This window comes from Rutidosis leptorrhynchoides, chromosome 10 (genome assembly GCF_046630445.1).
Source record: "Rutidosis leptorrhynchoides isolate AG116_Rl617_1_P2 chromosome 10, CSIRO_AGI_Rlap_v1, whole genome shotgun sequence".
Classification (NCBI taxonomy): domain Eukaryota; kingdom Viridiplantae; phylum Streptophyta; class Magnoliopsida; order Asterales; family Asteraceae; genus Rutidosis; species Rutidosis leptorrhynchoides.
This window is the reverse complement of record NC_092342.1, coordinates 354,844,151-354,916,239: the sequence shown is the minus strand read 5'-3', so window position 1 is coordinate 354,916,239 and position 72,089 is coordinate 354,844,151. Positions and strand designations below refer to the sequence as shown.

At 32.0% G+C, this 72,089-nt stretch overlaps 2 protein-coding genes across 4 annotated transcripts; both read left to right on the top strand.

Moving 5' to 3' along the window:
* The first annotated feature begins 13,866 nt into the window (after positions 1-13,866).
* LOC139872313 (glycerophosphocholine acyltransferase 1) lies at positions 13,867-16,791 on the top strand. Its single transcript, XM_071860164.1, has 8 exons — positions 13,867-14,023; positions 14,129-14,227; positions 14,442-14,499; positions 14,608-14,708; positions 14,959-15,054; positions 15,139-15,232; positions 15,811-16,051; positions 16,263-16,791. The coding sequence occupies exons 1-8, from the start codon at positions 13,937-13,939 to the stop codon at positions 16,621-16,623; spliced, it is 1,137 nt and encodes a 378-aa protein (XP_071716265.1). The 5' UTR covers positions 13,867-13,936; the 3' UTR covers positions 16,624-16,791.
* A 2,461-nt stretch (positions 16,792-19,252) lies between these two features.
* LOC139871673 (mitogen-activated protein kinase kinase SIPKK-like) lies at positions 19,253-23,970 on the top strand. Of its 3 annotated transcripts, none has more exons than XM_071859397.1 (9): positions 19,253-19,486; positions 19,674-19,758; positions 20,661-20,795; positions 20,914-21,138; positions 21,228-21,410; positions 22,588-22,814; positions 23,412-23,457; positions 23,556-23,655; positions 23,742-23,970. In XM_071859397.1, exons 1-8 carry the CDS (start codon positions 19,410-19,412, stop codon positions 23,643-23,645), a joined length of 1,068 nt encoding a protein of 355 aa, XP_071715498.1. In that variant the 5' UTR covers positions 19,253-19,409; the 3' UTR covers positions 23,646-23,655; positions 23,742-23,970. The 3 variants fall into 3 exon arrangements, with proteins under 3 accessions (XP_071715498.1, XP_071715497.1, XP_071715496.1); XM_071859396.1 differs by having other exon boundaries at positions 23,739-23,970; XM_071859395.1 differs by having other exon boundaries at positions 19,254-19,486; positions 23,556-23,968.
* Positions 23,971-72,089: the final 48,119 nt, after the last annotated feature.

Here is a 72,089-nt window from a genome sequence, read left to right as displayed (position 1 = left end):
TAATGGAAACGCACAGAAGGTAATCCATTTCATCAACCGAATTCACCTCTTGACAATGAACCTGAAGCGTTTACCGACGAACCTGTTCAAAACACCATTTTCAGTCTCATTTCCAGGGTAACTCGACAAGATTATATTCTATCCACAAATATGAACCTTATTCATTCGCTCGTTCTGACCGACAATCATCCTGGAGTAATAAGTCAACGAACTTCGCGCTCGAATAATCAATTCGGAGAATATGGTGCAAAATGTACCAGCTTCAGCAAAATCATCGGCACCAACAGTACCATCAATAACAGTACCAGTACCATCAACAATCCATGCTTCAATATCATCATCTGTACTTTGAGTATGATCTTCGTTCTACGTATCGTTCTACCTCATTTATCTTCGTTCGACATGGCGAATATGTAATCTCTAAAGTTTTAGAGATTATTTATTCTAGTTCCAACCGAAAAGCAAATGAGTTTAATATCATATTAACTCATTAAATCCATGAATACATCTGAAGAAAATATATATGTATATATGTTTTCATAAAGATTGTAATTAAAAATTCTCTTGTACAAACTGTTAATGGTGAAAATATTTTAACGGGTAGGTAATACCCGAGGAATATTTAAATTTCACATTAATAAGTTACATGGTAAGTTCTTCGAATCTGTTTCAACAGTCATATACTATCCTACTTACATCCACCGATATACAAATCCGTTCACCACAGAATAACCATATTCATCCAAATTTCATATTTGGATTTTGATTTATCAGAATCCAACAAGTGGCATAATGAAGAAAACATTTGACAAAATAAAATTTGTTAGAAACAAACAAATTAACTATGAGAAATTTTGTTAAGAATCCACGCTAACAAAATCCTAGCTAACTGTTCCTAGCTAACTGATTACATTTTATTTATCGCAATTTATTTTATCACAATTTACATTCTCGCAATTTTATTTATCGTCATTTAATTTTTGTTATTTACTTTACGCACTTTATTTATCGTCATTTAATTTCTGTTATTTATTTTTACGCACTTTAAATATCGGGACACGTATACAAGGTTTTGAAATATCATATCGACCCATCTATATATATTATTTGGAATAACCATAGAAACTCTATATGCAGTAATGCGGGAGTTAGCTATACAGGGTTGAGGTTGATTCTATAATAATATATAAACTTTGAGTTGTGATCGAGTCTGAGACGTATACGGGTCATGACACGTATTAATTAATTCGAATATTATATATTAAACTGTATATGAATTATTGGACTGTCAATGTGGACTATCAACTGTGGACTACCAACTTTGGACAATTAAAATAAATTAAAATATTGACTATAACATATGAAACTAAACAATTCTTCAAGTTGCCACTTGATTTCATTCTAAACTTCATTAGTATCTTGTCGATTACATTATGTGTTCAAACCTTTCATGATTCTTGAAAATACCTCAATCGAGAGGATGAACCAACCGTACTTCATCTACGGAATAAAAGATATATGCATATAGATATGCACCTAAAAAACACTCGGAACTTGAGTGAACGTTTAACACGTATCTGTGCTAGGTTCTTTGGCATTGTTATTACCCAAAATAACTTGGTAATTCCTTTCCAAGTAGCAAATTTTGTCACAGCTCCAGCAAGTCAACTTCGAATTTTCATTCAAAGTAGCCTTACTATAATCCTGATATATACAATTACCCTTTTGATACCGAAGGATTCTTTTATATTCCACCACATTACCAGCAAATGTACCAGCAACCTTGTCGCTCCTTAGTTTAAATCCCTCCGACAAATCACTATATTTATCTATTGAAGTCTCGTCATGTACTTATCCGCATCTTGTAACGAGAACTGCCATAACAATTACCAGGAATCAGCAAACAGTACTTTGAAAACTCACATCATATCTACATCAACAGTTATATGTATAACATTTATCTCTTATAATAATGATCTTCCATTCTGAAATTCTGAAAAGCACCCAGTCTGCGAACTAATACTCTGAATTTTGAAAAGTTGAATGAAGCAACAAAAACTGTAAACGACCTTAATCATCGGAAGTTTGATGATAAAGAATAGAATGTTGGAAAAGCTCAGAAAAGTTGAAACTGGAAAACGGATTGAGCTAACCACGAAGGAGACCAAGGACAAATACAAGGACCATACCCTATATTCAAAGAATCCAGGTAATTATGGATCTGTTAAAATCTTTAGAGAATATCTTGCTCCGAAGTCATGTTAAAATCTTGCGGAAAATTTTTCCTTATCAACCATCGAACTTAGAAATTCCAAAATATCATCATCAATATCTTCGATATTTCTGAGGATATTTTCATAAATATTCTCGTCCGAAATTATATACCTCTTCGTGCTTCCTGTGTATCATTATAATGGAAACATTCAATAGAAAATTTAGTACCGAAAAGCAGATTATGCGAAACTATGAAGAAAGCCGTGGACAAATCACAAAGAATAAGTTTGACTTCAAAGAATCCAAATGATTAAATGTCTGCTAAGGTCTTTAGTGAATATCTTGCTCATTACTCTAAACCCTTGCAAACAATAGTTTCTATCATCCTCTGATCTTAGATATTCCGAGATATTATCGTATCTTTCATTATAATTATCCTCCATATTTCTGAAGATATTTTTATAACTATTCTTATCTGAAATCAATAATCTCTTCGTGCTATCAGTGTTACATCATATAGAAACTGTTAGTTTCTATATTCTGTAAACTTTCGAGCTTAAAATATGAATGTTTTTGAAGTAGTGTTGGGAACTGATGCATGAATTAGTATAATATAATGACACTTGATCAACGTGATTATATTACAGTAAGTCATGCTGAGTTCTATTGGAACATGATGATTCACAGTAGATCATACCATCATCATGTGCCATGTTACATAACTCTTTCATTCTATTTAACCTCTGAACATATCAAGAAAATATATTCTCGATAGTTCCATCCTCAGGGATTCTAGTAATTTGATAAATCAAATCGTGCTAATACATTTCTCCCTGCTTAGAACATTATAATCATTCGAAACCCTATGTCTTACGAATGCTGGACCATTACTCGCTATACTAGAGGTCGAGAAGAGAATAAAAAGACAAAGAGCTTCAAAATATAAGAGAAAATACAAAGCCCAATAACAACACGGAGGTTACAGACCGTGGATATTAATACGAATAGCAATATAAAGACACGGTATAATTAAGAATAGCATCACCCCAAGGTAATGGTAGAAGTAAACAGATTTTTCTGATGGGAGATTGAAAAGAAGGATGACAGAAATAATAATTAGAAAAATAGCAGGAATTAGAACTGGATTAAGCATTTTCACAATCTTTGGATGTATGAACTAAGAAAGAAAGTATAGGAATGGTGAAAATAATAGAACGAAAAAAGTTTAATTTATAAAGGGAATATCAGACAGAGAAATCGAGGCAAATCACCGTATTTAATTATGAAGATCTTAATTTCCTTATTCGTCGAAGAATCAAATCTTTCGGATTTCGAAGATTTTCTTTAAATCCCTTGAATTCAGGAATTCAACCAAGACAATGTCAAAAGCTAAGACGCACCCTATTTTCTAAATTCAACCCTGATTCTGTCAAAAGTTAAGATGAATCTTTACTTTCCTATTTCACTCTTTGGTGATAGCTTCATTCGTACTCTTCGAATAATCGAATTATTTTTTTTTGATGATAAAACTCAAGTTATCAACTCATATTCGTCATGAAAACATTTTTATTGTTAGCCATGACCAACTCACTCAAATTTTGGGACGAAATTTCTTTAACGGGTAGGTACTGTGATGACCCGGGAATTTCTGACCAAATTTTAAACTTAATCTTTATATGACTTCGACACGATAAGCAAAGTCTGTAATGTTGAATCTCAAAATTTTAAAAACTATTTACATGAATACAGTTCACCTTTGACCATTCCCGACGATTCACGAACTATTATGTGTAAATATATGTAAAAATAAATGTAAGCACATATATAATAATAATTGGAGATAATGGAATATAATATAAACATTAAAGTTAAATATGAAAAATAAGATATAAGATAATTAAACTAAATCTATATCTATATATACGACTTTTATACATAATTGATATTATATGTATATTGTAATAAATATAAAATATATGAATATTAACAAATCAAATATGATATAAGTATTACATAATTAATAATATATAATACAAATTAGAATATAGTTGTTACTTTAATAAATATTAATATTAATACTAATATATAAGTATTAGTAATATCATTTGGCACATTTAAATTGTTATTGTTATCATTGTTAATATCAGTATTATTATTATTAATTATTATTATCATTACTAATATTATTATAAGTAATATTGTTAGTACTAGTAAAAATTATTAAATTATTATAAGTATTGTAAATATAATACAAATTATTATTATTATTATAATTAATATATTTTTATCTTTAATATTAATTTAATTACATAAATTATATATGGAAATCAATAAATGGTACGAGATCTTGTTAGTGTTACACTTATCTATCAAGAATTGTTGACTTTCATTTATATCTACAAAAAAACGTTAATTAACTGTATTAATTGTACATATGGTTGGAATTATCTATTTGTTTTGTTACTTTAAATATTCTGCTTGAAATGTTCTGTCCAAAGATTGTTACCAGTCCAAATCATGTTACAGTGCAAACTCTATCAATATTTTTTTTTTATACTTCTGTACTTGGCAATTCAAACCCGTCGACTCATTTATATCCAAAAATTCGATTTAGGCCAGTAATCAACAACCATACAACCCTTCCACATTTATTTTATCTTATAACTACAAAAATAGGGTCAGTTTGATTGAAATTAAAACAGAAAGTTGAAGAAAAGTTCCAACGAACCTGTTCTTGATAACTTTTAATTCATAATTTGATTCGTTATTAAATTTCAAAAACTATAAACGCGGTGATGTTAGAAGTCATTTACTAAAACTATCTGTAAAATTTCAGAATTCAATTCCTTGAATTGAATTCTAATTTTGGAGTCAAACGTTAATTCTAAAAAGTCAAACTTTGGTGTTCATCATGAAATTCGCCTGGGTTTTAATGTTTCTATTAAAATTGACGATTGCTAAAGTTTCTAAGATAGATTTCTAAACTCTTTCATGTTATAACCTTGTCTTAAAACGAACTAAAAACCGAGTTTGGATTTGAAGTTCAAAATCGTAGGTTTATACAGTCTGTACAGCGAGTATTTTTTTTTCCTTTTATTTTGAGTTCAATTAATGATTCAAACAAGTTCTATGAATGATTTAAAGCATATCTCGTGTTTAAATCATAAGCCAAAAGTGTCTAATTTTTAAAATCACAAATTGAGTTCTTCATCCTCATCGTGAAGCTGCTGTGGTATTTTTTTTTTTATTCAATTCTCCACAACAGGTCGTTTCTGTTTTCCTTGTAATCCTTAAACCCAAAACAAGATTTAGTTGTGGTGTTAATCATCCCTGGTCGACTGGAATGTTGAAGAAGATGAAGAAGAGACTAAGACATGTTAGCACGGTTTATATAAATTTTGAGTTTAGATAACAACACATAAATTGATACGGAGAAATGGTAATGGGTGTTTGCGTATAAGCAGGGAGTCTCGGGTTCGATTCCTGCTGATGACAACTTTTTTTTTAAAACCCTTTATGAGGTATTTCTAATTCTCTAAAATTATTATTATTATTGTTATCATTATTACTTTCATAATTTATTATTATTGTCATTTACCAACTATTATTATTATTACTACATTATTAATGTTATTATTATTGATAATATTATCATTTTCATTATTGTTATAATTATTATTATTATTATTATTACTATTATTATTATTATTATTATTATTAATTATTATTATTATTTACTATCATTATGTTAATTGTTATTATTAACTATAGAATTATTGTTATTATTATTTGTATTATAACTAATATTATTGTTATTATTAATGTTAATGTTATGGCTATTGTTATTATTATTTGTATTATAATCATTATTATTATTATTACTAATACGTGTACTAAATATCATTTACTATTATTATTATGATTACGGTTACAATTATGATTATTAGTATTAGTATTATTATTAAGTAGTATGAATATTAGTTATTATTATTATTATTATTATTATTATTATTATTATTATTATTATTATTATTATTATTATTATTATTATTATTAGTAAATCATTAATACCAAAAACTCCATTTTTAAACAGATAAATATTTTGTACATAAGATATACTCATTACGTATACTATAATTATATTAAAACTTCACATAGCTATATTTATCAAACATATTAATATTATTTATATAAATACTTACAAATAACAAACTATTGATTTTAAAAATAACATTAAACAAGTATGGATATATTAATATAACTATATAAATAATAACCATATTAAATATAAACACAAATTAAATATATAATATATAAATTAAGATATAATAAATTGTTCTATTACGATTATACGTTTTAATATATATACAAATGATATAGGTTCGTGAATCCGAGGCCAACCCTGCATTGTTCAGTTATTTAATGTCGTCATATGTATTTTTACTACAAAATACATTAGGTGAGTTTCATTTGCCCCTTTTGCTCTTTACATTTTTGGGACTGAGAATACATGCAAATGCTTTAGTAACTGTTTTACAATATTTATATGCGTGAGTTCATTTGATTCCCTTTTACTCTTTACATTTTGGGCTGAGAATACATGCAAATGTTTTAATAACTGTTTTACAATATTTATATGTGTGAGTTTCATTTGCCTTTTTACCCTTTATATTTTTGGGCTGAGAATACATGCGCAATTTTTTATAACTGTTTTACGAAATAGACACAAGTAAATAAAACTACATTCTATGGCTGGATTATTAAACCGAATATGCCCCTTTTAGTCTGGTAATCTAAGAATTAGGGAACAGACACCCTAATTGATGCGAACTCTAAAGATAGATCTATCGGGCCCAACAAGCCCCATCCAAAGTACCGGATGCTTTAGTACTTCAAAATTTATATCATGTCCGAAGGAGGATCCCGGAATGATGGGGATATTCTTATATACATATTGTGAATTTCGGTTACCAGGTGTTCAATCCATACGAATGATATTTTGTCTCTATGCATGGGACGCATGTTTATGGGAAATGGAAATATGAAATCTTGTGGTCTATTAAAATATTGAAATGATTGTTATGATAAACTAATGAACTCACCAACCCTTTTGGTTGACACTTGAAAGCATGTTTATTCTCAGGTATGAAAAAAGTCTTCCGCTGTGCAATTTCTCATTTAAAAGATATTACTTGGAGTCATTCATGACATATTTCAAAAGACGTTGCATTCGAGTCGTCGAGTTCATCAAGATTATTATTTAGTCAATTATAGTTGAATATATTATGAAATGATTTGCATGTCGTCAATTTTCGATATAGAGCAAGTTTGTCTTTTAAAAACGAATGCAATGTTTGTAAAATGTATCATATAGAGGTCAAGTACCTCGCGATGTAACCAACTATTGTGAATCGTTTGTAATCGATATGGACTTTGTCCGGATGGATTAGGACGGGTCTTAACAATCAGTACTTTGAAAACTCACAGCATATCTACATCAACAGTTATATGTATAACATTCATCTCTTAGAATTATGATCTGTCATCTGAAATCCTAAAAAGCACTCAGTCTACAAAATCAATACTCTGAATGTTGAAAAAGCTGAATGAAGTAGCAGAAACCGTAGACAACCGTAAACGACCTTAATCATCGGAAGTTGATGATAAAGATTAGTATGTTGGAAAAGCTCAGAAAAGTTGGAACTGGAAAACAGATTGAGCTAACCATGAAGGAGACTCTGAAAGAAAAAAAAAATCACAAGGACTAAACTTGTACATAAAGAATCCTGATGATTCTGTATCTGATGAAATCTTTAGCGAACTCCTTGCTTGTGAATCTAAACCCTTACGGATAAATCTTCTCTATCATCCTTCAATATTAGAAATTCCAAGATATCATCGTATCTTTCATTATAAATATCCTCAATATTTCTGAAGATATCTTCATAAATATTCTCGTTCGATATTAATTATCTCTTCGTGCTATCAGTGTTACATCATATAGAAACTGTTAGTTTCTATATTCTGTAAACTTTCGAGCTTAAAATATGAATGTTATTGAAGTAATGTTGGGAACTGATGCATGAGTTAGTATAATATAATGACACTTGATCAACGTGATTATATTACAGTAAGTCATGCTGAGTTTCTAAATGGGACATGATGATTTACAGATTTTAACGTCATCATGTGCCATGTTACACGACTCTTACATTTTATCTGATATATAAACATATCAAGAACATATTTTCTTGATAGTTCTATCTTTCACGGATATTCTGGTAATTTGATGAATCAATATCGTGTTATTACCATTTCTTTCTTAGAACATTAACTATGTTCATTTCAAAATTCATATCTATAAATTCTGGACTGTTGCTCGCTTTAATAGAGGTCGAGAGGAAAATAAAAAGGCAAAGAGATCCAAAATATAAGAGAAAATATAAAGCTCAATGACAACACCGAAATTACAAACCATGGATATCAGTACGTATAGCAATATAAAGACACGGGAGGATTATAAATACAATAATCCCTAGAGCATAATAGAAATAAACAGATTCTTCATGTGGGAGTTGGAAAAGAAGAACGATCATTGCGATAGTTAGAATAAGAACAAGGATCAGAACAGGGTTAAGCATTTTCTAAAATCTTTTGAATTTGGGAATTGAGTATAGAAGGTGTGAAAACAAATGGAACGGAAAAGGTAAATTTATAAAGGAAATATCAGACGTAGTAATCGGGGCAGACCACCGTATTTAATTAAAGAGATCTTAATTTCCATAAATCCCGAAGAATTAGATCTTATGGATTTCCAAGATTTTCTTTAAATCTCTTGAATTCCGGAATTCAACCCTAACTCTGCCAAAAGTTAAAACGAATCTTTACTTTTCCTATTCCAATCTTTTGTGATAGCTTCATTCGTACTCTTCGAATAATCGAATTTTTTTTATCCACATTACTCAATGATGATAAAACTTTATTTATCAGCTCATATTCGTCAGAAAAACATTTTTATTGTTAGCCATGACGACCTCACTCAAATTTCGGGACGAAATTTCTTTGACCAGGTAGGTACTGTGACGACCCGGCAATTTCCGACCAAATTTAAACTTAATCTTTATATGATTTCGATACGATAAGCAAAGTATGTAATGTTGAGTTTAGAAAATTTTGAAAACGATGTTCATATATGCAATTGACCTTCGACTGCTCTCGACGATTCGCGAACAATTAATTGTAAATATATGTGTGTGTATGTATATACAAACAACATTTAGAAATATAAATTAAACATTAGAATTAAATATGTAAATTAAGATACAAAATAATTAAGTGTAATTTAAAATGAATCCATATATATAATATATATGGTTTCCAAGTATAATTAATACTAATATTAATATTAATAATCAATCTCGGTATTAGTTATATTTTTACAGTTAATATATAGATATGAAAATTAACACATCTAATTTGTCATCTTTACTATTATTATTAATAATACTCTCATTACTTATTATTAATAACTCTCATTACTATTATTAGAATAAATATTTAATTAGTGTTGTTGTTATTATTATGTATAAAACATAAATACAAAATTTGATACAAACAATGTGTTATATTATTATTATTATTATTAATAATATTATTGTTATCATTTTTATTATGTTTATTATTAAACTTATTAAGGTTAACATTTTTATGATTATAGTATCATTGTTATTTATTATTATTATTAGTATTTGTATTATTACTAATAAAATTATCAATATTATTATTAATAATATAATAATTAATATAAAATTTTACATAATAGAACAAAGATCTGATTCATATCTTAAACAACTGTATTCCGTTTTTGGATTTGTCTCCAATCAGTTACCCATCTCCTTCAAACCATATCAAATTGGAATACCAAATCTGCCTTTAGTTTATTTATTTATTTTTTTTACTTCCTGATCGAATATTGTGGTACTTCCTGTCTACCAATTTGTTATATGTCAACTTCTTAAATCAATTAGAATCCAAGGTAACTGTTAAATCATATACTCTTTCACATTATATAAGTTACAACATTGCAATTCAAAAATAGAAAATCAAAAACCCAAGAAAATAGAAAGTAACCTCTGTTCTTGAAACTTTTTAACCATTTTTCGATTTCGAACCAAATTTCAAAAAGTAATATTGCAACTTTGTTAGTAATCCACTAGTGAAACTCTCTGCAAAAATTCATATTCCAATTCCTCAAATTGAGTTTTAATTTTCGAGTCAAACGTTTAATTCAAGAAGGTCAAACTACCTGTTCTTCATGAAATTCGGATTGGTTTTGAGGGCATAAGTTAAATTGACGATTTTTAAAGTTTCTATGTATGAAGTGAAAACTATTTCATGAAGAAAGTGTAGGCTAAAAACGTTTAGATTTCAAAATCAAATTTTTTCTTTTTTTGTTACCACCGTCGCACAGTAGCAGCAATCTTTTTTTTTTTTTCGCCTCTTAAACTCAAACAACAATTATTTAGATGATTAATGAAAGATATGTATCAGTTTGAATTAGTTGAATGTGTTGGTCTAATACGTTCTTATGATCGAAATCATATTTTTTTTTCTTTTTCTTCTTTTTTCTTCCAACAGCGACGGAGCAGAATTTTTTTTTTATTATTTTCGTTCAAAGATTCATATAGATTGTTTCTATTTTGTTGAAGGTCATAAAAACGTTTAGCTAAGTGATTGAATTTGTTCATGGGTTTGATTAGTCAATTGGTGGAGAAGAAGATAAAGGAGACAGAATTATGTCGGGCTGTATATATTTATATTGGTTATTAAAACAAAAAAGTTGAGTCAGTCGAGTGGTTAAAAAGGTTTTCGGGTGTGCGAGAGGTCGAGGGTTCGAGTCCAAGCCTGGGCGTGAACAACAATATTTTTTTGTTGGAACTCTTGTTGAGGTAGTTTCTCACTATTATTATTATTATTATTATTATTATTATTATTATTATTATTATTATTATTATTATTATTATTATTATTATTATTATTAATATTATATTTATTATTAATATTATTATTATTAATATTATTATTATTATTATTATTGTTATTGTTATTATAGTTAGTATTATTATTATTAAATATTATAGATATTATTATTATTATTATTATTATTATTATTATTATTGTTATTGTTATTATAGTTAGTATTATTATTATTAAATATTATAGATAATATTATTATGATGATCAACATTATTATTATTAATTATTGTTATTGTTACTAATATTACAATTATTATCATTATTAGTATTATCACTAAATATTATTATCATTATTATTATCATTATTATAAGATTACTACTAATATAAGTATTACTATTATTATTATGATAAGGATAAAAAAAATTGACGATATAGAAACTTTAGTCAATAGTCTAGAAATTAAACTCGGAGATTACGATTACTATGAATATGAATATAAAGATTTTAGTAATACAATTAAGATTACAGATATAGGAATTATGATATTATTACGAAAATGATTAAAAATTTTAAGTTAAAGGAATCATTAAAATTATTATTTTTAACATTATTATTACTACTAATATTACTACTAGCATTATTATTATCATTACAACAAATATTAATTATATAAAAATATAATTATTACATATAACATAACAAAATTAATGTTTTTATTTATTTAAAATATATAAAATGAATATATGAACATATAAGTTATTAAGGATATAACTAATAATTATATATATATATATATATATATATATATATATATATATATATATATATATATATATATATATATATATATATATATATATATATATATATATATATATATATATATATATATAAATCTATTCGATTACAATTATATGTGTTAATATATATATATATATATATATATATATATATATATATATATATATATATATATATATATATATATATATATATATATATATATATATACTTGATATAGGTTCGTGAATCCGAGGTCAACCCTGCATTGTTCAATGTCGTCATATGTATTTTTACTACAAAATACATTGTTGTGAGTTTCATTTGCTCCCCTTTTAAATGCTTTTGCAATATATATTTTTGGAACTGAGAATACATGCGCTGCTTTTATAAATGTTTTACGAAATAGACACAAGTACTTAAAATTACATTATATGGTTGGATTATTAACCGAATATCGCCCTTCAAGTCTGGTAACCTAAGAATTTAGGGAAATGACCCCTGATTGACGCGAATTCTAAAGATAGATCTATGGACCTTGACAAGTCCCATTCGGGGTACGAATGCTATAGTACTTCGAGATTATTATACAGACGAGAGGTTCTGTTTTGGGGATATTCTATGCATTAAGTTAACGTCGGTTACCAGGTGTTCAATCCATATGAATGATATTTTTGTCTCTATGCATGGGACGTATGTTTATGAGAAATATAAAATCTTGTGGTCTATTAAAATTATGAAATGATTATTTATGTTAAACTAATGAACTCACCAACCTTTTGGTTGACACTTGAAAGCATGTTTATTCTCAGGTACGAAAGAAATCTTCCGCTGTGCATTTGCTCATTTTAAAGATATTACTTGGAGTCATTCATGACATATTTCAAAAGACGTTGCATTCGAGTCGTTGAGTTCATCAAGATTATTATTAAGTCAATTATAGTTAGATATATTATTAAATGATATGCATACCGTCAAATTTCGATGTAATGAAAGATTGTCTTTTCAAAAACGAATGCAATGTTTGTAAAATGTATCATATAGAGGTCAAGTACCTCGCGATGTAATCAACTGATGTGAATCGTTTATAATCGATATGGACTTCGTTCGAATGAATTAGGACGGGTCTCTACAGACAATATGTTACAAACTATAATAAGTACAGAGTACTTTATAAGATGCATAATTACAATAATATACTTTGACATAAAAAGTTAGTAGTAGGAATAGTAATAGCATCTTGTATTAAGTTTTTTTGCAAAAATAATTGTTCCGTTAAATTTTTTTAGTTTATGAAAAAATAACAAAACAAAGCAAAATAAAATAAATGCTTCATTTTGACTTCCTTCATGTCAAATCTATTATTTTTAGACAAAAAATATGTCATAATTAAATTGTATTTTTTATTTAGATTTTAATTTTACCCTTTATTTTTTATTTTACGTACGTACTTTAATTATAGAATAAAACTTTACAATTTTATCATTATTTATATATGAAAATGAAAAATTAATTTATTAATAGATATACTAATAGGCACGCTGGTTTTGATCGTTTAACACAAACCCCGGCTAAAAATTGGTCATAACGTTACGTTAATTATGAATATGCAACTCGAAAGACCTCGCGGCATACCACTGGCCACTTTTACTAGTTACATCTAAAATAAAATATTTCCTTCGCTTCCATCAAAACCTTAATTGATATAATTACTTAAACTAAATATTGAAATGAGAAGATAATTACGCATTTACGTGTACCATATGGCGAGCTCAAACCGCGGGTCAAATCGCGGGTCAAACCGCTTGAAGTTAGAGCATTTTATTATTTACAAATAAATCTAATTAATATAAATAATAATTTAATATTTTATTCTATTTATTAAACGAATCGATATTTCCAGACCCTCCTCGTCAATCAGAAGGCGAAAATCAAAGACGTACAGAGAAAGAATAGAATAGAATCATGTCGAGTAATGAAGAGTCTGATGATTATCAATCGAATGGTCATCGCTTTCAAAACGTCAAAGAAAGATTCAAAGATCGATCTAAGGAACATGCTTTTTTCTTTATATGTTTCTATTTAATTTAATCTATGTTGAATTGAAAGTGAGTGTTGAATGTAAGTTAATTGATTGGTTTGGGTTTGTGTGTGCAGAAAGTTGCAGAAACGAAAGAGAAAACCAAGGAAATATTCTCAAAACAAGCTGTTAAAATCGCTAAACGGGCCGAAGAACATGAAAGCTTTATCACCAAGGTAATATTATTATTATTATTATTATTATTGGAGTATTTCTCCTTTTTTTTTTTTTACATTCACAATAACTTAATTATTGTTTGTATAAGATTATCTATTGACTTCTAATGTCAAACAATTGACTTCTAATGTCAGTTTGGCGTACCCAGTATCACAAAAAACTTTGTTTATATCTGTATTTGCATTTTTTTTTTATATCTGTATGTATTTGTAGGTTACTCATTTTATGGGCGTCTTTGCATTTGGGGGATTTTGCTTTATTTTGGGTGCAAGTGAGTACTTACTTCAATTAATGTATATCATATATCACTGTCTTCTTTTTAATTACTGATATGAACATGCAATAAATTTTGTCAATCCCTTGTTGTTGTTGATGGCAGGGCCCCAAGACATACGATATGTGTACTGTTTGATATATATCACGTTTGTTCCACTTAGGTGGATTTATTATCGCTATAAGAAATGGCATTATTACCTACTGGTGAGTTTCAACCACAATGCATACATACCCCTACTACTCTGATGCTATTATGATGATACTTAATGATATTCAAAAACTTCAACTTTCTTTTTATCACTAGGTTTTTATTTAAAACAGAAAATACAACGTGAATAAAAACTACTGTAACATCTAAGTCTTATTTCTGTTGTGGTAAATTAATAAAGTTATATAGTTCATTCTAAGGACTTTTGACTTGACATGAATTAATTGTACCAAATTTAACCTGCAGGATTTTTGTTACTATGCCAACACTATCTTCTTGATCATGCTTTTGTTCTATCCAAAAAATGAAAAGCTTTTCATGGTTTGCTTCTCGTTTGCAGAGGTACATAGTTCGCATATTCTTCTTTTTAGGCAAGTACTACGTTCATCATTTTCTTGATTTTTTTTTTTTTTTTTACTTTTGCAGGGGCCGCTAGCTTGGGCGTTAATTGTTTGGCGCTGTAGCTTAGTGTTTAGTTCCGTGGACAAACTTGTAAGCGTTCTTATACATCTTTTACCAGGTGAGTTGACTCATTCTTTCTATGATAATGTTTTCAATCATGACTTCTTTGTGATATCTTTAACTTATCTCATATACTTAAAAGTATTTTATGACCATTGTCACTATCTGAAGTATCCTTGTGTAAATATGAAAAAGATATTATGTGAACTCAAATTAAATATTAGTCATTTTATATGTACCTTGGATAGTGAACAATATTTATTATGTTTAGCTATATGTGGTTCATTTTGTAAAAAGGAAAACACAAAGCATTATTTTTGGTTTGGTGGTTAAAAGGATCAATACCACTTAAGTTTGAAATAGTTACTTTATTTTTCACGGATGAAGCTTTTCGCTTCTTTTTAAAGGATATTGCCGAACCTAAGATGTAAATATCTAAGAGAAAACTAGATAAAGTTGGGGCAGCATACAGCCACCGTGCAAAACCAAAGTAGATTTTTGCATATTGTACGGTTGTTATTGCATGCTTGCAATAATTGAAAGTAAATAACCTTGTTGATTTGATTGACAACATTACATTATGCTGTTGGATTTATGTTGGGTAATTTACAATTACAATTACAATTACAATTACAGGGGTGGTGTTCTTTACTATTCGGTGGTGGGACCCAGCCTTCTTTGAAGCTATGCACCCAGAGGGAACTCTTGCTAGAGCTTCATGGCCTTATGTTGCTGGAAACAAATCATTTCTGTGGACGTGGCTATTTACTGTCCCCTTGATTGCTTACAGCCTCTGGCAGGCTCTGTATTTTCTCATAGTCAATGTTCTCCGTCGACAGAGGCTGTTAAAAGATCCTGAAGTCATGACCTCTTACAGGTTTTCAATATATTTCACTTTCACTTTGTGTCTTTGTTTTTATTTTATTTTATATATATATATATATATATATATATATATATATATATATATATATATATACATATACATATATATATATTATTATTATTGTTAAATGGTAAAAATAAAAACATGTAGATAGATGATTGTCTCTCTGGTTCCTGCCTGATACAATCATATATGCATACAGGGAACTTTCAAAAAAGGCACAGAAAGCAAACAATTTGTGGTGGAGGTTAAGTGGATTACTTGGAGATCAGAACCGTCCGTTTATGTACATTCTGCTGCAAGCCATTTTCACAGTAGCAACAATGGCACTCACGGTTCCAATATTTTTATCTTATGAGTTGCACCTTGCTTTCCAAATGCTCAAGGTTTCAGCAACTGTATGGAATGGAGGTTCCTTCTTGCTTGAAGTCATGCCAAGACAAGTTGTTCTTAAGGAGAAAAAGAAACAAAAGGTGGTCCAGGTCCAGCCACCTGTAGAAGAAGAAGATAATTACCAACAAGACCCCACCCCCTGTCAGGAAGTAAATACAACTTCATCTTAAAGTAGGGTGTTTCTGTGTTTTCATACTTTGTTCAGTATGGCGTGAAACTTGAACTTGCATGTTGCATATTTTTCTTTGCTTGGTTTGTTAGCTTTCACTTGGTTTATAGATACTGTAGATATTTGTTGTTATGGACCTGGCTGAAAGAAAAATGATTGTTTTTTTTTTAACTCCTTTAGTAGAAGTATTTCATATCCAAGTGTATTTGCTAATACTGTATATGATATATGTAAAATTGTTCTGAACAATTTGTTCATGTCTCATGCGTTATGCATTACCACGCATTACCGTGAATGTGAGGTATGGATAATGGAAAAGGTAAGGTGTAGCCAGACATTTTACACCAAGCAGGAGAGAAAGTCATCCCTCTACCTCAAGGAAAGGTGGGTAAAGAGTGTGCCTTGTAGACATGAATGGAAAACATCTGTTGCTACATATCACTCACTCGACACTCGTGTATAAACAACGTTTACAAAATCTCACAAACAATCGTTGCAGCCAAAATTTGGTCAATGTCAGCCAACTCACTGAAATCCGCATCTCTGATTAATATTGACAGCAAAGTCTGGTGTGTTCTGGTCTTTCAATAATACGGACACTATGTCTTCCAGCATTCACATTGTCTGAATCCAGTATCAATGGTATGGATGGGTTCTGCACCAGCCTGATATCCATTTCTGTAATATTGTTATCCGTGTATTCATTGGTACCGCGTACTGGGATCATCTGTGTTATCTTTCGTGGCATCCTTAGCATCGATTCTTTCATCTACACTCTGCCCTTGCTGCATCAGTTTGGGACATGCTGTGTTATTATAAGTAATATGTTACCGTAGCTGAAGTGATATTGTCACCGTTTTTGGTGTATGAAGTAGTAGTCAGTATCCTGCTTTTGTTATCGACATCATTGTCTACGGTGATCTAGGATCCCTTGTTTTTTCTTTTTTTTTCTGGAACGGCAGACAATATTATTAGAAGGCTAGCAAGATGCTAAAGCCCCAAAAGAAACAATACAATAAGGAACAATAAATGAAAATACAACAAAAGCTAATAACAGAGGAAATTATAACGGATTACTAAGTCATGAGCTCCACGTGAGTGTAAGTTTGGATCTTGCCTGAAGCCAAGAGAAAGATGATAAACGGGTCAACAAGATGATAAACGTGAGTGTTGTTAGTTGTCACCATTCTGTTTTTTAGCATCATATCCTCGATGTGGTTATGTTTTTACTGGCTAGTAATGGTGCAGCTAAGAAAACTCTCTTTCCGCCAACTTGGACTCTTCCTCATCCGATTGATTTATCAACAGTAAACCATTGGCAGGAGTCGGGTAGTTCAGACATTTGTTCAACAATTACTCATCATTATCTGAGTTCGGAACATGAGCTTGCGTTACACACATCGTTGGTTAGTGGACGCAAGTAGTTTAAAGCTTCCCCATCCGATATGCTTTGTTAATGTCATAGTTGAAATCAAGATTGACAAATAAAATTTAAAAGAAGAATGCTAGAGCCACAAAAAACTCAATTTTACAAAAGGAAGCGGTTAATCAAATTAACCAACCACAATTTAAATTTACTTTTCTCTCATTCTTTTCTCTATCATTGTAAAGAATAACTACGATAATATTTGCATATTTTTCTATTTAAAATTTTTAAGATAATTATAAATTATTATTATTATTATTATTATTATTATTATTATTATTATTATTATTATTATTATTATTATTATTATTATTATTATTATTATTATTATTATTATTATTATTATTATTATTATTATTATAAACTAGTTTATAACCCTCAATTTCGCGGAATTTAAACAATATCAAATTGAATATATTTTTTAAAGGTAATATGTACATGAATAAAAGTACTTATAAAGTTTAAAGTAAAAGGTGCATAGTCATGTAACTAAATATGCTAAAGAAATGATATGTAAAATAAATTTTAAAAATAGTTTGAATTTTAACTTGATAGATAAAATGATTTGATTATTATAAACATGAAATCCATAACTTGCAGATTCACCAGTTAGATTTTACCCACAACATGTATCATATATATTCTTGACCCAAATAATTTTTTACTTGATGTATTTATCAAAGATATTAATTAATTATTGTTTTAATTAAATAGGATTTTTTCTAAACATAGCCCTTAGGGCTATCCTTAAGAAAATTTGCAGTAGGTAGTTTTATGCAAGGTAGTGAGGTGGTTATTAGCATGTTACAAGTCAATAATGCATGTCCTAAAAGCTTAAAGATAGACCTTAGGGCTATCTTTATTCACTTTAAAAATTGATAATGATTCATACTATATAATTATTTTATTAATTTAATAATTATTTAAGAAGATCATCTTATAATTGATTAAATTTACTCGGTGTCTTATATATTGACAAATATATATTATTGAAATTTGATATAGAAGTCCATATTCAAAGATGATTTTTAATTCAAAAGTTATTTATTTTTCATGTAATCATTTAATGATTTGTCAATATTGACTTTGTTGTATAATACAAGAAGAAAAAGAGGAGATATAAATTACTCGTATAATTGTAATTAAAAAATGTTTTCAATATTGATGTGCGTATATTAATAATTACAATTAGTAAGTAGGGAATTGTATGTTGTGGGAAACCCCCTCTGGGTTCAATCGGGGAGGACGACTTCCCAAAGACTTTTCACAATTTTAATTCAATACAAAAACATAACTCCGTATAAAGTTCGAGTCTTCTTTGTTAAAATTATTAAACATTATTATTATTATTCGGCATCATCATGAACAAGGGAAGTTTGGCCCCTATTCTCAAGCTTAATCTCCCACCTCCTGATGAAACTTCACTTGCTAAATTCTTGTAATTTCTTTCTCTTTGTTACTCCATGTTTACTTATATACTGTTTTTTTAATTTTTTTTATTTTTTTATTTTTTTATTTATTACTATTATTATTATTATTATTATTATTATTATAAAAGTGGGTTTGCTGTATAGATTATATCTTAATTGTCTTTTTGTTATGTTGAATGCCTATGCCTATTGTAGAACTGAATCTGGGACTTTTATGGATGGTGATCTGCTAGTGAATAGAGATGGTGTTCGAGTTGTTTCTCAAACCCAATTTGATACTGTAAGTTTATTTCCTTTTTTGGATCTGGGTTTCTTTGCATTTGATATCTAGTTGCTAAATTTCATGTATACTGTTATAAAGTTAGTTCCTTTTTTGAATTCCATGAGGATTCTTGAAAATGCCATGAACTTTGCAAGTCTTGTTTGATCGGTTTGATTTTGTAAAAATGATAGTATTAGTTTGATACGATATGGGTTATAAAATAGAATGTTGAGCTGCCTTTAAACGGTGTAAGCAAGATGAGTGTGAAGTGTGAACTTGAAGTGAATTCAAGATCACAAGAGGGATAAGATTAGGCCATGTTAGTTTGGGTCTTTTATGAACCATTAATCAGTCACTTATTTAAGGAAAGTTTTTTATTGCATCTTCAAAGTGATTGATTCTGGGATATATGAAATAACCAGAATAAGATTATCAAGCATGACAAAACGGCTACGTGATTTAGTGTTTGAATGTTTTTTCTGCTGTTTAAAGTTTTGATAACCAGATAGATAAATCTTTTACTATTACTAATTCTGATAATTTAAGGATACACATGTAAAATCACTACTTAATTATCAAATTATAGCTTGTTGCAAACTTGCAACTGCTTTGAATTACTCTGAATCGGTTTCGCTCTACCCAACACCGATGCCAATATTGAGTTGAGTTAGATAATCACTGCCAATTTCATCTCAATTAATCTATTGGTATAACTTACTTTAACAGAGCTATTATGGCTTTAAGAGCATTGACGATGCTACATTTCATCAATGCTGTAAATCATGAATAGTTGGTGAATCTTGTTTTGAACTCATGAAAAAGAAACATTACTAATGAATAATACCGATTACAGTATCACTAGACCAGACCTGTCGAATAATTTCTTTCTTTTCTTACTTGAATTGCAAATTTTGGTTCAGCCACCTCTTATTCAGCCATCGGACAACCAGTTAAGCTTAGCCGATTTCGATGCGGTTAAAGTCGTTGGAAAGGGAAATGGTGGAATTGTTCGATTGGTGCAGCACAAGTGGACAGGCCAGTTTTTTGCTTTAAAGGTAGTTTTGAAAAGATTCATCTTTTATTATACCTTGTACAAACATTAGCCTCTGTCAGATGAAACTTTTGAGGCTTAATTTACTTGCTTTTATCTTCCTTACCAATTATTATTATTAGGTGATTCAAATGAATGTGGAAGAGTCGGCTCGCAGGCAAATTGCACAAGAACTTAAAATCAACCAATCATCGCAGTGTACAAACGTTGTTGTGTGCTACCAATCTTTTTATGATAATGGTGCTGTTTCTATAATCTTGGAGTACATGGATGGAGGATCTTTGGCTGATTTTCTCAAAACTGTTCGATCCATTCCCGAACCTTATCTTGCAGCCATCTGTAAACAGGTCAGAAATCCTCATTCTTCACTTTATTTAAAAAGATTTATAGATATGTAGACGTATTTTATAATCTTTGAAAAAACTCTTGGCAACAGGTGCTTAAGGGTTTGTGGTACCTTCATCACGAGAAACATATCATTCACAGGGACTTGAAACCGTCAAACCTGCTAATAAACCACCGAGGTGAAGTCAAGATTACCGATTTTGGTGTTAGTGCGATACTTGCAAGCACATCGGGATTAGCTAATACATTTGTCGGCACATACAATTATATGTCTGTGAGTAATCTTTCACTACTTGCGAACGTCGGTTTGTGTTTTGGAATTGATAATTTTACTTCATTGATTATATTTCTATACTTCGAATTAAGGAATTTTGATTCTGATTAATTTAGGAACAAATAATTGGTTTTGGATGATCAGTTTCATACTTGTCAAACCATCCGAAGATAACTTAGTGATTGAGGTCCGATATCCTCACACGGGGTCTCAGGTTCAAACCGAACCTCACTAGCAGCATATGGGTCGAAAATGGTCACGATAATCACTGTTCTAAAAGTCGGTTGAGTCGACCGATGCGTCGGTTTAGGGACTAATCCATCCCGTTTCGTCCAAAAGCGCCTGAAAAGTGGTCACGCTGAATTGTCGGTTCAAAGTTGGTCTGAGTCGGGTCTAAGTCGGGTTTGAGCCGGTCAAAGTCAAAGTTGGTCAAAATTTTAATACTTTTAGAATTAGATTTTGTTCACTATGTTTTATGGTTGATATATTTATGTAATACACACACGCGCACACACACACACCCATATGTATATAATTTATTTATTACCAAAAGTCAACGGTGGTCAACGCTCGACTCAGCCTCATCTTGTCCTTGACTTGACCCTCCAAGGTCCCGACCGACTCATCCTCGACCCACAACTTTTACAACCTTGGGATAACCCATTTAGGTCATGTACATCTAAGTAATAAATACCCGTCCTCCCCGGATGTCCTGAACATGGCAAATCTTATTTGTCTACCCGTTTTTTGTTTTTCATACTAGCCGAAACATAACCAATTAGCTAAGATAAAACAAAGTTACTTACTAATCCCTTCGTTTAAAAAATATTTCTCACATTTACTTCGCAGAAATATCTTTTTCTGTTAATAATCGAAATGTGGCTTCATACAGCAAAAGCAGACACCGTATTCTACAAATTGTTTTGTTAAAATTACTTTTGTGCTCATGATTATTCAATATCACATAATCACTTTTATCACCATTTCTTCACATATCAATTGAGTGGACGTACAATCAGATCTATATATAAATAAACAGTAAACAGTAAAAGGCCAAGAAGATTTGTTGAATCACTTGAATACTATGTATTTTAAACAGTTTGTGCATTTCGGATTTTATGTTTTTATTAGCGTAAATTGAAGTCGACTAAATTGGTTTATATTTGTACGGTTTCAGCCAGAAAGAATAATTGGAGGCAACTACGGTTATAAAAGTGATATATGGAGCTTAGGTTTAGTTTTACTGGAATGCGCGACGGGTCACTTTCCATACTCTCCACCACAACCAGGGGAAGGGGGATGGGTCAACGTTTATGAGCTTATGGAAACCATTGTTGGTCAACCCCCACCTCGGGCACCTTCTCAACAGTTCTCTCCTCAGTTCTGCTCATTTATTGAAGCATGGTAACTTTAATCTTTAAATTTATATCTAAAGATATTCGAGTTTGGTGATTGGTCAAAAATTTAAGTTTTTAAGTATGGGATATAATTGGCTGGGTTGACCCACTAAGCACTTTTTGTCCATTGATCTGGATTCTTATGAAATTTGTAAGTGTTAAACATGATTATAGGAAGAAAAAAAAAAACTTTTAAGAAGTATGTATATGATACACTTTGGATGATTTTTAACCCCTATATGATTGAGTTAATTATTTAACTTTACCATATAAAATACAACCCAAATCGGCAAATTGAACTACTTATAAGCTGATGGGTTGAAATTACTACCTTTAATCTGTATTGTAATCAAAGAGGACCCAGCCCTAGTTGGGCTAAACTTAGCAGGCTAGCACTGCCATGATGTATAATGCTGGACTAGAACAAGTCTCTTAAAATCCATGTGGTGGGTTTGAATATGGGCCTGGCACTTGAGGCCCAGACCCGCTTCTATGCTTGTGTTGGGCCACCACCCATGTTAGAATATGGGCATGCTGTAGTGAGTCTTTGTCACATATCCGTCCCCTGACAAATAGAAAATTTGGTTTTATTGTATGATGCTAGTGTGCAGAAAGATCCAAAGGATAGAGCATCGGCTAACGAGCTTATGGTACTTTCTTCTTATTCCACCATATTAAAAACATTTTCATATTGTCGATTCAACACCAAGTTACTCACATTCTCGTTTCTGTCTGTCTTGATAATTAGTCACATCCGTTCATCAGTATGTTCGATGACCTGGCAGTGGATCTTGCATCTTATTTCACTGAAACGGGGTCTCCTCTTGCTACGTTGTAATGAATCCCTGGTATGCGTATATGTGACACTTGAAAGGCTATAACAAAAAGTGTTTACACCTGAGGTCGGTATGTTAAAGTTTTACGAATGCAGCAGATTGTTAGGTAGCGAGAGGGAGCGTAAAGTGCAAGTGAAAGGGCAAACGGTTTTGCTGTTTGAATTTAGTATGCGATTTGAAGATGAAATGTCATTTAGAGTTGTTGTAAAACTTGGATTCTCAATGAATATGTTATAAATACTCCACAAGTTTTTCATCACTGCCTTTACTTTGGTGAAATTATAATAAATAGTGGTTTCATTATTAAGAGTAGATTAAAAGTAATGTATATCGAATATGGGGAGATTATAAACAGGATTTATCTAAAGATAGCCGAATGGTCATTCAGACATGCATAAGTAACAATGGTAATAACTGCTCGTTCACCAACCAAAAGTATCACGTATTTTATGCACAAGTATAATTCTTATAAATAAGATAGCCTTAGAACACATATTTTAGATAAATTCTTATGAAAACATCTAGCAATTGTGTCTTAATAAAACGAACACACACATAAGTTTATATATATATATTTTCTTTTTCAAATTTACATGTCTCCCAGCCATACAATTGGTGTTTTGGTACGATAACGGGTTTAGTCAGGGGCGGAACTACTTTGGGGCAGACGGGGGCATCTGCCCCAGTGAAATTTCCTTCTTTTCATATATTTACTAGTTAAAGACCCGCGATTTCGCGGGTTTTATGAAATGATAGAATTTGATGAGTATTTGTTATGTTGATTAGACAACAAACAATATTAGATAAACCACAAAGGGTTGTGATATATTCAATAAGATAAATAGACATCATAATATGTTGCACATATTTAACCATCAAATGGTTGTAATAAGAAATGTTTATGATTAAAAGTACATACGAAGCTGAAATTAAATTATTTTTTCTTATTATGGATGGAAATAATAAATAGACACATATATAACTATTTCATTAGTATTAGTGTCACAAGAATTGACCCATTATATAGACCCGTGAATTCGCGAATTTTTTAGGGATGAATCATCATTGACTTGTATTAATTACTATATCTTGTATAGTATTTGTTAGGTTTATAATAAATTGATTGAGTTACAATATTAGTGTTACCTGACTTATAACCAATGTAGGTTTTTTGAACCAAAAAACAATACATATAAAATAAAGTTGAAAGTCTAACACTGTAAAAAAGGATAACATCCATTTCGCCAGGAAAAGACCCGCGAGTTCGCGGGATTGGTTAAAAAAATTAATGTCATAAAGTTAAACATAAGGTTTCATGTACTCGTATCTTTTCTTTGATTTTGGAATATATGATATGCAATAGACTTGAAAAAAGAGAATGATACACTTCAAACATATCTTTTTTGGGTGTCATGTGGCAGCTTGCATACCAGGTACCTAAATCTAAACCCAAAACCCCAAATCTAAACTCTAAACCCTAAACCCTAAATCAAAACCATAAACTCTAACCTAAACCCTCAATCTAAACTCAAAACCCTAAACCTAAACTCTAAACCCTACACCCTAAATCAAAACCCTATTGTAACACCCCCAACTAATTAAGGTATTATTTTATAATTATTATTGTTACATTTTATGTAAGTGTTATTTTGTATAATAAAAATGGATAATATTTAAGATTTGTTAGTTAAGTTAAAAAGGTACTAGAGATGCAAAGTTAGTTTAAGGACCTCCCATATTATGGTTTTGGTGGGGAGGGTAGAAAGTGCAAATAAGGCAAAGATAATTAAATAAAACTTGTAAAATGCTGAAAATTTCTACCAGTTGCAAAAAAAAAAAAAAAAATTCAGAGAGCTAGTGTGTGTGTGTGTGTGTCGACTAGCATCAAGAGGAGAGGAGAAATCCTCAATTGAAAGAATTAAGCACATGCAAGTAGAAATTCATGTAATCTAGTGTGCCTTGATCATCATAGCAAGTTGCAATCTTTCAATCTCTTCTTCATTTGTGCACAATTAGGGTTCATAAATCTCAAAGACAAGGTATGAACTTCTAAGTCTTATGTATCACTAAATTGGGTGTTTTTATGTGAATCTCAAGTTTATAAGTTGTTATAATTGTGAGTGTGCACATTTGTATGATTAAAAATGAATTTTAATTGATGTTTGGATGTAAGTTCATGTATGAACTTGCTATTTGAATGTGTGAAATGAAAATGGTGAATTTGGTGTTGCTAGTAGTCTAGAATCAAGTCATGCACACTAGGTGTTTGATGAAATGCCTCAATGAAGATGATTATGAGATTTAGCTAAATTGTGAAAAGAGAGTTTATGTTTTGAATTGTTGAAATTGTCATAAGTAATTGTTGTTAAGAATGATAAGTTCTTAATTGTATGGATTAAATTAGAGAACTTGTGTATTGAGGGAAAATGATACTTTATGAATGTTCATGTATTATGGAAAGTTAAAAAGGGGGATTAAGAAAGATTAAGTTCCAATGTGTATGAATATGAAAGTGTTGTAAGCATTTGAAAGATGTAAATTCGTTTGAATTATGTTAATGACGAGATTAGCTCATGTATAGGTGCTAATCAAGACAAAGGAACTTCAAGCGACCAAGAAATCTCGTTTAACCAAGGTGAGTTTATAGGGGGTAAATTGGGTGGGTCAAGAGTGTTGCATCCGTGCAAGAGGGCGATTACTAAGTGCACTAGAAGGTTAGCTTAGATAGGATTATTAGGCATGCCTAATAATTGTATCTATGGTTGATGATTAGCTTAGGCAAGGTCATTGAGCTTGCTTAATGATCTCGTCTATGGTATGACTTAGCTTAGACACTTCGGATGTCTATGTATGTATGCATTGCAATAAGGTTAGCTTAGGCATATGTGTATGCCTATGGTCATGTTTAGCTTAGGCACAATTACTAGGTTGACCTTAGTAAGTTGTGTCTATGGTAAGAAATGGAATCGGATCCGATAGTAAGTAGGTAACCTTCGGGTTGAAAGGGTTAAGTGATGTATTGTTTATGTTTAATGTTATGCATTCTTTTATTCGTCTATAACTCACTAAGCATGAAAGCTTACCCCTATGTTATGTTTATGCTTTAATAGGAACGAAAGGACATCGTGAAGGTAAGGAGCCTATTTGAGGATAGCGGAGCATCGGTCTTATAGTAAGTGGAAGTGCAAGTCCCTATTTTGAATCTAGCTTTATTGATACCGCTTATCGACGCTAAGACTTTTGTACTCAAAAACTATGTTTCTTTTGAGATTTGGGACCAAATGTTATGTTTAAGATGTGTAAACGTATCGTTCATGACTAAATGATTTTCGTAATGTTTGATGATGTAAGAAACTATTTAACTAAGTTTTTTTTGTGTCATGTTGTTAAAAATGGTGTTGGGTGAGAAAAGAAATGGTGGAATTGTAATTTTTTAAAGCAAGTTAAAGTTCAGTACCAACAACAGCACAGGGTCGCGACGCGAGCCCCTTCGCCGCGCCGCGCCCTTTGGCGTATTTTGATAACAGGAGAGCTGAAAAACTGATCTGTATTTCTTTGCATGGCCGCGTCGCGCCCAGTCTAGCCGCGCCGCGGCTTATCACTGGGCTGGGTGGTCACCTTCTTTTTTTTTTTAAAAAAAAAAAAATTCGTTTAAGGGCGTTAAAAGTTGGTATCAGAGCTATGGTTTAAGGGACTTGGATAATCCACTATAGGGATTATCTAGGCTTAAACCATCGTTGATAGAAGATAAGTGGTTTAGGACTTGCATGATTGATAAGTTAAAGGGTTATGCCATGCTCCATAGGAAAGAGTTTATTGACGAGACCTATAGTGTAGTACTGGGATTGTGAATGATTTGAACAAAGAGTTTAATGCTCATTAACCATGAGTCATAAATGATCAAGTGCGTAATACAATGGTGTAATGATGACCGGACATCGCCATTACATCATTATAATACGCATGAACATCTACTATGGTCATGGTGAAATGAGTTGGAAATTCTTTCGGTCACTTAAGTTATGCTCAATTGTTGACACATGTGTTTGAACTAATGGGTTGGATGTATTATTTCAGAATGGCTATTGTATCTCCTAATAGAAGCAATGAAGAGGACGATGAGTACGTACACACCTCATCAAGGGAGTCCGTCGAAGACTCGCAATCTGAATCTGATGAAATTACAATGGCAAATGATCTTTCGGGGCAAAAAGGGCAAGCCTTGGTGCGATACACCCCAACTCTTCTAGAAAATATAAAGAAGAAGATTAATGAGCAATTAGATGAAAAATTAAAGACTCTTATGACGAATAATCATGTGTTAAGAGGAGAAAGGGGAAGTGGGGTGAGACAAGAGGAAGTAGAAGTCCCGAAAAGGAAGGATGAGCATTTTGAGTTCAAAAATTTTGCAAACTGTCATCCACCGGAGTTTCATGGTAAAGTTGACCCGATTGTTAGTCAAAGATGGATCGACGAGATAGAAGAAACTTTCATGTTGTGTGAATGTCCTGAACACCTAAAGCTAATTTACGCGGCACACCAAATGAAGGGCAGTGGTTATGAATGGTGGAATTTTATAGTTAAGTCACATGGGCGAAATGTGGCGACAAGTTTTCCGTGGGAAAGATTTCGTGAAATGTTTATGGATCAATTCGCTCTACCCGCCGAAGTTAGTAGGTTAAAGTCCGAATTTATGAATATTGAACATGGGAGTAAATCCGTGACCGAGTTCAATGCCGAGTTTAATGATAAGTCTCGTTTTTGCCCGGATTTTTGTTTCAATTCCTAAGTTAATGATGGACCACTATCATGAGAAGTTAAATCCCGAAATAAGCTAGTTTATCGATAAGGGTACGTATAAGACCTTAGCCGAAATGATGAACAAGGCTCTTGTGAGGGAACATGAACTTAATAAGAAAGCTGCGTTTAAACGAAAGTTGGATCAAGATTCAAAGTCAATGCAAAATATGAGCCCGAAGAAGAGTAAGTTTAATTTTGACTCCCCATAAAAGTCAAAAGGGGGTTTCGCGCCAGGAAAAGGTAGTGGTAAAGAAGTAAAAGCGTGCAATAGGTGTGGTAAAAATCATACAGGCGAGTGTAAAGCGGGTACTACCGATTGTTACTAATGTGGGAAACCGGGTCATAGAGCCGCCGAATATCCTAAGAAAGGAAAACAGTGTTATTACTGTTTTGAAAAGGGTCATTTTCAAGCTGAATGCCCGGAGTATAAAAAGGATTTAGCAAGTGGTGGTGTTAAGAAAGAGGTTAAAACGGAACCAAAGACGAATGATAACCGACCAAGAACCCGAGCCCATTAAATTACCGTTCTCGAAGCGAATGAATCCCAAAATGTGATGTCAGGTACCTTTATTGTAAACTCTTTACCTGCGCATGTTTTGTTTGATTCCGGTGCTACGCGGTCGTTTGTTTGTTATTCTTTTTGTAAACACTTTGACATCACCCCAAGTATGTTAGAGCATCCTCTAGAGGTAGAGATAGCAGACAATAAAATCGTTATGGTATATAGTGTCATTAAGGGGTGTGAAATTATTTTGGATAATGAGAAGGTTACTATAGATTTAATACCCATGCATATGGGAGAATTTCAAGTAATTTTAGGTATGGATTGGCTAGATGACAATGAAGGAATAATATTATGCCGCAAGAAAATTGTATTAGTTCAAGCACCAAGTGGAAAGGTTATTTGGATTTATGGGGAACGTGCTAGACGTGCTATTCCTATATGTACGTATGCTAGAGCCAAACGATTTTTGTCCCATGGGTGTTGTGCGTTCCTGGTGCATGTGATCGATGATTCAAAGAAGGTTTTGGAATAAATGATGTAATGTGCGTTCCTGGCTCATGTGATCGATGATTCAAAGAAGGTTTTTGGAATAAATGATGTACCAGTAGTTAATGAGTTTCCGGATGTGTTTCCGGATGAATTGCCCGGTGTTCCTCCCGAATGAGAAGTAGAGTTTCGAATAGAGTTGATTCCTGGAGCCACGCCAATTGCCAAAGCACCATTGATAATGCTAAAAACGAACACATAATTCATAGCATTATTCCTCAAGAAAGACAAGCTTTTAGTTGCAATTGTTCTATTTACAAGTGATATTCGTTTAAATATTAAAAGGTGAAGACAAAAGGCAGATTCGACGATTTAAAGACGCAAACAACCAAAAAGCTCAAAAGTACAAAGTACGATCCAAGAGGTTCAATTTATTGATGAGAAGCGTCTAGAAATGACAAAAGTACAAGTTACAAAACGCAAAGTACAAGATATTAAATTATACGCAAGGACGTTTAAAAAATCCAGAACCGGGACCTAAGTCAACTTTCAACGTACGACGCAACGGAGCGAAAATTACAAGTCAACTATGCATATAAATATAATATAATATATAAATAATTCTTAAAATTATATATATATTATATTTATTTATTAAAAAATCCGTCGACAAGCTAGGAGCCAAACTTGGATGAGCTGTAATCCACTACTCCACGATCGCGGAGCTGTGAAGGAGAAACCCTTCGAGATCGCGGAGTACACCAAAACTGAAATGGGGCCTATAAAAGGCAACGCATTCGATCGATATTTGACATCTTTTTCTTTTCTTTCTATCATACGTAATATATATATATATATATATATATATATATATATATATATATATATATATATATATATATATATATATTATAATTTTAATTTTAATTTTAATTTTAATTTTAAATTCTAATAATAAGGGTATGTTAGCGAATGTTGTAAGGGTGTAAGTCGAAATTCTGTCCATGTAACGCTACGCTATTTTTAATCACTGTAAGTTATGGTTAATGTTATTTTTAAATTAATGTCTCGTAGCTAAGTTATTATTATGCTTATTTAATTCCTAAGTAATCATGATGTTGGGCTAAATATTAAAATTGGGTAATTGGACTTTATACCATAATCGGGGTTTGAATAAAAGAACGATACTTGTGGAAATTAGACTATGGGCTATTAATGAAAGGACCCGTCTTAATCCATCCGGACAAAGTCCACATCGATTATAAACGATTCACAACAGTTGATTTCATCGCGAGGTACTTGACCTCTATATGATACATTTTACAAACATTGCATTCATTTTTGAAAAGACAATCTTTCATTATATCAAAAGTTGATGGCAGGCATACCATTTCATAATATATCTAACTATAATTGACTTAACAATAATCTTGATGAATTCAACGACTCGAATGCAACGTCTTTTGAAATATGTCATGAATGACTCCAAATAATATCTTTAAAATGAGCAATTGCACAGCGGAAGATTTCTGTCGTACCTGAGAATAAACATGCTTTAAAGTGTCAACCAAAAGGTTGGTGAGTTCATTAGTTTATCATAACAATCATTTCAATATTTTAATAGACCATAAGATTTCATATTACAATTTCTCATAAACATACGTCCCATACATAGAGACAAAAATATCATTCATATGGATTGAACACCTGGTAACCGACATTCACAATATGCATATAAGAATATCCCCATCATTCCGGGATCCTCCTTCGGACATGATATAAATTTCGAAGTACTAAAGCATCCGGTACTTTGGATGGGGCTTGTTGGGCCCGATAGATCTATCCTTAGAGTTCGCGTCAATTAGGGTGTCTGTTCCCTAATTCTTAGATTACCAGACTTAATAAAAAGGGGCATATTCGATTTCGATCATTCAACCATATAATGTAGTTTTGATTACTTGTATCTATTTCGTAAAAACATTTATAAAAGTTGCGCATGTATTCTCAGCCCAAAAATATAAAGGGTAAAAAGGCAAATGAAACTCACGCATATAAATATTGTAAAATAATTAATAAAGCATTTGCATGTATTCTCAGCCCAAAAACGTAAAGAGTAAAAGGGGAGTAAATGAAACTCACCTAATGTATTTTGTAGTAAAAATACATATGACTATATTGAACATTGCAGGGTTGGCCTCGAATTCATGAACCTATATCAGTATTATATATTAAATATATAATCACATAATTCCATTTATTAATTATGTGCTATTTATTTAAGTATTTTAATTATGTAATAATCATACTCAATTCTATTTAAGATATATATATATATATATATATATATATATATATATATATATATATATATATATATATATATATATATATATATATATATATTATATTTTCAATTATGTGTTACATATATTTATTTTGTAAAATAATTAATATTTATAGTTATATTAGCATATGTATACAATTAGTTAGTTTTATATCAAAAATCAGTAATTTGTTATAGGTAATATTTATCTAAATAATGTCATTATTTTCATTCTATAATCTTATGTAATACTATTAAAATTATATTATGTATCAAATATATATATTTTTTTGTATCTAATATTTATTTGATAAACTAATGTAAATAATAATAATAATAATAATAATAATAATAATAATAATAATAATAATAATAATAATAATAATAATAATAATAATAAGAAAGACTACCTTAGTGTACTAGGCTAAAAAAAAAAAACGCCCTTGCCAAGGCTCGAACCCGCAACCTCTTGCTCAACAAACACACCCTTAAACCAATCGTCTGTCCCACATTATCTGGTAAATCCTCAGACACAATTCATTTAAACCGAGAATTCAAATTCTATGTCTAGTCCACCATCGGCCCAACTGCACGAATTATTCACGACCCAATCTAAAATGAAGTCTCGGCCCACAACAATTAAAGAGAACTCTCGGCTCAATACGTTTTACAAGTCCAATTCTAACAATCTAATAAGTCCAGGAACTAATTCAACCAAATCCATTCATACTTATCATGAAAGTTAAAATAGCTAGAAAGTGACAATTTAATGTGGGGTTTTAGAAATAGATCGATTAGCTGTTCTTTTGTGGTGGGTTCCTGGACGACAGGTAAAAGGGAAACAGCTACAACAACGCATCATCATCTTTATCATGCTCACGATCATCTTCATACACCATTATAATCATCGTTACCATCACCTTAATCATCATCATCATCATCTTCTTATGCAGGAGCCATGGTGTTTGGTTTATAGCTGGTTCGAAACAGAAACAGTAAGTAGAACTGTAGCAGGAGGTGGTGGATTACGATGGTGGTTTCGAGGTGATGGAGGTGTGGTAATGGTGTTAGGGTGGTGGTTTGTACAAACAAAAGTATAGCAGTATGTAGCATTAAACAGAGATGAATTCGCAGCAGCTTTAATGGTTCGAAGAGTGGTTCGATGGTGGTTATTAATGAAGAATATCGTTGTGGGTTTCAATGATCATCTCGGTTTAACGGCAAGAAACAAGCAAGTTACAGGTAAGAGTTGCAAAGGCCATCTATTTGTCACTTGGGAATCCACAGCAATAGATGAAACTATCCAAATAGTTAACAGCGAGGTACTTAGTTAACGGCTAAAAACCATACAAACGTTGCACCCTAATGATCCATGCAACGGATTCTTCTTTAGCAGAGGCATCTAGAACATGAGACTGGAAGCGTTCAACATAATCGATTCCTGGAACAAACTTCCGTTCTTCTTCTATAACCTAGATGAGTGATTCATCGAAATCGGAACAATAATGGAAAACATAAGAGCACTCCGGCGAGGTTACGGTAAAGCTACCGGGATATATAAATAAATAAAAAATAGTTAGATACAGATAGATATATAGATGTTTAGATAGTTACCTACAGATATATTATAAAATTTGATTTGAAGTAGAATTCGTGGAAAAACAGAAATATTTATGTTCATGAATTGGAACGTGGGGACTAGATAAAGAGAAGAAAAAGTGACTTAATTAAATCCCGTGATAAATTGATGGGTGTGATGTGAAGTTCACAAACAAAAAAGCAAGAAATAGATAGATGTGATATGATGATGTATATATATGTAAAAGTAATACTAGTGAATGTTTATTTACTCTATGCCTAGGATTCTATATGTGCAATTATATGCTTAATATCCATTAAATATGCCTTAGGATAACGTTTATCATTCCAAAATTCTAGCTATGGAATAATTCTGTTGTACTACATTTTTAAGATAACAATTTTAGGCGTGTATATATATTAATTTATCTTTGAATTTTATTAATTGAATTAATCCACATCCACATGAAATGACATTCAAAACTATTAAAAAAATTAGAAGATGACACAAATAAAAAAAATATCGTGTCATAATAAAAGATATGCCACATAAGAATTATTCATTAGTCATTTAGTTATATAATAATAAAAAAATTAAAGTAGAATAGATACTTGTATGATATGATGTTTTATCTAAATTAACAAACAAAAAGAGTAAGTATTTATAATTCACTCCACTTTCACTTTTCAGCTTGCATGTAATTGTGTATACAGCTAAACATATAACATATAATATAATAATAATAATAATAATAATAATAATAATAATAATAATAATAATAATAATAATAATAATAATAATATAATAACAATAATATTAATATCAATTACATTTAACATATGCACAAAAGAAAAGTCACGCATATGGTAAGGTTATGCCGTCACTTTATCCCTATTTATTTATTATTTATTTTGATCATTAACGGTGTAAAATCAATCATAAAAAGTTAACCTGTTATTAGCACTCAATCCCAACTAAAATGTACAGAGTATTAAAATTTAAAATAAGATAGTAAAGGTGTTATTAACCATTCTAAAATTTACGTAGTCTATTTATGAACCTAGTTTTATTTTTTAAAATTCTTATTAGACTTATTTAATAGTGATCAAAATCGAGTATTACTATCGCTTAATAACTATATTAGATATACTATATATATATATATATATATATATATATATATATATATAGTTTTAAATAATAATAATAATAATTATTTTTATTTTTTTATTTTTTTACATAATTACGTTTAATAATTAATCATATAATATTTTACTTAAGTGTTTCAAGTTATTATATATACACACACATATATATTTTCAAATAGTTATTCGTGAATCGTCAGAAATAGTCGAATGTCAAATTGATATATGAATACAGTTCAAAATTTTTGAGACTCAACATTACAGACTTTGCTTATCGTATCGAAATCATATAAAGATTAAGTTTAAATTTGGTCGGAAATTTCCGGGTTATCACAGTACCTACCCGTTAAAGAAATTTCGTCCCGAAATTTGAGTGAGGTGGTCATGGCTAACAATAAAATGTTTTCATGACCAATATGAGTTGATAATTAGAGGTTTATCTGTAGTGACCCGAACTTTTCCATGTTTATATATATTAATTGAGATTGATGTTTACATGATTAAATGTTTCCAACATGTTAAGCAATCAAACTTGTTAAGACTTGATTAATTGAAATATGTTTCATATAGACAATTGACCACCCAAGTTGACCGGTGATTCACGAACGTTAAAACTTGTAAAAACTATATGATGACATATATATGGATATATATATAGTTAACATGATACTATGATAAGTAAACATATCATTAAGTATATTAACAATGAACTACATATGTAAAAACAAGACTACTAACTTAATGATTTTTAAACGAGACATATATGTAACGATTATCGTTGTAAAGACATTTAATGTATATATATCATATTAAGAGATATTCATACATGATAATATCATGATAATATAATAATTTAAAATCTCATTTGATATTATAAACATTGGGTTAACAACATTTAACAAGATCGTTAACCTAAAGGTTTCAAAACAACACTTACATGTAACGACTAACGATGACTTAACGACTCAGTTAAAATGTATATACATGTAGTGTTTTAATATGTATTTATACACTTTTGAAAGACTTCAATACACTTATCAAAATACTTCTACTTAACAAAAATGCTTACAATTACATCCTCGTTCAGTTTCATCAACAATTCTACTCGTATGCACCCGTATTCGTACTCGTACAATACACAGCTTTTAGATGTATGTACTATTGGTATATACACTCCAATGATCAGCTCTTAGCAGCCCATGTGAGTCACCTAACACATGTGGGAACCATCATTTAGCAACTAGCATGAAATATCTCATAAAATTACAAAAATATGAGTAATCATTCATGACTTATTTACATGAAAACAAAATTACATATCCTTTATATCTAATCCATACACCAACGACCAAAAACACCTACAAACACTTTCATTCTTCAATTTTCTTCATCTAATTGATCTCTCTCAAGTTCTATCTTCAAGTTCTAGGTGTTCTTCATAAATTCCAAAAGTTCTAGTTTCATAAAATCAAGAATACTTTCAAGTTTGCTAGCTCACTTCCAATCTTGTAAGGTGATCATCCAACCTCAAGAAATCTTTGTTTCTTACAGTAGGTTATCATTATAATACAAGGTAATAATCATATTCAAACTTTGGTTCAATTTCTATAACTATAACAATCTTATTTCAAGTGATGATCTTACTTGAACTTGTTTTCGTGTCATGATTCTGCTTCAAGAACTTTGAGCCATCCAAGGATCCATTGAAGCTAGATCCATTTTTCTCTTTTCCAGTAGGTTCATCCAAGGAACTTAAGGTAGTAATGATGTTCATAACATCATTCGATTCATACATATAAAGCTATCTTATTCGAAGGTTTAAACTTGTAATCACTAGAACATAGTTTAGTTAATTCTAAACTTGTTCGCAAACAAAAGTTAATCCTTCTAACTTGACTTTTAAAATCAACTAAACACATGTCCTATATCTATATGATATGCTAACTTAATGATTTAAAACCTGGAAACACGAAAAACACCGTAAAACCGGATTTACGCCGTCGTAGTAACACCGCGGGCTGTTTTGGGTTAGTTAATTAAAAACTATGATAAACTTTGATTTAAAAGTTGTTATTCTGAGAAAATGATTTTTATTATGAACATGAAACTATATCCAAAAATTATGGTTAAACTCAAAGTGGAAGTATGTTTTCTAAAATGGTCATCTAGACGTCGTTCTTTCGACTGAAATGACTACCTTTACAAAAACGACTTGTAACTTATTTTTCCGACTAGAAACCTATACTTTTTTTGTTTAGATTCATAAAATAGAGTTCAATATGAAACCATAGCAATTTGATTCACTCAAAACGGATTTAAAATGAAGAAGTTATGGGTAAAACAAGATTGGATAATTTTTCTCATTTTAGCTACGTGAAAATTGGTAACAAATCTATTCCAACCATAACTTAATCAACTTGTATTATATATTATGTAATCTTGAGATACCATAGACACGTATACAATGTTTCGACCTATCATGTCGACACATCTATATATATTTCGGAACAACCATAGACACTCTATATGTGAATGTTGGAGTTAGCTATACAGGGTTGAGGTTGATTCCAAAATATATATAGTTTGAGTTGTGATCAATACTGAGATACGTATACACTGGGTCGTGGATTGATTCAAGATAATATTTATCGATTTATTTCTGTACATCTAACTGTGGACAACTAGTTGTAGGTTACTAACGAGGACAGCTGACTTAATAAACTTAAAACATCAAAATATATTAAAAGTGTTGTAAATATATTTTGAACATACTTTGATATATATGTATATATTGTTATAGGTTCGTGAATCAACCAGTGGCCAAGTCTTACTTCCCGACGAAGTAAAAATCTGTGAAAGTGAGTTATAGTCCCACTTTTAAAATCTAATATTTTTGGGATGAGAATACATGCAGGTTTTATAAATGATTTACAAAATAGACACAAGTACGTGAAACTACATTCTATGGTTGAATTATCGAAATCGAATATGCCCCTTTTTATTAAGTCTGGTAATCTAAGAATTAGGGAACAGACACCCTAATTGACGCGAATCCTAAAGATAGATCTATTGGGCCTAACAAACCCCATCCAAAGTACCGGATGCTTTAGTACTTCGAAATTCATATCATATCCGAAGGGTGTCCCGGAAATGATGGGGATATTCTTATACATGCATCTTGTTATTGTCGGTTACCAGGTGTTCACCATATGAATGATTTTTATCTCTATGTATGGGATGTGTATTGAAATATGAAATCTTGTGGTCTATTGTTACGATTTGATATATATAGGTTAAACCTATAACTCACCAACATTTTTGTTGACGTTTTAAGCATGTTTATTCTCAGGTGATTATTAAGAGCTTCCGCTGTCGCATACTTAAATAAGGACAAGATTTGGAGTCCATGCTTGTATGATATTGTGTAAAAACTGCATTCAAGAAACTTATTTTGTTGTAACATATTTGTATTGTAAACCATTATGTAATGGTCGTGTGTAAACAGGATATTTTAGATTATCATTATTTGATAATCTACGTAAAGCTTTTTAAACCTTTATTGATGAAATAAAGGTTATGGTTTGTTTAAAAATGAATGCAGTCTTTGAAAAACGTCTCATATAGAGGTCAAAACCTCGCAACGAAATCAATTAATATGGAACGTTTTTAATCAATAAGAACGGGACATTTCAGTTGGTATCCGAGCGTTGGTCTTAGAGAACCAGAAAATTTGCATTAGTGTGTCTTATCGAGTTTGTTAGGATGCATTAGTGAGTCTGGACTTCGACCGTGTTTTCTTTAAAAATGATTGCTTAACATTTTTGTTGGAAACTATATATTTTTAACATATGAATATTATGTGATATATTAATCTCTTAACGTGTTTGATATTATGTGATAGATGTCTACCTCTAGAACAAGTCCCATTGACTCACCTAATAATAATGAAGAGTCAAATGTAAATTGGAATGATTTGTGGACTGATTCACAAGTTCCCGAAGAGGAACCGGAAGAAGAGTCGGAACCGGAAGAAGAATCGGAACCGGAAGAAGAATCGGAACCGGATGAAGAAATAGAACCGGTGGGGGAAATAATAAAACGGTTAAGTAAAAGAAAATCCTCAACCAACCGACCAAAGTTAATTATGGTCAATGGTGTTTCCGCCAAGGAAGCAAAATATTGGGAGGATTACCAATTCTCCGATGAATCGGATTTCGACGAGAATTCCGATGATGTTATAGAAATTACCCCAACTGAATTTAAAAAGGCAAAAGAAAATAATAAGGGAAAGGGCATAAAAATAGAGAAATCTAATTCCAACCCCGATGAACTTTATATGTATCGTCAACCCCCGAAGTCCTTAAGTTGTAACAATGACCCGGGAACCTCTAAACCACCAGGTTTTTCTAAACCAATGTGGACAACGACGGCTCGTATTAGGGGAACATCATATATCCCTAGAAACTTGGCAAAACGAACCAAAACCAAAGAAGAAGAAACGAGCGAGTCGGAATAAGATAGTTGTATTCGTGTGGTGTAATATATGGAATATAGTGTTCTTATGCTTTATGATATATGTAAAAATTGCTTGTATTAATAAGTATTTTTTTTATGAATCTAACTCTTGTCTATTTTACAGTTTAAAAACACAAAATGGATAGACAACCCAATATTTTAAGAGACCTACCCGGAGACATGATTGATGAAATCTTGTCTAGAGTCGGCCAGAATTCTTCGGCACAACTATTTAAGGCGAGATCAGTTTGTAATACATTCGAAGAACGTTCCAAGAATGTCTTAGTTTATAAGAGACTTTCGTTTGAAAGATGGGGGATATCACATTGGGAAACCCATAAGTTACGATGTGTTTACTTTGACGCATATATTGCGGGGAACCCAAATGCTATTTTACGCAACGGGTTAAGAAATTATTTTGACTCAATATATCCGAATATTGGACTTCGTGATTTAGAAAAAGCGGCTAACATGCAACATAAAGAAGCATGTTATGCTTACGGATTAGTAATGTTCGCTTCTCACCAAAGTGAGAACAAGAACATCGGGCTACAACTATTAAACAAAACGTTTCCACAAGTGACGGAGTCGGTAATTGGGGTAAGAAATGAGGTTTTTAGATTATTACGGGACTGTTGGACATTACGTAACCCTCGTCCCTTTGATGACGTTACAACACGCTGTCTTATCAACGGCCATAACGGTTATGTTGCACAAGACCAAGGATGGGAAGTAGTCCTAGTAAAACCAGAATGCATGACTTGTTTCTGGACGTATGAATTACGTGTCTTTGTTGCCTTTGCCGAACGACTTGTGTACTAGCTAGAATTGTCTTCACAACTATCTTGTATCAAAGTTATTGTGTGCTATATTTCATGCTTTATGTAAAATAAGCGGTATTGTAAGTTTGTAAAATATTGTATAAAAGTTTGAACGCGAAATATTATTACAATCAGTTTTTCATATAGAATTGTAGTAGTTGAATTGTATATTAGCTACTAAGTATGAACTTAACGGGTAGGTACTACCCGAATTTAAACTTATAAAACGCTAATATGAAGAAAAAGCTTTTATAAATGAGTTCATATTATGCTACGAAATACTATTAACTACTCTTAATATTCTGTATGATTAACTTGTTCCATTTAACTATTTTGAAGGAAATGGCACCGACTACTCGACACACCGTGAATATGAATGAAGAGGAATTCCGTACTTTTCTAGCTTCAAACATAGCCGCAGTACAGGCTACGCTACATACCAACAATAACCTTGGATCTAGCAGTACAGGAAATCGTGTAGGATGCACCTACAAAGAATTCACTGCCTGCAAACCTTTGGAATTTGATGGAACCGAAGGACCGATCGGATTGAAACGGTGGATCGAGAAGGTTGAATCGGTGTTTGCCATAAGTAAGTGTACTGAAGAGGACAAAGTAAAGTACGCTACGCATACCTTCACAGGTTCTGCGTTAACATGGTGGAATACCTATCTAGAGCAAGTGGGACAAGACGATGCGTACGCACTACCGTGGTCAGCATTCAAGCACTTGATGAACGAGAAGTACCGTCCCAGAACCGAGGTCAATAAGCTCAAGACAGAACTTAGAGGGTTACGAACCCAAGGATTTGATATTACCACGTACGAAAGACGATTCACAGAATTGTGCCTATTGTGTCCGGGAGCATTCGAAGATGAGGAAGAGAAGATCGACGCGTTTGTGAAAGGATTACCGGAAAGAATCCAAGAAGATATAAGTTCACACGAGCCCGCCTCCATACAACAGGCATGTAGAATGGCTCACAAACTCGTGAACCAAATTGAAGAAAGAATTAAAGAACAGACTGCTGAAGAGGCCAATGTGAAGCAAGTCAAAAGAAAGTGGGAGGAAAACGGTGATAAGAATCACCAATACAACAACAACAGCAATTACAACAATAATCCCAACAATTATCCCAACAATCGCAACATCAATCGCAACTACAACAAACGGCCCAACAACAACAACAACAACAGCAACTACAACAATCATCCCAACAACAATAATAACCGCAACAACAACAACAATCAGAAGCAACTATGCCAAAGGTGTGAAAAGAATCACTCGGGGTTCTGCACCAAATTTTGCAACAAGTGTAAAAGAAATGGTCATAGCGCGGCGAAGTGTGAGGTCTACGGACCAGGGGTTAATAGAACGAAAGGAACAAATAGTGTCGGAACGAGTAATGGCGGAGCAAGTAGTGTCGGAGCAAGTTATGCCAATGTAGTTTGTTATAAATGTGGAAAACCAGGCCACATTATTAGAAATTGCCCGAACCAGGAGAACACGAATGGACAAGGCCGTGGAAGAGTTTTCAATATTAATGCGGTAGAGGCACAGGAAGACCCGGAGCTTGTTACGGGTACGTTTCTTATTGACAATAAATCTGCTTACGTTTTATTTGATTCGGGTACGGATAGAAGCTATATGAGTAGAGATTTTTGTGCTAAATTAAGTTGTCCATTGACGCCTTTGGATAGTAAATTTTTACTCGAATTAGCAAATGGTAAATTAATTTCAGCAGATAATATATGTCGGAATCGAGAAATTAAACTGGTTAGCGAAACATTTAAGATTGATTTGATACCAGTAGAGTTAGGGAGTTTTGATGTGATAATCGGTATGGACTGGTTGAAAGAAGTGAAAGCGGAGATCGTTTGTTACAAAAATGCAATTCGCATTATACGAGAAAAAGGAAAACCCTTAATGGTGTACGGAGAAAAGGGCAACACGAAGCTACATCTTATTAGTAATTTGAAGGCACAAAAACTAATAAGAAAAGGTTGCTATGCTGTTCTAGCACACGTCGAGAAAGTACAAACTGAAGAAAAGAGCATCAATGATGTTCCCATTGCAAAAGAATTTCCCGATGTATTTCCGAAAGAATTACCGGGATTACCCCCACATCGATCCGTTGAATTTCAAATAGATCTTGTACCAGGAGCTGCACCAATAGCTCGTGCTCCTTACAGACTCGCACCCAGCGAGATGAAAGAACTGCAAAGCCAATTACAAGAACTTTTAGAGCGTGGTTTCATTCGACCAAGCACATCACCGTGGGGAGCTCCTGTTTTGTTTGTCTAGAAGAAAGATGGTACATTCAGGTTGTGTATCGACTACCGAGAGTTGAACAAACTTACCATCAAGAACCGCTACCCACTACCGAGAATCGACGACTTATTTGATCAACTACAAGGCTCGTCTGTTTATTCAAAGATTGACTTACGTTCCGGGTATCATCAAATGCGGGTGAAAGAAGATGATATTCCAAAGACTGCTTTCAGAACACGTTACGGTCATTACGAGTTTATGGTCATGCTGTTTGGTTTAACTAATGCACCAGCTGTGTTCATGGACCTTATGAACCGAGTGTGTGGACCATACCTTGACAAGTTTGTCATTGTTTTCATTGATGACATACTTATTTACTCAAAGAATGACCAAGAACACGGTGAACATTTGAGAAAGGTGTTAGAAGTATTGAGGAAGGAAGAATTGTACGCTAAGTTTTCAAAGTGTGCATTTTGGTTGGAAGAAGTTCAATTCCTCGGTCACATAGTGAACAAAGAAGGTATTAAGGTGGATCCGGCAAAGATAGAAACTGTTGAAAAGTGGGAAACCCCGAAAACTCCGAAACACATACGCCAGTTTTTAGGACTAGCTGGTTACTACAGAAGGTTCATCCAAGACTTTTCCAGAATAGCAAAACCCTTGACTGCATTAACGCATAAAGGGAAGAAATTTGAATGGAATGATGAACAAGAGAAAGCGTTTCAGTTATTGAAGAAAAAGCTAACTACGGCACCTATATTGTCATTGCCTAAAGGGAATGATGATTTTGTGATTTATTGTGACGCATCAAAGCAAGGTCTCGGTTGTGTATTAATGCAACGAACGAAGGTGATTGCTTATGCGTCTAGACAATTGAAGATTCACGAACAAAATTATACGACGCATGATTTGGAATTAGGCGCGGTTGTTTTTGCATTAAAGACTTGGAGGTACTACTTATATGGGGTCAAAAGTATTATATATACCGACCACAAAAGTCTTCAACACATATTTAATCAGAAACAACTGAATATGAGGCAGCGTAGGTGGATTGAATTATTGAATGATTACGATTTTGAGATTCGTTACCACCCGGGGAAGGCAAATGTGGTAGCCGATGCCTTGAGCAGGAAGGATAGAGAACCCATTCGAGTAAAATCTATGAATATAATGATTCATAATAACATTACTACTCAAATAAAGGAGGCGCAACAAGGAGTTTTAAAAGAGGGAAATTTAAAGGATGAAATACCCAAAGGATCGGAGAAGCATCTTAATATTCGGGAAGACGGAACCCGGTATAGGGCTGAAAGGATTTGGGTACCAAAATTTGGAGATATGAGAGAAATGGTACTTAGAGAAGCTCATAAAACCAGATACTCAATACATCCTGGAACGGGGAAGATGTACAAGGATCTCAAGAAACATTTTTGGTGGCCGGGTATGAAAGCCGATGTTGCTAAATACGTAGGAGAATGTTTGACGTGTTCTAAGGTCAAAGCTGAGCATCAGAAACCATCAGGTCTACTTCAACAACCCGAAATCCCGGAATGGAAATGGGAAAACATTACCATGGATTTCATCACTAAATTGCCAAGGACTGCAAGTGGTTTTGATACTATTTGGGTAATAGTTGATCGTCTCACCAAATCAGCACACTTCCTACCAATAAGAGAAGATGACAAGATGGAGAAGTTAGCACGACTGTATTTGAAGGAAGTCGTCTCCAGACATGGAATACCAATCTCTATTATCTCTGATAGGGATGGCAGATTTATTTCAAGATTCTGGCAGACATTACAGCAAGCATTAGGAACTCGTCTAGACATGAGTACTGCCTATCATCCACAAACTGATGGACAGAGCGAAAGGACGATACAAACGCTTGAAGACATGCTACGAGCATGTGTTATTGATTTCGGAAACAGTTGGGATCGACATCTACCGTTAGCAGAATTTTCCTACAACAACAGCTACCATTCAAGCATTGAGATGGCGCCGTTTGAAGCACTTTATGGTAGAAAGTGCAGGTCTCCGATTTGTTGGAGTGAGGTGGGGGATAGACAGATTACGGGTCCGGAGATTATACAAGAAACTACCGAGAAGATCATCCAAATTCAACAACGGTTGAAAACCGCCCAAAGTCGACAAAAGAGCTACGCTGACATTAAAAGAAAAGATATAGAATTTGAAATTGGAGAGATGGTCATGCTTAAAGTTTCACCTTGGAAAGGCGTTGTTCGATTTGGTAAACGAGGGAAATTAAATCCAAGGTATATTGGACCATTCAAGATTATTGATCGTGTCGGACCAGTAGCTTACCGACTTGAGTTACCTCAACAACTCGCGGCTGTACATAACACTTTCCACGTCTCGAATTTGAAGAAATGTTTTGCTAAAGAAGATCTCACTATTCCGTTAGATGAAATCCAAATCAACGAAAAACTCCAATTCATCGAAGAACCCGTCGAAATAATGGATCGTGAGGTTAAAAGACTTAAGCAAAACAAGATACCAATTGTTAAGGTTCGATGGAATGCTCGTAGAGGACTCGAGTTCACCTGGGAGCATGAAGATCAGATGAAGAAGAAATACCCGCATCTATTTCCAGAAGATTCGTCAACACCTTCAACAGCTTAAAATTTCGGGACGAAATTTATTTAACGGGTAGGTACTGTAGTGACCCGAACTTTTCCATGTTTATATATATTAATTGAGATTGATGTTTACATGATTAAATGTTTCCAACATGTTAAGCAATCAAACTTGTTAAGACTTGATTAATTGAAATATGTTTCATATAGACAATTGACCACCCAAGTTGACCGGTGATTCACGAACGTTAAAACTTGTAAAAACTATATGATGACATATATATGGATATATATATAGTTAACATGATACTATGATAAGTAAACATATCATTAAGTATATTAACAATGAACTACATATGTAAAAACAAGACTACTAACTTAATGATTTTTAAACGAGACATATATGTAACGATTATCGTTGTAAAGACATTTAATGTATATATATCATATTAAGAGATATTCATACATGATAATATCATGATAATATAATAATTTAAAATCTCATTTGATATTATAAACATTGGGTTAACAACATTTAACAAGATCGTTAACCTAAAGGTTTCAAAACAACACTTACATGTAACGACTAACGATGACTTAACGACTCAGTTAAAATGTATATACATGTAGTGTTTTAATATGTATTTATACACTTTTGAAAGACTTCAATACACTTATCAAAATACTTCTACTTAACAAAAATTCTTACAATTACATCCTCGTTCAGTTTCATCAACAATTCTACTCGTATGCACCCGTATTCGTACTCGTACAATACACAGCTTTTAGATGTATGTACTATTGGTATATACACTCCAATGATCAGCTCTTAGCAGCCCATGTGAGTCACCTAACACATGTGGGAACCATCATTTAGCAACTAGCATGAAATATCTCATAAAATTACAAAAATATGAGTAATCATTCATGACTTATTTACATGAAAACAAAATTACATATCCTTTATATCTAATCCATACACCAACGACCAAAAACACCTACAAACACTTTCATTCTTCAATTTTCTTCATCTAATTGATCTCTCTCAAGTTCTATCTTCAAGTTCTAGGTGTTCTTCATAAATTCCAAAAGTTCTAGTTTCATAAAATCAAGAATACTTTCAAGTTTGCTAGCTCACTTCCAATCTTGTAAGGTGATCATCCAACCTCAAGAAATCTTTGTTTCTTACAGTAGGTTATCATTATAATACAAGGTAATAATCATATTCAAACTTTGGTTCAATTTCTATAACTATAACAATCTTATTTCAAGTGATGATCTTACTTGAACTTGTTTTCGTGTCATGATTCTGCTTCAAGAACTTTGAGCCATCCAAGGATCCATTGAAGCTAGATCCATTTTTCTCTTTTCCAGTAGGTTCATCCAAGGAACTTAAGGTAGTAATGATGTTCATAACATCATTCGATTCATACATATAAAGCTATCTTATTCGAAGGTTTAAACTTGTAATCACTAGAACATAGTTTAGTTAATTCTAAACTTGTTCGCAAACAAAAGTTAATCCTTCTAACTTGACTTTTAAAATCAACTAAACACATGTCCTATATCTATATGATATGCTAACTTAATGATTTAAAACCTGGAAACACGAAAAACACCGTAAAACCGGATTTACGCCGTCGTAGTAACACCGCGGGCTGTTTTGGGTTAGTTAATTAAAAACTATGATAAACTTTGATTTAAAAGTTGTTATTCTGAGAAAATGATTTTTATTATGAACATGAAACTATATCCAAAAATTATGGTTAAACTCAAAGTGGAAGTATGTTTTCTAAAATGGTCATCTAGACGTCGTTCTTTCGACTGAAATGACTACCTTTACAAAAATGACTTGTAACTTATTTTTCCGACTAGAAACCTATACTTTTTTTGTTTAGATTCATAAAATAGAGTTCAATATGAAACCATAGCAATTTGATTCACTCAAAACGGATTTAAAATGAAGAAGTTATGGGTAAAACAAGATTGGATAATTTTTCTCATTTTAGCTACGTGAAAATTGGTAACAAATCTATTCCAACCATAACTTAATCAACTTGTATTATATATTATGTAATCTTGAGATACCATAGACACGTATACAATGTTTCGACCTATCATGTCGACACATCTATATATATTTCGGAACAACCATAGACACTCTATATGTGAATGTTGGAGTTAGCTATACAGGGTTGAGGTTGATTCCAAAATATATATAGTTTGAGTTGTGATCAATACTGAGATACGTATACACTGGGTCGTGGATTGATTCAAGATAATATTTATCGATTTATTTCTGTACATCTAACTGTGGACAACTAGTTGTAGGTTACTAACGAGGACAGCTGACTTAATAAACTTAAAACATCAAAATATATTAAAAGTGTTGTAAATATATTTTGAACATACTTTGATATATATGTATATATTGTTATAGGTTCGTGAATCAACCAGTGGCCAAGTCTTACTTCCCGACGAAGTAAAAATCTGTGAAAGTGAGTTATAGTCCCACTTTTAAAATCTAATATTTTTGGGATGAGAATACATGCAGGTTTTATAAATGATTTACAAAATAGACACAAGTACGTGAAACTACATTCTATGGTTGAATTATCGAAATCGAATATGCCCCTTTTTATTAAGTCTGGTAATCTAAGAATTAGGGAACAGACACCCTAATTGACGCGAATCCTAAAGATAGATCTATTGGGCCTAACAAACCCCATCCAAAGTACCGGATGCTTTAGTACTTCGAAATTCATATCATATCCGAAGGGTGTCCCGGAAATGATGGGGATATTCTTATATATGCATCTTGTTATTGTCGGTTACCAGGTGTTCACCATATGAATGATTTTTATCTCTATGTATGGGATGTGTATTGAAATATGAAATCTTGTGGTCTATTGTTACGATTTGATATATATAGGTTAAACCTATAACTCACCAACATTTTTGTTGACGTTTTAAGCATGTTTATTCTCAGGTGATTATTAAGAGCTTCCGCTGTCGCATACTTAAATAAGGACAAGATTTGGAGTCCATGCTTGTATGATATTGTGTAAAAACTGCATTCAAGAAACTTATTTTGTTGTAACATATTTGTATTGTAAACCATTATGTAATGGTCGTGTGTAAACAGGATATTTTAGATTATCATTATTTGATAATCTACGTAAAGCTTTTTAAACCTTTATTGATGAAATAAAGGTTATGGTTTGTTTAAAAATGAATGCAGTCTTTGAAAAACGTCTCATATAGAGGTCAAAACCTCGCAACGAAATCAATTAATATGGAACGTTTTTAATCAATAAGAACGGGACATTTCATTATCATCATTGAATAAAAATGATAAAATAATTCGATTATTCTAAGAATACGAATGAAGCTATCGCAAAAGAGTGAATTGAAGAAAATAAGGTTTTCTTTAGCTTTTGACGTAAACAGGGTTGAATTTAGAAAATAAGGCGCGTTTTAACTTTCGACATTGCCTTGGTTGAATTTCGGAATTCAAGGGATTTAAAGAAAATCTTGAAGATCTATAAGATCTGATTCTTCGGGATTTATGGAAATTAAGATCTCTTTAAATAAATACGGTGATCTGCCCCGATTACTACGTCTGATATTTCCTTTATAAATTTAACTTTTCCGTTCCATTTATTTTCACCACTTCTATACTCAATTCCTAAATTCAAAAGATTTATGAAAATGCTTAACCCTGTTCTGATCCTTGTTCTTATTCTAACTATCGCAATGATCGTTCTTCTTTTCCAACTCCCACCTGAAGAATCTGTTTATTTCTATTATGCTCTAGGGATTATTGTATTTATAATCCTCCCGTGTCTTTATATTGCTATACGTACTGATATCTACGGTTTGTAATTTCGGTGTTGTCATTGGGCTTTATATTTTCTCTTATATTTTGGATCTCTTTGCCTTTTTATTATTCTCCCGACCTCTAGTAAAGCGAGTAATGGTCCAGAATTCGTAAGTATGGAATTTCGGAAAAACATCATGTTCTAAATAAGAAAGAAGGTATTAGCACGATTTGATTTGTCAAATTATCAGAATCACTGAGTATAGAACTATCAAGAATATATATTTTTGATATGTTCAGAAGTTACGCAGAATGAAAGAGTTATGTAATATGGCACGTGATGACGTTATGATCTGTGAAACATCACGTCTCATTAGAAACTTAGCATGACTTACTGTAATATAATCACGTTGATCAAGTGTCATTATATTATACTAACTCATGCATCAGTTCCCAACATTACTTCAATAACATTCATATTTTAAGCTCGAAGGTTTACAGAATATAGAAACTAACAGTTTCTATATGATGTAACACTAATATCATGAAGAGATTAATGTTTTTAGATAAGAATAGTTATGAAAATATCTTCAGAAATATGGAGGATATTTATAATGAAAGATACGATGATATCTTGAAATTTCTAATATCTATGGATGATGAAGAATATTTATCCGTAAGGGTTTAGATTCGGAAGCAAGGTATTCGCTAAAGATTTCATCAGAAACAGAATCATTTGGATTCTTTGAAGTCAAACTTATTCTTTGTGACTTGTCCACGGCTTCCTTCATAGTTTCGCATAATCCGCTTTTCGGTACTAAATTTTCTATTGAATGTTTCCAATATAATGATACACAGGAAGCACGAGGAGGTATATAATTTCGGACGAGAATATTTATGAAAATATCCTCAGAAATATCGAAGATATTGATGATGATATTTTGGAATTTCTAAGCTCGATAGTTGATGGAGAAAGATTTTCCGCAAGATTTTAACATGACTTCGGAGCAAGATATTCTCTAAAGATTTCAACGGATCCAGAATTACCTGAATCCTTTGAATATAGGGTTTGTTCCTTGTATTTGTCCTTGGCCTTCTCCATGGGTAGCTCAATCTGTTTTTCAATACCCAATTTTCTATCGAGCGTTTCTAACACTCCTTTCTTTATCATCAAACTTTTGGCCGTTTAGACCATCTAAAATTTTTCTGTTTCCTCTGCATTTAATGCTATGATATCTAAATCATCGGTTATTAATCCGAGGTGGTTTCAGGAGAATTGTGTTTTTAGATGATTAAACGCTGATGGAAACATGGTGGAATATGAAAGGTTCTCTGGTGACAATAAAAGAGCACGCGTATATATCAACGTTATAATAAGGTTGTTTTGTACGAAAAGTCAAAGTTGTCTTGCTGGAGCTGTGACAAAATTGGCCATTTTGAAGAAGAACTGTAAAGTTATTTTGAGTGATAATAACACTAAAGAAATTAGCACAGCTATGTGTTAAACGTTTACTCAGTTTCCGAGAGTTTTTCAAGTGTATAACTATATGCATCAATCTTTTCTTCCGTAGATGAAGTGCGGTTGGTTCATCCTATCGATTGAAGTGTTTTCAAGAATCATGAAAGGTTTGAACGCAGAATGTAATCGTCAAGATATAAATGAGGTTTAAGGTGAAATTAAGTGGCAAACTTGAAGAATTGTTTAGTTTCATATATTATAATCAATATTTTAATTCATTTTAATTGTCTAATGTTATTAGTCCACAGTCGATAGTTCATAGTTGACAGTCCAATAATTCATATATATAATTTAATATATAATATTCGAATTAATTAATACGTGTCGTGACCCGTATACGTCTCAGACTCGATCACAACTCAAAGTATATATATTATTTGAGAATCAACCTCAACCCTGTATAGAGAACTCGATCATTACTGCATATAGAGTATCTATGGTGATTCCAAATAATATATATAGATGCGTCGATATGATATGTCAAAACCTTGTATACGTGTCCCGATATTTAAAGTGCGTAAAATAAATAACAGAAATTAAATGACGATAAATAAAGTGCGTAAAGTAAATAACAGAAATTAAATGACGATAAATAAAATTGCGAGAATGTAAATTGCGATAAATAAACTGCGATAAATAAATTGCGATAATTAAATGGTAATACGGAATTAACAGTTAGCTAGGAACAGTTAGCTAGGATTTTGTTAGCGTTGATTCTTAATAGAATTTTATATTGTTTATTAATCTGTTTCTAATCAATTTTTTATTGTGTCCATTATTTCTTCATTATGCCACTTGTTGGATTCTGGTAAGTCAAAATCCAAATATGAAATTGAATTTGAATGAAAATAGTTATTCTGTGGTGAACGGATTCGTATATCGGTAGATGTAGTTAGGATAGTAAATGATTATTGAATCAGATTCGAAGAATATACAGTGTATCTTATTAATGTGAAATCTAAATATTTCTAGGGTATTACCTACCCGTTAAAATATTTTCACCATTAACAGTTTGTACAAGAGAATTTTAAATTACAATCTTTATGAAAACATATATACATATATATTTTCTTCAGATGTATTCATAGATTTAATGAGTTAATATAATTTTAAACTCATTTGCTTTTCGGTTGGAACTAGAATAAATAATCTTTAAAACTTCAGAGATTACATATTCGACATGTCGAACGAAGATCATACTCAAAGTACAGATGATGATATTGAAGCATGGATTGTTGATGGTACTGGTGCTGTTATTGATTGTACTGTTGGTGCCGGTGATGTTGCTGAAGCTGGTACATTTTGCACCATATCCTCCGAATTGATTATTCGAGCACGAAGTTTGTTGACTTATTACTCCAGGATGATTGTCGGTCAGAACGAGCGGATGAATAAGGTTCAGAATTGTGGATAGAATATAATCTTGTCAAGTTACCCCGAAAATGAGACTGAAAATGGTGTCTCGAACAGATTCGTCGGTAAACGCTTCAGGTTCATTGTCAAGAGGTGAATTCGGTTGGTGGAAGGGATTGCCTTCTGCGCGTTTCCATTAATTAAATCAACTACGAACCCATCAGATGAATTGATAATGGCTGATTGGTTGATTCATGCCGATGACGCTATTTTCGGAGCTTAGATGAACATTTATGTCGGAATAGCTGTCGGAATAACTATCGGAATAGCTATCGGAATCTGAGGGACTCGAACTGGTTTAGGGATTCATCCCGTACGATCAGATGAAGGATTTTCGATAAGAAATAGATTATAGGATATAGATTAGTACCCTGCAGTACATAATTTACATATGCATATATAATACTAAAATCCCATAAGTTACGGAGGAATCTACGGAAGCTGTCAGACAAAGTCTACAGTAACAGATATGCTAAGATATGAATTAGCGGATACGTTAAGATACGAATGTTGTCTATACACTATTCATGCAATCATTGCAGTAAGATGTGTCTAGACTAAGAATGATAAGCAGATAATTTTCGACAAAAAATGATAAGCAAAACTTTTTGACATGCAGACACGGTCGAAGTCCAGACTTACTAATGCATCCTAACGATTTATCAGTTAGACATACTAATGCAGACCTGGTTCTCTAAGACCACCGCTCTGATACCAACTGAAAGGACCCGTCTTAATCCATCCGGACAAAGTCCACATCGATTATAAATGATTCACAACAGTTGATTTCATCGCGAGGTACTTGACCTCTATATGATACATTTTACAAACATTGCATTCATTTTTGAAAAGACAATCTTTCATTATATCAAAAGTTGATGGCAGGCATACCATTTCATAATATATCTAACTATAATTGACTTAACAATAATCTTGATGAATTCAACGACTCGAATACAATGTCTTTTGAAATATGTCATGAATGACTCCAAATAATATCTTTAAAATGAGCAATTGCACAGCGGAAGATTTCTGTCGTACCTGAGAATAAACATGCTTTAAAGTGTCAACCAAAAGGTTGGTGAGTTCATTAGTTTATCATAACAATCATTTCAATATTTTAATAGACCACAAGATTTCATATTACAATTTCTCATAAACATACGTCCCATACATAGAGACAAAAATATCATTCATATGGATTGAACACCTGGTAACCGACATTCACAATATGCATATAAGAATATCCCCATCATTCCGGGATCCTCCTTCGGACATGATATAAATTTCGAAGTACTAAAGCATCCGGTACTTTGGATGGGGCTTGTTGGGCCCGATAGATCTATCCTTAGAGTTCGCGTCAATTAGGGTGTCTGTTCCCTAATTCTTAGATTACCAGACTTAATAAAAAGGGGCATATTCGATTTCGATCATTCAACCATATAATGTAGTTTTGATTACTTGTATCTATTTCGTAAAAACATTTATAAAAGTTGCGCATGTATTCTCAGCCCAAAAATATAAAGGGTAAAAAGGCAAATGAAACTCACGCATATAAATATTGTAAAATAATTAATAAAGCATTTGCATGTATTCTCAGCCCAAAAACGTAAAGAGTAAAAGGGGAGTAAATGAAACTCACCTAATGTATTTTGTAGTAAAAATACATATGACTATATTGAACATTGCAGGGTTGGCCTCGGATTCATGAACCTATATCAGTATTATATATTAAATATATAATCACATAATTCCATTTATTAATTATGTGCTATTTATTTAAGTATTTTAATTATGTAATAATCATACTCAATTCTATTTAAGATATATATATATATATATATATATATATATATATATATATATATATATATATATATATATATATATATATATATATATATTATATTTTCAATTATGTGTTACATATATTTATTTTGTAAAATAATTAATATTTATAGTTATATTAGCATATGTATACAATTAGTTAGTTTTATATCAAAAATCAGTAATTTGTTATAGGTAATATTTATCTAAATAATGTCATTATTTTCATTCTATAATCTTATGTAATACTATTAAAATTATATTATGTATCAAATATATATTTTTTTTTTGTATCTAATATTTATTTGATAAACTAATGTAAATAATAATAATAATAATAATAATAATAATAATAATAATAATAATAATAATAATAATAATAATAATAATAAGAAAGACTACCTTAGTGTACTAGGCTTAAAAAAAAAAATAAACGCCCTTGCCAAGGCTCGAACCCGCAACCTCTTGCTCAACAAACACACCCTTAAACCAATCGTCTGTCCCACATTATCTGGTAAATCCTCAGACACAATTCATTTAAACCGAGAATTCAAATTCTATGTCTAGTCCACCATCGGCCCAACTGCACGAATTATTCACGACCCAATCTAAAATGAAGTCTCGGCCCACAACAATTAAAGAGAACTCTCGGCTCAATACGTTTTACAAGTCCAATTCTAACAATCTAATAAGTCCAGGAACTAATTCAACAAAATCCATTCATACTTATCATGAAAGTTAAAATAGCTAGAAAGTGACAATTTAATGTGGGGTTTTAGAAATAGATCGATTAGCTGTTCTTTTGTGGTGGGTTCCTGGACGACAGGTAAACGGGAAACAGCTACAACAACGCATCATCATCTTTATCATGCTCACGATCATCTTCATGCACCATTATAATCATCGTTACCATCACCTTAATCATCATCATCATCATCTTCTTATGCAGGAGCCATGGTGTTTGGTTTATAGCTGGTTCGAAACAGAAACAGTAAGTAGAACTGTAGCAGGAGGTGGTGGATTACGATGGTGGTTTCGAGGTGATGGAGGTGTGGTAATGGTGTTAGGGTGGTGGTTTGTACAAACAAAAGTATAGCAGTATGTAGCATTAAACAGAGATGAATTCGCAGCAGCTTTAATGGTTCGAAGAGTGGTTCGATGGTGGTTATTAATGAAGAATATCGTTGTGGGTTTCAATGATCATCTCGGTTTAACGGCAAGAAACAAGCAAGTTACAGGTAAGAGTTGCAAAGGCCATCTATTTGTCACTTGGGAATCCACAGCAATAGATGAAACTATCCAAATAGTTAACAGCGAGGTACGTAGTTAACGGCTAAAAACCATACAAACGTTGCACCCTAATGATCCATGCAACAGATTCTTCTTTAGCAGAGGCATCTAGAACATGAGACTGGAAGCGTTCAACATAATCGATTCCTAGAACAAACTTCCGTTCTTCTTCTATAACCTAGATGAGTGATTCATCGAAATCGGAACAATAATGGAAAACATAAGAGCACTCCGGCGAGGTTACGGTAAAGCTACCGGGATATATAAAAAAAAAAAATAGTTAGATACAGATAGATATATAGATGTTTAGATAGTTACCTACAGATATATTATAAAATTTGATTTGAAGTAGAATTCGTGGAAAAACAGAAATATTTATGTTCATGAATTGGAACGTGGGGACTAGATAAAGAGAAGAAAAAGTGACTTAATTAAATCCCGTGATAAATTGATGGGTGTGATGTGAAGTTCACAAACAAAAAAGCAAGAAATAGATAGATGTGATATGATGATGTATATATATGTAAAAGTAATACTAGTGAATGTTTATTTACTCTATGCCTAGGATTCTATATGTGCAATTATATGCTTAATATCCATTAAATATGCCTTAGGATAACGTTTATCATTCCAAAATTCTAGCTATGGAATAATTCTGTTGTACTACATTTTTAAGATAACAATTTTAGGCGTGTATATATATTAATTTATCTTTGAATTTTATTAATTGAATTAATCCACATCCACATGACATGACATTCAAAACTATTAAAAAAATTAGAAGATGACACAAATAAAAAAAATATCGTGTCATAATAAAAGATATGCCACATAAGAATTATTCATTAGTCATTTAGTTATATAATAATAAAAAAATTAAAGTAGAATAGATACTTGTATGATATGATGTTTTATCTAAATTAACAAACAAAAAGAGTAAGTATTTATAATTCACTCCACTTTCACTTTTCAGCTTGCATGTAATTGTGTATACAGCTAAACATATAACATATAATATAATAATAATAATAATAATAATAATAATAATAATAATAATAATAATAATAATAATATAATAACAATAATATTAATATCAATTACATTTAACATATGCACAAAAGAAAAGTCACGCATATGGTAAGGTTATGCCGTCACTTTATCCCTATTTATTTATTATTTATTTTGATCATTAACGGTGTAAAATCAATCATAAAAAGTTAACCTGTTATTAGCACTCAATCCCAACTAAAATGTACAGAGTATTAAAATTTAAAATAAGATAGTAAAGGTGTTATTAACCATTCTAAAATTTACGTAGTCTATTTATGAACCTAGTTTTATTTTTTAAAATTCTTATTAGACTTATTTAATAGTGATCAAAATCGAGTATTACTATCGCTTAATAACTATATTCGATATACTATATATATATATATATATATATATATATATATATATATATATATATATATATATATATATATATATATATATATATATATATATATATATATATATATATATATATATATATAGTTTTAAATAATAATAATAATTATTATTTTTATTTTTTTATTTTTTATTTTTTTACATAATTACGTTTAATAATTAATCATATAATATTTTACTTAAGTGTTTCAAGTTATTATATATACACACACATATATATTTTCAAATAGTTATTCGTGAATCGTCAGAAATAGTCGAATGTCAAATTGATATATGAATACAGTTCAAAATTTTTGAGACTCAACATTACAGACTTTGCTTATCGTATCGAAATCATATAAAGATTAAGTTTAAATTTGGTCGGAAATTTCCGGGTCATCACAGTACCTACCCGTTAAAGAAATTTCATCCCGAAATTTGAGTGAGGTGGTCATGGCTAACAATAAAATGTTTTCATGACCAATATGAGTTGATAATTAGAGGTTTATCATCATTGAATAAAAATGATAAAATAATTCGATTATTCTAAGAATACGAATGAAGCTATCGCAAAAGAGTGAATTGAAGAAAATAAGATTTTCTTTAGCTTTTGACGTAAACAGGGTTGAATTTAGAAAATAAGGCGCGTTTTAACTTTCGACATTGCCTTGGTTGAATTCCGGAATTCAAGGGATTTAAAGAAAATCTTGAAGATCTATAAGATCTGATTCTTCGGGATTTATGGAAATTAAGATCTCTTTAAATAAATACGGTGATCTGCCCCGATTACTACGTCTGATATTTCCTTTATAAATTTAACTTTTCCGTTCCATTTATTTTCACCACTTCTATACTCAATTCCTAAATTCAAAAGATTTATGAAAATGCTTAACCCTGTTCTGATCCTTGTTCTTATTCTAACTATCGCAATGATCGTTCTTCTTTTCCAACTCCCACCTGAAGAATCTGTTTATTTCTATTATACTCTAGGGATTATTGTATTTATAATCCTCCCGTGTCTTTATATTGCTATACATACTGATATCCACGGTTTGTAATTTCGGTGTTGTCATTGGGCTTTATATTTTCTCTTATATTTTGGATCTCTTTGCCTTTTTATTATTCTCCCGACCTCTAGTAAAGCGAGTAATGGTCCAGAATTCGTAAGTATGGAATTTCGGAAAAACATCATGTTCTAAATAAGAAAGAAGGTATTAGCACGATTTGATTTGTCAAATTATCAGAATCACTGAGTATAGAACTATCAAGAATATATATTTACCTACATATATATTATAGATGTTTAGATAGTTACCTACATATATATTATAAAATTTGATTTGAAGTAGAATTCGTGGAAAAACAGAAATATTTATGTTCATGAATTGGAACGTGGGGACTAGATAAAGAGAAGAAAAAGTGACTTAATTAAATCCCGTGATAAATTGATGGGTGTGATGTGAAGTTCACAAACAAAAAAGCAAGAAATAGATAGATGTGATATGATGATGTATATATATGTAAAAGTAATACTAGTGAATGTTTATTTACTCTATGCCTAGGATTCTATATGTGCAATTATATGCTTAATATCCATTAAATATGCCTTAGGATAACGTTTATCATTCCAAAATTCTAGCTATGGAATAATTCTGTTGTACTACATTTTTAAGATAACAATTTTAGGCGTGTATATATATTAATTTATCTTTGAATTTTATTAATTGAATTAATCCACATCCACATGACATGACATTCAAAACTATTAAAAAAATTAGAAGATGACACAAATAAAAAAAATATCGTGTCATAATAAAAGATATGCCACATAAGAATTATTCATTAGTCATTTAGTTATATAATAATAAAAAAATTAAAGTAGAATAGATACTTGTATGATATGATGTTTTATCTAAATTAACAAACAAAAAGAGTAAGTATTTATAATTCACTCCACTTTCACTTTTCAGCTTGCATGTAATTGTGTATACAGCTAAACATATAACATATAATATAATAATAATAATAATAATAATAATAATAATAATATAATAACAATAATATTAATATCAATTACATTTAACATATGCACAAAAGAAAAGTCACGCATATGGTAAGGTTATGCCGTCACTTTATCCCTATTTATTTATTATTTATTTTGATCATTAATGGTGTAAAATCAATCATAAAAAGTTAACCTGTTATTAGCACTCAATCCCAACTAAAATGTACAGAGTATTAAAATTTAAAATAAGATAGTAAAGGTGTTATTAACCATTCTAAAATTTACGTAGTCTATTTATGAACCTAGTTTTATTTTTTAAAATTCTTATTAGACTTATTTAATAGTGATCAAAATCGAGTATTACTATCGCTTAATAACTATATTCGATATACTATATATATATATATATATATATATATATATATATATATATATATATATATATATATATATAGTTTTAAATAATAATAATAATTATTATTTTTATTTTTTTATTTTTTATTTTTTTACATAATTACGTTTAATAATTAATCATATAATATTTTACTTAAGTGTTTCAAGTTATTATATATACACACACATATATATTTTCAAATAGTTATTCGTGAATCGTCAGAAATAGTCGAATGTCAAATTGATATATGAATACAGTTCAAAATTTTTGAGACTCAACATTACAGACTTTGCTTATCGTATCGAAATCATATAAAGATTAAGTTTAAATTTGGTCGGAAATTTCCGGGTCATCACAGTACCTACCCGTTAAAGAAATTTCGTCCCGAAATTTGAGTGAGGTGGTCATGGCTAACAATAAAATGTTTTCATGACCAATATGAGTTGATAATTAGAGGTTTATCATCATTGAATAAAAATGATAAAATAATTCGATTATTCTAAGAATACGAATGAAGCTATCGCAAAAGAGTGAATTGAAGAAAATAAGATTTTCTTTAGCTTTTGACGTAAACAGGGTTGAATTTAGAAAATAAGGCGCGTTTTAACTTTCGACATTGCCTTGGTTGAATTCCGGAATTCAATGGATTTAAAGAAAATCTTGAAGATCTATAAGATCTGATTCTTCGGGATTTATGGAAATTAAGATCTCTTTAAATAAATACGGTGATCTGCCCCGATTACTACGTCTGATATTTCCTTTATAAATTTAACTTTTCCGTTCCATTTATTTTCACCACTTCTATACTCAATTCCTAAATTCAAAAGATTTATGAAAATGCTTAACCCTGTTCTGATCCTTGTTCTTATTCTAACTATCGCAATGATCGTTCTTCTTTTCCAACTCCCACCTGAAGAATCTGTTTATTTCTATTATACTCTAGGGATTATTGTATTTATAATCCTCCCGTGTCTTTATATTGCTATACGTACTGATATCCACGGTTTGTAATTTCGGTGTTGTCATTGGGCTTTATATTTTCTCTTATATTTTGGATCTCTTTGCCTTTTTATTATTCTCCCGACCTCTAGTAAAGCGAGTAATGGTCCAGAATGAAATGTCCCGTTCTTATTGATTAAAAACGTTCCATATTAATTGATTTCGTTGCGAGGTTTTGACCTCTATATGAGACGTTTTTCAAAGACTGCATTCATTTTAAAACAAACCATAATCTTTATTTCATCAATAAATGTTTAAAAAGCTTTACGTAGATTATCAAATAATGATAATCTAAAATATCCTGTTTATACACGACCATTACATAATGGTTTACAATACAAATATGTTACAACAAAATAAGTTTCTTGAATGCAGTTTTTACACAATATCATACAAGCATGGACTCCAATTCTCGTCCTTATTTAAGTATGCGATAGCGGAAGCTCTTAATAATCACCTGAGAATAAACATGCTTAAAACGTCAACAAAAATGTTGGTGAGTTATAGGTTTAACCTATACATATCAAATCATAATAATAGACCACAAGATTTCATATTTCAATACACATCCCATACATAGAGATAAAAATCATTCATATGGTGAACACCTGGTAACCGACAATAACAAGATGCATATATAAGAATATCCCCATCATTCCGGGACACCCTTCGGATATGATATAAATTTCGAAGTACTAAAGCATCCGGTACTTTGGATGGGGTTTGTTAGGCCCAATAGATCTATCTTTAGGATTCGCGTCAATTAGGGTGTCTGTTCCCTAATTCTTAGATTACCAGACTTAATAAAAAGGGGCATATTCGATTTCGATAATTCAACCATAGAATGTAGTTTCACGTACTTGTGTCTATTTTGTAAATTATTTATAAAACCTGCATGTATTCTCATCCCAAAAATATTAGATTTTAAAAGTGGGACTATAACTCACTTTTACAGATTTTTACTTCGTCGGGAAGTAAGACTTGGCCACTGTTGATTCACGAACCTATAACAATATATACATATATATTAAAGTATGTTCAAAATATATTTACAACACTTTTAATATATTTTGATGTTTTAAGTTTATTAAGTCAGCTGTCCTCGTTAGTAACCTATAACTAGTTGTCCACAGTTAGATGTACAGAAATAAATCGATAAATATTATCTTGAATCAATCCACGACCCAGTGTATACGTATCTCAGTATTGATCACAACTCAAACTATATATATTTTGGAATCAACCTCAACCCTGTATAGCTAACTCCAACATTCACATATAGAGTGTCTATGGTTGTTCCGAAATATATATAGATGTGTCGACATGATAGGTCGAAACATTGTATACGTGTCTATGGTATCTCAAGATTACATAATATACAATACAAGTTGATTAAGTTATGGTTGGAATAGATTTGTTACCAATTTTCACGTAGCTAAAATGAGAAAAATTATCCAATCTTGTTTTACCCATAACTTCTTCATTTTAAATCCGTTTTGAGTGAATCAAATTGCTATGATTTCATATTGAACTCTATTTTATGAATCTAAAAAGAAAAAGTATAGGTTTATAGTCGGAAAAATAAGTTACAAGTCATTTTTGTAAAGGTAGTCATTTCAGTCGAAAGAACGACGTCTAGATGACCATTTTAGAAAACATACTTCCACTTTGAGTTTAACCATAATTTTTCGATATAGTTTCATGTTCATAATAAAAATCATTTTCTCAGAATAACAACTTTTAAATCAAAGTTTATCATAGTTTTTAATTAACTAACCCAAAACAGCCCGCGGTGTTACTACGACGGCGTAAATCCGGTTTTACGGTGTTTTTCGTGTTTCCAGGTTTTAAATCATTAAGTAAGCATATCATATAGATATAGAACATGTATTTAGTTGATTTTAAAAGTCAAGTTAGAAGGATTAACTTTTGTTTGCGAACAAGTTTAGAATTAACTAAACTATGTTCTAGTGATTACAAGTTTAAACCTTCGAATAAGATAGCTTTATATGTATGAATCGAATGATGTTATGAACATCATTACTACCTTAATTTCCTTGGATAAACCTACTGGAAAAGAGAAAAATGGATCTAGCTTCAATGGATCCTTGGATGGCTCGAAGTTCTTGAAGCAGAATCATGACACGAAAACAAGTTCAAGTAAGATCATCACTTGAAATAAGATTGTTATAGTTATAGAAATTGAACCAAAGTTTGAATATGATTATTACCTTGTATTAGAATGATAACCTACTGTAAGAAACAAAGATTTCTTGAGGTTGGATGATCACCTTACAAGATTGGAAGTGAGCTAGCAAACTTGAAAGTATTCTTGATTTTATGAAACTAGAACTTTTGGAATTTATGAAGAACACTTAGAACTTGAAGATAGAACTTGAGAGAGATCAATTAGATGAAGAAAATTGAAGAATGAAAGTGTTTGTAGGTGTTTTTGGTCGTTGGTGTATGGATTAGATATAAAGGATATGTAATTTTGTTTTCATGTAAATAAGTCATGAATGATTACTCATATTTTTGTAATTTTATGAGATATTTCATGCTAGTTGCCAAATGATGGTTCCCACATGTGTTAGGTGACTCACATGGGCTGCTAAGAGCTGATCATTGGAGTGTATATACCAATAGTACATACATCTAAAAGCTGTGTATTGTACGAGTACGAATACGGGTGCATACGAGTAGAATTGTTGATGAAACTGAACAAGGATGTAATTGTAAGCATTTTTGTTAAGTAGAAGTATTTTGATAAGTGTATTGAAGTCTTTCAAAAGTGTATAAATACATATTAAAACACTACATGTATATACATTTTAACTGAGTCGTTAAGTCCTCGTTAGTCGTTACATGTAAGTGTTGTTTTGAAACCTTTAGGTTAACGATCTTGTTAAATGTTGTTAACCCAATGTTTATAATATCAAATGAGATTTTAAATTATTATATTATCATGATATTATGATGTACGAATATCTCTTAATATGATATATATACATTAAATGTCGTTACAACGATAAACGTTACATATATGTCTCGTTTCAAAATCATTAAGTTAGTAGTCTTGTTTTTACATATGTAGTTCATTGTTAATATAATTAATGATATGTTTACTTATCATAATATCATGTTAACTATATATATAACCGTATATATGTCATCATATAGTTTTTTTACAAGTTTTAACGTTCGTGAATCACCGGTCAACTTGGGTGGTCAATTGTCTATATGAAACCTATTTCAATTAATCAAGTCTTAACAAGTTTGATTGCTTAACATGTTGGAAACATTTAATCATGTAAATATCAATCTCAATTAATATATATAAACATGGAAAAGTTCGGGTCACTACAGTACCTACCCGTTAAATAAATTTCGTCCCGAAATTTTAAGCTGTTGAAGGTGTTGACGAATCTTCTGGAAATAGATGCGGGTATTTCTTCTTCATCTGATCTTCCCGCTCCCAGGTGAACTCGGGTCCTCTACGAGCATTCCATCGAACCTTAACAATTGGTATCTTGTTTTGCTTAAGTCTTTTAACCTCACGATCCATTATTTCGACGGGTTCTTCGATGAATTGAAGTTTTTCGTTGATTTGGATTTCATCTAACGGAATAGTGAGATCTTCTTTAGCAAAACATTTCTTCAAATTCGAGACGTGGAAAGTGTTATGTACAGCCGCGAGTTGTTGAGGTAACTCAAGTCGATAAGCTACTGGTCCGACACGATCAATAATCTTGAATGGTCCAATATACCTTGGATTTAATTTCCCTCGTTTACCAAATCGAACAACGCCTTTCCAAGGTGCAACTTTAAGCATGACCATCTCTCCAATTTCAAATTCTATATCTTTTCTTTTAATGTCAGCGTAGCTCTTTTGTCGACTTTGGGCGGTTTTCAACCGTTGTTGAATTTGGATGATCTTCTCGGTAGTTTCTTGTATAATCTCCGGACCCGTAATCTGTCTATCCCCCACTTCACTCCAACAAATTGGAGACCTGCACTTTCTACCATAAAGTGCTTCAAACGGCGCCATCTCAATGCTTGAATGGTAGCTGTTGTTGTAGGAAAATTCTGCTAATGGTAGATGTCGATCCCAACTGTTTCCGAAATCAATAACACATGCTCGTAGCATGTCTTCAAGCGTTTGTATCGTCCTTTCGCTCTGCCCATCAGTTTGTGGATGATAGGCAGTACTCATGTCTAGACGAGTTCCTAATGCTTGCTGTAATGTCTGCCAGAATCTTGAAATAAATCTACCATCCCTATCAGAGATAATAGAGATTGGTATTCCATGTCTGGAGACGACTTCCTTCAAATACAGTCGTGCTAACTTCTCCATCTTGTCATCTTCTCTTATTGGCAGGAAGTGTGCTGATTTGGTGAGACGATCAACTATTACCCAAATAGTATCAAAACCACTTGCAGTCCTTGGCAATTTAGTGATGAAATCCATGGTAATGTTTTCCCATTTCCATTCTGGGATTTCGGGTTGTTGAAGTAGACCTGATGGTTTCTGATGCTCAGCTTTGACTTTAGAACACGTCAAACATTCTCCTACGTATTTAGCAACATCGGCTTTCATACCCGGCCACCAAAAATGTTTCTTGAGATCCTTGTACATCTTCCCCGTTCCAGGATGTATTGAGTATCTGGTTTTATGAGCTTCTCTAAGTACCATTTCTCTCATATCTCCAAATTTTGGTACCCAAATCCTTTCAGCCCTATACCGAGTTCCGTCTTCCCGAATATTAAGATGCTTCTCCGATCCTTTGGGTATTTCATCCTTTAAATTTCCCTCTTTTAAAACTCCTTGTTGCGCCTCCTTTATTTGAGTAGTAATGTTATTATGAATCATTATATTCATAGATTTTACTCGAATGGGTTCTCTGTCCTTCCTGCTCAAGGCATCGGCTACCACATTTGCCTTCCCCGGGTGGTAACGAATCTCAAAGTCGTAATCATTCAATAATTCAATCCACCTACGCTGCCTCATATTCAGTTGTTTCTGATTAAATATGTGTTGAAGACTTTTGTGGTCGGTATATATAATACTTTTGACCCCATATAAGTAGTGCCTCCAAGTCTTTAATGCAAAAACAACCGCGCCTAATTCCAAATCATGCGTCGTATAATTTTGTTCGTGAATCTTCAATTGTCTAGACGCATAAGCAATCACCTTCGTTCGTTGCATTAATACACAACCGAGACCTTGCTTTGATGCATTACAATAAATCACAAAATCATCATTCCCTTCAGGCAATGACAATATAGGTGCCGTAGTTAGCTTTTTCTTCAATAACTGAAACGCTTTCTCTTGTTCATCATTCCATTCAAATTTCTTCCCTTTATGCGTTAATGCAGTCAAGGGTTTTGCTATTCTGGAAAAGTCTTGGATGAACCTTCTGTAGTAACCAGCTAGTCCTAAAAACTGGCGTATGTGTTTCGGAGTTTTCGGGGTTTCCCACTTTTCAACAGTTTCTATCTTTGCCGGATCCACCTTAATACCTTCTTTGTTCACTATGTGACCGAGGAATTGAACTTCTTCCAACCAAAATGCACACTTTGAAAACTTAGCGTACAATTCTTCCTTCCTCAATACTTCTAACACCTTTCTCAAATGTTCACCGTGTTCTTGGTCATTCTTTGAGTAAATAAGTATGTCATCAATGAAAACAATGACAAACTTGTCAAGGTATGGTCCACATACTCGGTTCATAAGGTCCATGAACACAGCTGGTGCATTAGTTAAACCAAACGGCATGACCATAAACTCGTAATGACCGTAACGTGTTCTGAAAGCAGTCTTTGGAATATCATCTTCTTTCACCCGCATTTGATGATACCCGGAACGTAAGTCAATCTTTGAATAAACATACGAGCCTTGTAGTTGATCAAATAAGTCGTCGATTCTCGGTAGTGGGTAGCGGTTCTTGATGGTAAGTTTGTTCAACTCTCAGTAGTCGATACACAACCTGAATGTACCATCTTTCTTCTTGACAAACAAAACAGGAGCTCCCCACGGTGATGTGCTTGGTCGAATGAAACCACGCTCTAAAAGTTCTTGTAATTGGCTTTGCAGTTCTTTCATCTCGCTGGGTGCGAGTCTGTAAGGAGCACGAGCTATTGGTGCAGCTCCTGGTACAAGATCTATTTGAAATTCAACGGATCGATGTGGGGGTAATCCCGGTAATTCTTTCGGAAATACATCGGGAAATTCTTTTGCAATGGGAACATCATTGATGCTCTTTTCTTCAGTTTGTACTTTCTCGACGTGTGCTAGAACAGCATAGCAACCTTTTCTTATTAGTTTTTGTGCCTTCAAATTACTAATAAGATGTAGCTTCGTGTTGCCCTTTTCTCCGTACACCATTAAGGGTTTTCCTTTTTCTCGTATAATGCGAATTGCATTTTTGTAACAAACGATCTCCGCTTTCACTTCTTTCAACCAGTCCATACCGATTATCACATCAAAACTCCCTAACTCTACTGGTATCAAATCAATCTTAAATGTTTCGCTAACCAGTTTAATTTCTCGATTCCGACATATATTATCTGCTGAAATTAATTTACCATTTGCTAATTCGAGTAAAAATTTACTATCCAAAGGCGTCAATGGACAACTTAATTTAGCACAAAAATCTCTACTCATATAGCTTCTATCCGCACCCGAATCAAATAAAACGTAAGCAGATTTATTGTCAATAAGAAACGTACCCGTAACAAGCTCCGGGTCTTCCTGTGCCTCTGCCGCATTAATATTGAAAACTCTTCCGCGGCCTTGTCCATTCGTGTTCTCCTGGTTCGGGCAATTTCTAATAATGTGGCCCGGTTTTCCACATTTATAACAAACTACATTGGCATAACTTGCTCCGACACTACTTGCTCCGCCATTACTCGTTCCGACACCATTTGTTCCTTTCGTTCTATTAACCCCTGGTCCGTAGACCTCACACTTCGCCGCGCTATGACCATTTCTTTTACACTTGTTGCAAAATTTGGTGCAGAACCCCGAGTGATACTTTTCACACCTTTGGCATAGCTGCTTCTGATTGTTGTTGTTGTTGCGGTTATTATTGTTGTTGGGATGATTGCTGTAGTTGCTGTTGCTGTTGTTGTTGTTGTTGTTGTTGTTGGGCCGTTTGTTGTAGTTGCGATTGATGTTGCGATTGTTGGGATAATTGTTGCGATTATTGTTGTAATTGCTGTTGTTGTTGTATTGGTGATTCTTATCACCGTTTTCCTCCCACTTTCTTTTGACTTGCTTCACATTGGTCTCTTCAGCAGTCTGTTCTTTAATTCTTTCTTCAATCTGGTTCACTAGTTTGTGAGCCATTCTACATGCCTGTTGTATGGAGGCGGGCTCGTGTGAACTTATATCTTCTTGGATTCTTTCCGGTAATCCTTTCACAAACGCGTCGATCTTCTCTTCCTCATCTTCGAATGCTCCCGGACACAATAGGCACAATTCTGTGAATCGTCTTTCGTACGTGGTAATATCAAATCCTTGGGTTCGTAACCCTCTAAGTTCTGTCTTGAGCTTATTGACCTCGGTTCTGGGACGGTACTTCTCGTTCATCAAGTGCTTGAATGATGACCACGGTAGTGCGTACGCATCATCTTGTCCCACTTGCTCTAGATAGGTATTCCACCATGTTAACGCAGAACCTGTGAAGGTATGCGTAGCGTACTTCACTTTGTCCTCTTCAGTACACTTACTTATGGCAAACACCGATTCAACCTTCTCGGTCCACCGTTTCAATCCGATCGGTCCTTCGGTTCCATCAAATTCCAAAGGTTTGCAGGCAGTGAATTCTTTGTAGGTGCATCCTACACGATTTCCTGTACTGCTAGATCCAAGGTTATTGTTGGTATGTAGCGCAGCCTGTACTGCGGCTATGTTTGAAGCTAGAAAAGTACGGAATTCCTCTTCATTCATATTCACGGTGTGTCGAGTAGTCGGTGCCATTTCCTTCAAAATAGTTAAATGGAACAAGTTAATCATACAGAATATTAAGAGTAGTTAATAGTATTTCGTAGCATAATATGAACTCATTTATAAAAGCTTTTTCTTCATATTAGCGTTTTATAAGTTTAAATTCGGGTAGTACCTACCCGTTAAGTTCATACTTAGTAGCTAATATACAATTCAACTACTACAATTCTATATGAAAAACTGATTGTAATAATATTTCGCGTTCAAACTTTTATACAATATTTTACAAACTTACAATACCGCTTATTTTACATAAAGCATGAAATATAGCACACAATAACTTTGATACAAGATAGTTGTGAAGACAATTCTAGCTAGTACACAAGTCGTTCGGCAAAGGCAATAAAGACACGTAATTCATACGTCCAGAAACAAGTCATGCATTCTGGTTTTACTAGGACTACTTCCCATCCTTGGTCTTGTGCAACATAACCGTTATGGCCGTTGATAAGACAGCGTGTTGTAACGTCATCAAAGGGACGAGGGTTACGTAATGTCCAACAGTCCCGTAATAATCTAAAAACCTCATTTCTTACCCCAATTACCGACTCCGTCACTTGTGGAAACGTTTTGTTTAATAGTTGTAGCCCGATGTTCTTGTTCTCACTTTGGTGAGAAGCGAACATTACTAATCCGTAAGCATAACATGCTTCTTTATGTTGCATGTTAGCCGCTTTTTCTAAATCACGAAGTCCAATATTCGGATATATTGAGTCAAAATAATTTCTTAACCCGTTGCGTAAAATAGCATTTGGGTTCCCCGCAATATATGCGTCAAAGTAAACACATCGTAACTTATGGGTTTCCCAATGTGATATCCCCCATCTTTCAAACGAAAGTCTCTTATAAACCAAGACATTCTTGGAACGTTCTTCGAATGTCTTACAAACTGATCTCGCCTTAAATAGTTGTGCCGAAGAATTCTGGCCGACTCTAGACAAGATTTCATCAATCATGTCTCCGGGTAGGTCTCTTAAAATATTGGGTTGTCTATCTATTTTGTGTTTTTAAACTGTAAAATAGACAAGAGTTAGATTCATAAAAAAAATACTTATTAATACAAGCAATTTTTACATATATCATAAAGCATAAGAACACTATATTCCATATATTACACCACACGAATACAACTATCTTATTCCGACTCGCTCGTTTCTTCTTCTTCGGTTTTGGTTCGTTTTTCCAAGTTTCTAGGGATATATGATGTTCCCCTAATACGAGCCGTCGTTGTCCACATTGGTTTAGAAAAACCTGGTGGTTTAGAGGTTCCCGGGTCATTGTTACAACTTAAGGACTTCGGGGGTTGACGATACATATAAAGTTCATCGGGGTTGGAATTAGATTTCTCTATTTTTATGCCCTTTCCCTTATTATTTTCTTTTGCCTTTTTAAATTCAGTTGGGGTAATTTCTATAACATCATTGGAATTCTCGTCGGAATCCGATTCATCGGAGAATTGGTAATCCTCCCAATATTTTGCTTCCTTGGCAGAAACACCATTGACCATAATTAACTTTGGTCGGTTGGTTGAGGATTTTCTTTTACTTAACCGTTTTATTATTTCCCCCACCGGTTCTATTTCTTCATCCGGTTCCGATTCTTCTTCCGGTTCCGATTCTTCTTCCGGTTCCGACTCTTCTTCCGGTTCCTCTTCGGGAACTTGTGAATCAGTCCACAAATCATTCCAATTTACATTTGACTCTTCATTATTATTAGGTGAGTCAATGGGACTTGTTCTAGAGGTAGACATCTATCACATAATATCAAACACGTTAAGAGATTAATATATCACATAATATTCATATGTTAAAAATATATAGTTTCCAACAAAAATGTTAAGCAATCATTTTTAAAGAAAACACGGTCGAAGTCCAGACTCACTAATGCATCCTAACAAACTCGATAAGACACACTAATGCAAATTTTCTGGTTCTCTAAGACCAACGCTCTGATACCAACTGAAATGTCCCGTTCTTATTGATTAAAAACGTTCCATATTAATTGATTTCGTTGCGAGGTTTTGACCTCTATATGAGACGTTTTTCAAAGACTGCATTCATTTTAAAACAAACCATAATCTTTATTTCATCAATAAATGTTTAAAAAGCTTTACGTAGATTATCAAATAATGATAATCTAAAATATCCTGTTTATACACGACCATTACATAATGGTTTACAATACAAATATGTTACAACAAAATAAGTTTCTTGAATGCAGTTTTTACACAATATCATACAAGCATGGACTCCAATTCTCGTCCTTATTTAAGTATGCGATAGCGGAAGCTCTTAATAATCACCTGAGAATAAACATGCTTAAAACGTCAACAAAAATGTTGGTGAGTTATAGGTTTAACCTATACATATCAAATCATAATAATAGACCACAAGATTTCATATTTCAATACACATCCCATACATAGAGATAAAAATCATTCATATGGTGAACACCTGGTAACCGACAATAACAAGATGCATATATAAGAATATCCCCATCATTCCGGGACACCCTTCGGATATGATATAAATTTCGAAGTACTAAAGCATCCGGTACTTTGGATGGGGTTTGTTAGGCCCAATAGATCTATCTTTAGGATTCGCGTCAATTAGGGTGTCTGTTCCCTAATTCTTAGATTACCAGACTTAATAAAAAGGGGCATATTCGATTTCGATAATTCAACCATAGAATGTAGTTTCACGTACTTGTGTCTATTTTGTAAATTATTTATAAAACCTGCATGTATTCTCATCCCAAAAATATTAGATTTTAAAAGTGGGACTATAACTCACTTTTACAGATTTTTACTTCGTCGGGAAGTAAGACTTGGCCACTGTTGATTCACGAACCTATAACAATATATACATATATATTAAAGTATGTTCAAAATATATTTACAACACTTTTAATATATTTTGATGTTTTAAGTTTATTAAGTCAGCTGTCCTCGTTAGTAACCTATAACTAGTTGTCCACAGTTAGATGTACAGAAATAAATCGATAAATATTATCTTGAATCAATCCACGACCCAGTGTATACGTATCTCAGTATTGATCACAACTCAAACTATATATATTTTGGAATCAACCTCAACCCTGTATAGCTAACTCCAACATTCACATATAGAGTGTCTATGGTTGTTCCGAAATATATATAGATGTGTCGACATGATAGGTCGAAACATTGTATACGTGTCTATGGTATCTCAAGATTACATAATATACAATACAAGTTGATTAAGTTATGGTTGGAATAGATTTGTTACCAATTTTCACGTAGCTAAAATGAGAAAAATTATCCAATCTTGTTTTACCCATAACTTCTTCATTTTAAATCCGTTTTGAGTGAATCAAATTGCTATGATTTCATATTGAACTCTATTTTATGAATCTAAAAAGAAAAAGTATAGGTTTATAGTCGGAAAAATAAGTTACAAGTCATTTTTGTAAAGGTAGTCATTTCAGTCGAAAGAACGACGTCTAGATGACCATTTTAGAAAACATACTTCCACTTTGAGTTTAACCATAATTTTTCGATATAGTTTCATGTTCATAATAAAAATCATTTTCTCAGAATAACAACTTTTAAATCAAAGTTTATCATAGTTTTTAATTAACTAACCCAAAACAGCCCGCGGTGTTACTACGACGGCGTAAATCCGGTTTTACGGTGTTTTTCGTGTTTCCAGGTTTTAAATCATTAAGTAAGCATATCATATAGATATAGAACATGTATTTAGTTGATTTTAAAAGTCAAGTTAGAAGGATTAACTTTTGTTTGCGAACAAGTTTAGAATTAACTAAACTATGTTCTAGTGATTACAAGTTTAAACCTTCGAATAAGATAGCTTTATATGTATGAATCGAATGATGTTATGAACATCATTACTACCTTAATTTCCTTGGATAAACCTACTGGAAAAGAGAAAAATGGATCTAGCTTCAATGGATCCTTGGATGGCTCGAAGTTCTTGAAGCAGAATCATGACACGAAAACAAGTTCAAGTAAGATCATCACTTGAAATAAGATTGTTATAGTTATAGAAATTGAACCAAAGTTTGAATATGATTATTACCTTGTATTAGAATGATAACCTACTGTAAGAAACAAAGATTTCTTGAGGTTGGATGATCACCTTACAAGATTGGAAGTGAGCTAGCAAACTTGAAAGTATTCTTGATTTTATGAAACTAGAACTTTTGGAATTTATGAAGAACACTTAGAACTTGAAGATAGAACTTGAGAGAGATCAATTAGATGAAGAAAATTGAAGAATGAAAGTGTTTGTAGGTGTTTTTGGTCGTTGGTGTATGGATTAGATATAAAGGATATGTAATTTTGTTTTCATGTAAATAAGTCATGAATGATTACTCATATTTTTGTAATTTTATGAGATATTTCATGCTAGTTGCCAAATGATGGTTCCCACATGTGTTAGGTGACTCACATGGGCTGCTAAGAGCTGATCATTGGAGTGTATATACCAATAGTACATACATCTAAAAGCTGTGTATTGTACGAGTACGAATACGGGTGCATACGAGTAGAATTGTTGATGAAACTGAACAAGGATGTAATTGTAAGCATTTTTGTTAAGTAGAAGTATTTTGATAAGTGTATTGAAGTCTTTCAAAAGTGTATAAATACATATTAAAACACTACATGTATATACATTTTAACTGAGTCGTTAAGTCCTCGTTAGT

Bases quoted from the DNA above. Each gene is read 5' to 3' on its own strand.
- LOC139872313 (XM_071860164.1), top strand. From the start codon at position 13,937: ATGTCGAGTAATGAAGAGTCTGATGATTATCAATCGAATGGTCATCGC. The intron at 14,228-14,441 runs GTAATATTATTA...ATGTATTTGTAG, and splicing joins ATGAAAGCTTTATCACCAAG to GTTACTCATTTTATGGGCGT. The intron at 16,052-16,262 runs GTTTTCAATATA...ATATGCATACAG, and splicing joins GAAGTCATGACCTCTTACAG to GGAACTTTCAAAAAAGGCAC.
- LOC139871673 (XM_071859397.1), top strand. From the start codon at position 19,410: ATGAACAAGGGAAGTTTGGCCCCTATTCTCAAGCTTAATCTCCCACCT. The intron at 19,759-20,660 runs GTAAGTTTATTT...ATTTTGGTTCAG, and splicing joins CTCAAACCCAATTTGATACT to CCACCTCTTATTCAGCCATC. The intron at 21,139-21,227 runs GTCAGAAATCCT...TCTTGGCAACAG, and splicing joins TTGCAGCCATCTGTAAACAG to GTGCTTAAGGGTTTGTGGTA.